Below are 72,089 nucleotides of genomic sequence, written 5' to 3' on the forward strand. Positions count from 1 at the left end.
AATTCACCATTTTTTGGGTCTAAAATATCCCAAGACTTTAGGAAGACCCTTTTAAAAATCAGCCTTTGGGCTAAATTTCACCCATTATTGTTTCCTTGATTATTGGGTAGCGAGAGGTGAGTGTTTTCTTCATAGTAGTCTTGTGCTCTTAGCAGACAATCAGGGACTAGCCAATGTTGAAGGTTTGGCTTAGGGTTTATTTTTATCTGCTTGGTTTTCTTTTTTCTCTTGTGTTTCTGAGATGGTTGTTTTGGGATCTAGAGTCCTCTGTAGCCATCGTAGAATGCTTGAGTTGTAAGAAAGTTCTGGGCACCCACCATTGATTGTCATGATAGGGGTAAGTGATCCGGGTGCTTGTGGTGTGGATGGTTGAGGATGTAGAGTTGGATGTGAGTATCGATGACAAGGCTTGATTGTCTGTGTTGGATGGTATTGAGAGTTCCCCTTTGACACTAGATTTGGTGAGGAATGGGGTGTGGTAATAGGGGAGATTGCCGATGATGAGGATGTGACTTGAATGTGGAGGGCAGTCGAGGGTGAGGCTATGTGTATGGTTTCCTCTTCTGGACACAAGAGGACTGTGGCTTTTTTTCCCCTGTTGATTTCCATGGTAGCCGTTTCTTCTTGCAAATTGATTTGGCACACTGAGTGGTATTAATCCATTCTTTCTCAATTATGATTTGGCACAATGAGTGGTATTAATCCATTCTTTCCCAATTATGATTTGGCACACTGAGTGGTATTAATACATTCTTTCCCAATTATGATGCGGCCTTGGAGTGCTCCTAAATTAATGCCATGAAATCTGCACTCCAATTGGTTATTTCTAATGGATATTTTAGGAATGAAATATCTTGCACTCTTTAGACACATTTCATGTGAGATTTGAATGTACACATTCCCAATTATGATTTGGCACACTGAGTGGTATTAATCCATTCTTTCCCAATTATGATGCGGCCTTGGAGTGCTCCTTTATGAATGCCATGAAATCTGCACTCCAATTGGTTATTTCTAATGGATATTTTAGGAATGAAATATCTTGCACTCTTTAGACACATTTCATGTGAGATTTGAATGTAATTGCTTTCAAAGTGTAAGTATTGCTTTCATGTGTGAGATTTGAATGTAATTGCTTTCATGTGAGATTTGAATGTAATTGCTTTCAAAGTGTAAGTATTGGTTTTCATGTGAGATTTGAATGTAATTGCTTTCAAAGTGTAAGTATTGGTTTTCTAAGAGTTTTTTCTGCCTCCAAGAATCTGAGATTGGTGTGGACCATAGGATATATGTGGGCTTCCCCACCATTGTATACTATTATTAGTCAAGAATCCAATATATATTCTTGGTGGGGTTGGTTCTTGTGGCGATTCGGGGGCGGTGGAAGACTTACTAGTATTTATGCATGAAAGAATACCCTTTGTGGAGGCAGTTGGTGATGGCATAGGATCGGATACGGTGGCCTCCCCCTACCAAAGAATCATCATTATTTTTTCTAAGGAAACTCAAGGGTAGCTATGTTGTCAGTCAAGTTTATTGTACATGTGGCATTCTTGCTCCCTCCAAGGATGACTGCTTCTTTGGTGTCATTTGTGGAACCATAAAAAACTTACAAGCCAATGGGTTAGAGACATTATGTACCATTTGTGTAAAAGACCCAAGCCTACATATCTATTTTTCGCTAGGCAGTTGAATTTTGGCATGAGCACTATGAAGAGATGGTTTGCCTAGGGAGACCCATGTTTCCCATGGTGGCAAAAGATTGTGGCTAGCTATTGGAGACAGTGAGTCACACTTCCTTTGCATATTTTTACCAAAGTGGAAATTTAACCATACCCAAAGGGTTATGGTTTTGTGTTGGGGAGGTGCGCTCACACTTATGGTGTTAAGAGAGGTGGAGGGCTTGTAGGGTAGGTACTGGTAGGTTGGGACCACAAATGTCATTCCTTGTTTGTGATTTGGGAGTGTATAAATTTGTAGCTAGGATTTGCATCCAGTCTTGGTCTCAGCAGTGGATGTGGTCACAGAATCTTCATCAAGGATTTGGTGACAATCTTAGCAAACAAAGAGATCGTAAGTTCTGGATATGATCATGAAATCTTCTATGAAGGGGGACCGTTTATCATGGGATGTACCTTCCATGTACGTAGCTCATATGTAGGTTTGCTTTAAGGGTTTGATCCCATTTGTGGAGGTAGACATGATCTATATCCCAGTGATGAACGGGGATGAGCATTTTTTGGGTAAAAACATACGAGAAATCCGAGCGACAAAGTGAAGGCATAGATAAGTTTCAAACTTCATAAAATAGTATTCTTCATATAAATTATTAAAACCATGTATATAAAACCATTATTTGACATTATCCAAATCATGCACATTGAATCACTAAAATTCATTAAATAAAAGATACATATTTAAATATTACCTTGATCAAAACATTATTGGAAGTTCATTATAATACTTTAAATTTCAATATGTAAACATAAAAGCAAGAAAAATGCTTTTACATATCCAAATGCTATATGTATATCAAGCAAAACAAATGTTGGGATTTCTAATAAATTCATCCAAAATGTTGTCCAAAAAGCATGGGTAAGTAGAAATGCAAAACATGTCAAGGCATGGCTCTACTATCAATGTTATCCAAGGGTATGTAGTTCTTGGTATATCTCATGCTTGGTTAAAGTTTCTTGGTGAACAAACATATGTTTCTTTGCATCAAACCCCAAATATGTGAGGTAGATATAATAAAGTTGTTTGCATGGCACATATCCTCCTCTAGAGCATGCCCTTCTTACAAATTCCTCACAGTTGCATGATGGAAAAACAGACACCACAGACTTGTACCTTTGACCCTTTTTACGTGACCCAATGGTTGAGAGAGTGAACTCCACATGCTCCTTCTCCACCACCATGTTGACATAATGTACATCACACTCCAAGCCTATGGATGAGTTGATCCTTGTATACATGTCTTTAGTAACTTTTGCACTCCATTCCACACATTGTCCATCACACAAGTGAGGTCTCTCATCAACACCACCTGCACTTCCATCTCTACTTTTCCCTACATCTGGAAGTACTTCTTGATTACTAGTATCTAGCTCAAACCCTCTTGCCTTTAGTGTAGATATTTTTGCATCCCTTAAGAATTTCCCTTTATCAATAGGCCACTCTTGTGGCACCTTTGCAAGAGTACCCTCAATAAAGTTGGAAGGAGTCCATGCATGATCAACATTGTCACCATAAAACTAGATCATTTGTCGATGTATGCCTACAGGTGTATTGATTCTCCGAAAGAAGTAAGGTGCAGGCACACCTTGTTTTCCTGACCTTCCCTTAATGTCAACGAGCATGTTGCATTTGACCCCTTTTTCCTCTAGGTATCCTTGACACTTCACTTCACTACCAGCATTAGTTCTTCAGATAGACCATGTTGTTTTATGGATATTTTCTTCCACATGGTGTGATTCACTATTTATAGCTCCGCTTTGTTGAGCTTAACACATTCACATATTGGTATTCTAGGTGATGAGAGTCATTTTGTTATGTATGCTTCCTTGAAAGGAGTGGGACCACTTATAATTTTCATGTCTCCCATTGAAAGATCCCTGCCCCCTCTGCGCAACAAATTCCAGGGTGCTAGCAGCGGAAGTAGCACTTCTTGCGTAGGGCAAAGCCTCTCACTTGAGGCCTCACCCACGGATATCCAAACAAGAGACTAATCCCTCGGTTCTTCCAAAACTGAACTCGGAAAAACTTCCCTCACCTAGCAGACAGGCGATTCGTCCAGGATATTTTTATTCTAGCATAGTCAAGAGCCTTAACTAACCAAACTGATTCGGTCGAACCCGTAAGTCACATGGTTAGATCAAGGAAGAGACTTGCACTTGGATCATAGAGGCCAACATTTTTTTCCTCGGTCAAGAGGCACAACCGTTGATTCTTTTCCATAGAGCAAGGACTATCCGGTATTTACTTCATCTATCGTAACATAATAGAATTGAGTCTCATTTTAGGGATCCATCAGTCCAGCCTAACCCCATCCAATCCCATGGGTTAGCCAACCTCCCAACCACTATAGTGATAGGATCCATTTAGAAATTTGGTTATGTTTGGCCCCTGGTACCGGGGAAAAGAGTTCCCAGGCCCCCTAGCCAACGCTTCAAGCAAACTTCAAGATAGTCACACCACTTACACACCCAATATGAAATTGCATGTTTCACAGATTCAGCTATCTTTAAAACAATATTCTAATGAAACCATAGTATCATTGATCATAATCCTCCAAAATCTCCAGCTTGAATTCTAATTTCCAATCATTCCTTCATCGGTGTACCTATGGTATCATTGGCAACCAGAATGCTCACCACCTGCTCACTCAGGGGCCTTTTCAATAGTTCCTAGCTCATAGTACCCGGCAATATAATCACATAAAAAAATCCAAATGGACTCTTTGTTGAAGATCAACAAGATCAACCAACAGATCCATATAAAAGATCCATGGACTCATCCGTTGAGGACCAACAAGGACAATCAACTAGATCCATTGAGGACCGGCACAAGGACAATCAACTAGATCCATGCCCGAGTTCAGAAAACAACTCTAACACCTTGTTCCATTTTCTTCCTCGACGCACACGTGGGTATCCTCGGCGATCCCCAGAGCCCAAGCACCATATGGTCAGCACCCTCTAGGCTCCTTCTTCGTAGGTCACCTAGCAGTTCACTCATAGGCCGCTTCCTTGGTCCCTCATCCATCCTCCATTGACTCTCCGACACAGCTGTTGCAACTTTATCACTTAGGTCTCTGCAACCTCATTCACAAGATGGTCAAAATGCTTCCCCAGCATTCTTGACATAAAATAGTCATTTAAAAACAGGTCATAAATACAGTTTCTAACAAACTCTCATCTTTCCACATTGTTCCACATCATTTCTCGTTATTCCACATTCTTCTAAATCAATTCACTTTTCTTATTCCACATCCAGTCATATCTATTCCCATCATCCTTCATCCATTCTCATCGAGTCATATCTATTCCCATCATCCTTCATCCATTCTCATCCAGTTATATCTATTCCCATCATCCTTCATCCATTCTCATCCAATCATATCATATTACATCTCATATTACATCTCATCACATCTATCCACATCATATTACATCTCATCACATCTATACACATCACATCACATCCAATTACATCTATTCAGATCCTCATCACATCACGTCACATCCATCCTCATCACATCTCATCCATTCATATCTACCCATATCCACATCACATACATTCACATCACATCTCATCCATTCACATCTACCCCGATCCACATCACATCACATCACATCTCATCCATTCACATCTACCTAGATCCACATTAAATCACATCACGTCTATCCACATCACATCTCATCCATTCACATCTACCTAGATCCACATTCCTCCACCTTACATCTCATCCATCCATTCACATTACATCACATCCATTCAGATATCATCACATCACATTCACATCTCATTGCATCCATTCAGATATCATTACATCACATTCACATCCATTCACATCTCATCGCATCCATTCAGATATCATCACATCACGTTCACATCCATTCACATCTCATTGCATCCATTCAGATATCATCACATCACATTCACATCCATTCACATCTCATCGCATCCATTCATATATCATCACATTCATTGCATCACATCACATTCACATCCATTCACATCTCATCGGATCCATTCATATATCATCACATTCATTGCATCCATTCACATCTCATCACATCCATTCATATATCATCACATTCATTGCATCCACATCACATCACATACATTCCATCCACATTACATCACATCCACATCTATCCATATCTCATCACATCCATTCACATCTCATCTCATTCATCCACATCCATCCATTCATTCACATTCACATCCATCCATTCATTCACATTCACATCTATCCACATCCATTCATTCATTCACATGCACATCTATCCACATCCATCCATTCATTCACAAGCACATCTATCACTTCACATCTCATTCTCATCCACATCCACTCACGTCTCCTCACATCACATTCACAACATTTGTAAGATTCCTCCCCCCAGCTTTTGAGGTATACAGGTGTAAGAACCTCCCTTTCTGATCTTATAATTATTCTCCTCTCTAAAATAAAAGAAAGATTCTGTTTTACTTTGTTTTTACCTAGAGAGAGAAAATGTCTGGAGAGAGATAGTCCAAAATTGAGATATTTTTTGATATAAAAATCCTCCTAGTGTCTAAAATGGGTTCCCCTGAAATAGAAATTCAAAAAAACTTTCCAATGTGCAATTGGAATTAATTGGAAATAGGTATAAAGGACCTTAGCCTAAGGATCTAGATTTTCAAAAAAAATTAGATTATGGTCCAATTAAGGTTCCTATGGGGGCCAATAGGATCAATCCATGTGTGGGGAGGAGATAAATCCAATTTGTAGAAGAAAGATACCCAAAAATGAGTAAATGTCCACATAAGATGAAGAGTTGACTATGTACAAGATTTATTAGTAAAAAAAACTATGAGTATTACTAAAAAATGAGATATTTTGGGTATAATGATTCACTTTTGACACATGCATATAGAAAAGGGGTCCCTTCAAGGAGTCACCTATTTCACATGTGTGGTGGAGTTTTAAACTCAAAAACATTGTAATATTTTTATCTCTCCTCTCTCTTGGATCAAACCAAATAAAAAGGGAACCAAACTAGGTCCAAATCTTGTCCAAATTCAACCAAACTGAACCTGGAAAATTCTAGAAACTAGTTGGACTTGGTTAGAGGCCTCCCTCACCTATAAATAGATCCTTAGCCTTTGTAAAAAAATATGAGAAATATATTATGCCAGTATTATGCTGAAATAATGATAATTTTTACTATCCTCTAAAAATCCTCTCCAAATTGAAGAAATTGGAGCTTCCCTCTCTCGTCAATCTTCCTTGGTGACTCCATCAACATACCAAACCAATTGATTGGTTGGGGACCTGTACCGTGATCAAAGAATCAAGCAATTTGGAAGGTAAAGAGTGGATTATGATCTTTTTTCCATAATTTCTAAATGTTTTTCTCTTCTCAATCCCTCTCAAGCTTGAGAAGCTTAATTTGAATGGCTTTTGAATACTATTGAAGTTCTTTGATGTACTGTAATAAAGAAACACATAAATTTTCATTTATGCTTAATTTTAATGGTTTTTAAGCATTTCTCTCTCTCCTCCAAAGAAAGGTCATTCCTATGACCTATTCTCAATCCAAATGAAGCTTCTCATGAAGCATTTCTCTAATCCAAAAGTAATTTCTATGCTTGTCTAATTGGAGGCCAAAATAACGTCTTTTTAATGCTTTTATGATATTTATTTCATAGAGAAAGTATGAATCAATCCATAATTGGATAATGATCCAATTAGTAGTCATTCTAATCTTATTAATAAAATTAAACTTCATTCTTTCAATTAAATTGAGAATTATCAGTAATAGCAACGGAGCTATGGCAAAATTTCTGTAAAATAAACACATAAAACATTTTCATTCATAATTTGAAAAGAGGACTTCCTACCATATTCTAGGAATTATTAGCCTACATTAATTGAATGATTCTCACTGAAATCATGGAGAAACTGATTTTTATGTTTATGCTTAATTAATAAACTAGAAAAAAGAGAATTCTAGTAATTTATTTTTATGTTAAAAGAGTAATCCCCATGATAATGGAAATCCATGTATTCCAAAGAATTAAGAGAAAAAATTGAAATACTAATATAATGTATATTTTATGTAAAAATTAAAGAAAGATTTTAGTTAAATTTATCTTTCTGTATAGATAAATTTTTATGATGAAAGAGGAATTCCCACCATATTGAAATTGAAATATTTAAATAAGGAAAGTATAATTCCGAGTGTAAAGGAATTAATGAAGATTTTTATTTAATTTTCAAGAGAAAATTTAGTTAAATTTATCTTTTTGCATAGATAAGTTTAAATGTTAAAAGAGGAATTCTTATTACATTTGGAAATCCATCAATTGGATGGGAAAAGAGAAATTCCTAGAATATTGAAATTATGGGATAATTTATTTAAATTCAAAGATAAATTTTTAGATAAATTTATTTATTTATGAGAAATATTTAAATGTCAAAAGAGGAATTCTTATGACATTTGGAATTCCATCATTTAGATGGGCAAAGAGAAATTTCTAGCATATCGAAGTAATGGATATTTTAATTTAGATAAAAAAAATTATGAGAAATAATTGATGGGAAAAGAGGAATTCCCATGACATTGGAGTGTAAATAATTCAATGCAAAAAGAGGAATTCCCATGGTAATTGGGATCCAAGAAATTTAAATGAGAAGAAGAGGAATTTCTAGTATAAATTGATTTATTATTATTTACTAAAAGTAAAAATATGGATAGAATTGATTTCTACAAATCTCATGAATTTTTTTATTCAAAAGAAGAATATTAAATATAATTCAATTGAGGAATTAAGAAAGAATACGAAAATAGTTGTCAAAAAAAGTTTCTTTAATTAGGCCAAGCAATTGGTAGAAATTTAGAAAAAGTCCTATTGTCGGTATCAATCTAGAAAAAAGCTACTAAATGGTAATAGCATGTGAACGGATGTGTGTATGGGATGCGATAGGATGTGAATAAATGTGATAAGTTGAAAAAAGGATAAGATGTGATGTAATGGAAATAGATGTAAATGTGAATAATGAGATGAGAAAGAGATGAGAGGATATGTGCAAGGGTGAGATGGGAAGTACGCGGATGTGAATGCGGATGTATATGTGAAAGAAGGGATATGCATGTATATGTGGATGTGTTTGTAAAAGAATAGATGTGAAAGAAGGGATATGCATGTATATGTGGATGTGTTTGTAAAAGAATAGATGTGAAGGTGTATGTGGACATATAGATGTATAGATGTGGATATGGATGAATGGATATAAATGTGGATGTGGATGTATGAATGTGGATGTATGAATGAGGATGTGGATGTGGATGTATGAATGAGAATGTGGATGTGGATGTGAAAATGGATGTATGAATGTGGATGTGGATGTGGATGTATGGATGTGGATATGGATGTGGATGTATGAATGTGAATGTGGATATGGATATGGATGTATGGATGTAGATGTGGATATGGATATGGATGAATGGATGTAAATGTGGATGTGGATGTGGATGTGGATGTGGATGTATGAATGAGGATGTGGATGTATGAATGAGAATGTGGATGTGGATGTACGAATGTGGATGTGGAAATGGATGTATGAATGTGGATGTGGATGTGGATGTGTGAATGTGGATGTATGGATGTGAATATGGATGTGGATGTATGGATGTGGATATGGATGTGGATGTATTAATGTGAATGTGGATATGGATATGGATGTATGGATGTAGATGTGGATGTGGATGTATGAATGTGGATATGGATATGGATGAATGGACGTAAATGTGGATGTGGATGTATGAATGTGGATGTGGATGTGGATGTATGAATGAGAATGTGGATGTGGATGTGGAAATGGATGTATGAATGTGGATGTGGATGTGGATGTGGATGTATGGATGTGGATATGGATGTGGATGTACGAATGTGGATGTGGAAATGGATGTATGAATGTGGATGTGGATGTGGATGTGGATGTGGATATGGATGTGGTTGTATGGATGTGGATGTATGGATTTGGATATGGATGTGGATATGGATATGGATGTATGGATTCGGATATGGATGTATGGATGTGGATGTATGATTGTGAATGTGGATATGGATATGGATGTATGGATGTAGATGTGGATGTGGATGTATGAATGTGGATATGGATTTGGATATGGATATGGATGTATGGATGTAGATGTGGATGTGGATGTGGAAATGGATGTATGGATGTGGACGTGGATGTGGATGTATGAATATGGATGTGGATGTGGATGTATGAATGTGGATGTGGATATGGATGTATGGAATGTGGATGTGGATATGGATGTGGATATGGAATGTGGATGTGGATATGGATGTATGGATGTAGATGTGGATGTGGATGTATGAATGTGGATGTGGAAATGGATGTATGGATGTGGATGTGGATGTGGATGTACGAATGTGGATGTCTATGTAGAATAATGAATGCGAATGTGTATGTGAAAGGATGTGACGTCGATATGAGTGAATGGATGAGATGTGATGACATGTGAATCAGGACGTGAATGAATGATATGGGATGCGAATGAATGATAAGTGAGGGATAAATGTGGAAAGACGAGAATTCATTATAGAGACTATAATTCTGACCTGTTTGTAAATGACTGTTTTATGTCAAGGATGCTGGGGAAGCATTTTGACCGTCTTGTGAATAAGGGCGTGGAGACCTAACTGATAAAGTTGCAACAGCTCACGGAGAGTCAACGGAGGACGTCTCGCGTAGCAAGGTCGGCCGAGGTCTTGACCAGCCTCGGTTCGATTTAAATGGTGAGCTTCCGGTACGGTGGATGAGGGACCAAGGAAGCGGCCTATGAGTGAAGCGCTAGGTGACCTGCGAAGGATCCTAGAGGGTGCTGACCATACAGTGCGAAGGATCCTATGAGTGAAACCCTAGGTGACTTGCGAAGGATCCTATGAGTGAAGCACTAGGTGACCTGCGAAGGATCCTAGAGGGTGCTGACCATACGGTGCTCGGGCTCTGGGTCACCGAACATACCCACACGTGCGTCGTGGAAGATATTGGAACAAGGAGTAAGAGTTGTTTTCTGAAACCGGGCATGGATCTGGTTGATTGACCTTACTCAACGGATGAGTCCATGGTTCTTTTACATGGATCTGTTGGTTGATCTTGCTGATCTTCAACGGAGATTCCGTCTTGAATTTTTTTAATAATTGAATATATTGCCGGGTACTATGAGCTAGGAACTATCGAAAAGGCCCCTGAGTGGACAGGTGGTGAGCGTTCTGGTTGCCAATGATGCCATAGATACTCCGATGAAGGAGTGATTGGAAATTAAGATTCAACCGGATATTTTGGAGGATTGTGATCAGTGATACTAAGGCTTCATTAAATAATTGTTTTAAAGATAGTTGAATCTGTGAAGAAAGCAATTTCATATTGGGTGTGTAAGTGGTGTGACTAGCTTTAAGTTTGCATGAACATCCGGCTACGGGGCCTAGAAACTCTTTTCCCTGGTACTCGGGACAAAACCTAACCAAAATCTTAATTGGATCCCATCACTATAGTGGTTGGGCGGCTGCCTAACCCATGGGACTGGAGGCTGGACTGATGGATCTATAAAATGAGACTCAATTCTGTTGTAGTACGCTAGATGAAGTAAATCCCGAATAGTAATTGTTCTATGGAAAGAAAAGGAATCGGCTGTGCCTCTCGATGGGGAAAAAAGCGTTGATCTCTATGATCCAAGTGCAAGTTCTTTTTTGATCCGACCAAGTGACTTTAGGTTTGGTCGGAGCAGTTTGGTCAGTAATGACCTTGACTACGTTATAGTAAACTTATCCTGGAGGAATTGCTCATGCTTTCCGGGCAAGGGAAGTTTTTCCAGGTTCGGTTTTTGGAAGAACCGAGGGATTAGTCTCCTGTCCAGATATCCGTGGGCGAGGCCCCGAGTGAGAGGACCTGCACCGCGCAAGGAGTGCTTCTTCCGCTGCTAGCACCCCCGAATCCGTTGCGATGAGGGGGCAGGGATCTTTCAGCTGGTATCAGAGCAAATTGGCTATTGAGGATCAACTGAGAAGCCAAAAATGTCAAAAAGTTATGAAGTTAAAAGGTTGGAATTGTGTGATGAAATTCATACAAATTGGTATTCAGACTGAAATTCATAAGTTGATAATTGGGTCTTCAGATAGAAGTATCGCAATTGTATGGAATCCCTGACTTGCTTGAGGCCTAGACATGATGGTATTTACCTTATAATTCCAAGGACCGTGATTACTCGTATATACCGACGTTATAGTTGCAGCTCTTTACTAGCAATATATACGAGAAACTGCAGCTCTTTATTGACAGTATATACGAGTAAATCTAAGACCTTGAAATTATAAGCAAAAATGCTATCCAGATGATGAATTCGAATGCGGTTGATATGATTTTAAAATTCTAGTTGAGAATTGATGAGTTGATTTGGATTTTGATTCGAAAAAGATGATTCCTGAATTTTCGTTAAAAAGCGTTAAGCTGAGCAAAAACCACAATGAGGACGAATAGGACAAATCCCTGTGGTAATGTTCGTAACTAGAAGGATGATAATGACTTCAACAAATCACTATGAGATTAGTGGATTGTGCTTTCAGATTGCTACTGTTAACACTTGACCCGGACAAATTGAGAACTTGCTTGACTGAAATTCCCGTGGAGGAATGTTCAGAAAGAATTTTTTCGGTCTAATGGACCATTATTGTGTTAATGATATGAATGATATGATCTGAATGAATATTTAATGATGAGTTCTATATAAGGGATATTTATCCCAGGATTCTCTTGGGTTGACCAGAATATAAGGAACCCCAGAATAAGTTAGATATTAAGGGAAAGAGTTGTCCTCTACTTTGCGAGATGAGGACATCTCACATTTTTCAAGTGGGGTAGGATGTAAGATTCCTCCCCCCCGGCTTTTGAGGTATACAGGTGTAAGAACCTCCCTTTCTGATCTTATAATTATTCCCCTCTCTGAAATAAAAGAAAGATTTTGTTTTACCCTGTTTTGACGTATAGAGAGAAAATGTCTAGAGAGAGGTAGTCCAAAATTGAGATATTTTTTGATATAAAGTCCTCCTAGTGTCTAAAATGGGTTCCCCTAAAACAGAAATTCAAAAAAAAACTTTCCAATGTGCAATTGGAATTAATTGGAAATAGGTATAAAGGACCTTAGCCTAAGGGTCTAGATTTTCAGAAATTTTTGGATTATCGTCCAATTAAGGTTCCTATGGGCCACTAGGATCAATCCATGTGTGGGGAGGAGATAAATCCAATTTGTAAAAGAAAGATACCCAAAAATGAGTAAATGCCCACATAAGATGAAGAGTTGACTATATACAAGGTAGTAAAAAAACTATGAGTATTACTAAAAAAATGAGATATTTTGGGTATAATGATTCATTTTTGAAACATGTGTAAGGAAAAGGGGTCCCTTCAAGGAGGCGCCTATTTCACATGTGTGGTGGAGTTTTAAACTAAAAAATATTGTGATATTTTTATCTCTCCTCTCTCTTGGATCAAACCAAATCAAAAGGGAACCAAACTAGGTCCAAATCGTGTCCAAATTCAACCAAACTGAGCCTGGAAAATTCTAGAAATTAGTTGGACTTGGTTAGAGGCCTCCCTCACCTATAAATAGATCCTTAGCCTTTGTAAAAAAAATATGAGAAATATACTATGCCAGTATTATGTTGAAATAATGATAATTTTTATTATCCTCTAAAAATCCTCTCCAAATTGAAGCAATTGGAGCTTCCCTCTCTCTTCAATCTCCAGATGATGAATTCAAATGTGGTTGATATGATTTTAAAATTCTGGCTGAGAATTGATGAGTTGATTTGGATTTTGATTGGAAAGAGATGATTCCTGAATTTTGGTTAAAAAGCGTTAAGCTGAGCAAAAACCACAACGAGGATGAATAGGACAAATGCCTGTGATAATGTTCATATTTAGAAGGATGATAATGACTTCAGCAAATCGCTATGAGATTAGTGGATTGTGCTGTCAGATTGCTACTGTTAACACTTGACCCGGTGGATCAAATTAAGGGATGACAAATTGAGAACTTGCTTGATTGCAATTCCTGTGGAGGAATGTTCAGAAAGAATTTTTTCGGTCTAATGGACCATAATTGTGTTAACGATATGAATGATATGATCTGAATGAATATTTAATGATGAGTTCTATATAAGGGATATTTATCCCAGGATTCGGTTGGGTTGACAAGAATATAAGGAACCCCAGAATAAGTTAGATCTTAAGGGAAAGAGTTGTCCTCTACTTTGGCGAGATGAGAACATCTCGCGTTTTTCAAGTGGGGTAGGATATAAGATTCCTCCCCCCCCGGCTTTTAAGGTATACAGGTGTGAGAACCTCCCTTTCTGATCTTATAATTATTCCCCTCTCTGAAATAAAAGAAAGATTTTGTTTTACCCTGATTTGACCTAGAGAGAATGTCTAGAGAGAGATAGTCCAAAATTGGGATATTTTTTGATATAAAAATCCTCCTAGTGTCTAAAATGGGTTCCCCTAAAACAGAAATTCAAAAAGAATTTTGCAATGTGCAATTGGAATTATTTGGAAGTAGGTATAGAGGACCTTAGCCTAAGGTATAAAGGACCTTAGCCTAAGGGTCTAGATTTTTAAAAATTTTTGGATTATGGTCCAATTAAGGTTCCTATGGGCCAATAGGATCAATCCATGTGTGGGGAGGAGATAAATCCAATTTGTAAAAGAAAGATACCCAAAATTGAGTAAATGCCCACATAAGATGAAGAGTTGACTATGTACAAGGTTTATTAGTAAAAAAACTATGAGTATTACTAAAAAAATGAGATATTTTGGGTAAAATGATTCATTTTTGACACGTGTAAGGAAAAGGGGTCCCTTCAAGGAGGCACCTGTTTCACATGTGTGGTGGAGTTTTAAACAAAAAAATATTGTGATATTTTATCTCTCCTCTCTCTTGGATTAAACCAAATCAAAAGGGAACCAAACTAGGTCCAAATCGTGTCCAAATTCAACCAAACTGAACGTGGAAAATTCTAGAAATTAGTTGGACTTGGTTAGAGGCCTCCCTCACCTATAAATAGATCCTTAGCCTTTGTAAAAAAATATGAGAATATACTATGCCAGTATTATGCTGAAATAATGATAATTTTTACTATCCTCTCCAAATTGAAGAAATTGGAGCTTCCCTCTCTCTTCAATCTTCCTTGGTGACTCCATCAACATACTAAACCAATTGATTGGTAGGGGGCCTCTACCGTGATCAAAGAATCAAGCAATTTGGAAGGTAAAGAGTGGATTATGATCTTTTTTCCATAATTTCTAAATGTTTCTCTCTTCTCAACCCCTCTCAAGCTTGAGAAGCTTAATTTGAATGGATTTTGAATACTATTGAAGTTCTTTGATGTATTGTAATAAAGAAACACATAAATTTTTATTTATGCTTAATTTTATTGGTTTTTAAGCATTTCTCTCTCCCCCCCAAAGAAAGGTCATTCCTATGACCTATTCTCAATCCAAATGAAGCTTCTCATGAAGCATTTCTCTAATCCAAAAGTAATTTCTATGCTTGTCTAATTGGAGGCCAAAATAACGGCTTTTTAATGCTTTTATGATATTTATTTCATAGAGAAATTATGAATCAATCCATAATTGGATAATGATCCAATTAGTGGTCATTCTAATCTTATTAAAAAAATTAAACTTCATTCTTTCAATTAAATTGAGAATTATCAGTAATAGCAGCGGAGCTATGGCAAAATTTTTGTAAAATAAACACATAAAACATTTTCATTCATAATATGAAAAGAGGACTTCCTACCATATTCTAGGAATTTTTAGCCTACATTAATTGAATGTTTCTCACTGAAATCATGGAGAATTTGATTTTTATGTTTATGCTTAATTAATAAAATAAAAAAAATAGAATTCTAGTAATTTAACTTTATGTTAAAAGAGTAATCCCCATGATAATGGAAATCCATGTATTCCAAAGAATTAAGAGAAAAAAATGAAATACTAATATAATGTATATTTTATAAAAAACTAAAGAAAGGTTTTAGTTAAATTTATCTTTGTGTATAGATAAATTTTTATGATGAAAGAGGAATTCCTACCATATTGAAATTGATATATTTAAATAAGGAAAGTATATTTCCTAGTGCAAAAGAATTAATGAAGATTTTTATTTAATTTTTAAGAGAAAATTTAGTTAAATTTATCTTTTTGCATAGATAAGTTTAAATGATAAAAGAGGAATTCCTATTACATTTGGAATTCCATCAATTGGATGGGAAAAGAGAAATTCCTAGTATTTTGGAATTATGGGATAATTTAATTAAATTCAAAGATGAATTTAAATTCAAAGATGAATTTCTAGATAAATTTATTTATCTATGAGAAATATTTAAATGTCAAAAAAGGAATTCTTATGACATTTGGAATTCCATCATTTAGATGGGCAAAGAGAAATTTCTAGCATATCGAAGTAATGGATATTTTAATTTAGATAAAATTATTTTATGAGAAATAATTGATGGGAAAAGAGGAATTCCCATGACATTAGAGTGTAATTAATTTAATGCAAAAAGAGGAATTCCCATGGTAATTGGGATCCAAGAAATTTAAATGAGAAGAAGAGGAATTTCTAGTATAAATCAATTTATCTAAAAGTAGAAATATGGGTATAATTGATTTCTACAAATCCCATGAATTTTTTTATTCAAAAGAAGAATATTGAATATAATTCAATTGAGGAATTGAGAAGGAATACGGAAATAGTTGTCAGAAAAAGAATCTTTAATTAGGCCAAGCAATTGGCAAAAATTTAGAAAAAGTCCTATTGTTGGTATCAATCTAGAAAAAAGCTATTAATTGGTAATAGCATGTGAATGGATGTGTGTATGGGATGCGATAGCATGTGAATGAATGTGATAAGATGAAAATAGGATAAGATGTGATGTAATGAAAATAGATGTAAATGTGAATAATGAGATGAGAAAGAGATGAGAGGATATGTGCAAGGGTGAGATGGGAAGTACGTGAATGTGAATGCGGATGTATATGTGAAAGAAGGGATATTCATGTATATGTGGATGTGTTTGTAAAAGAATAGATGTGAAGGTGTATGTGGACGTATGGACGTATAGATGTGAATATGGATGAATGGATGTAAATGTGGATGTGGATGTATGAATGTGGATATGGATGTGGATGTATGAATGAGGATGTGGATGTGGATGTATGAATGAGAATGTGGATGTACGAATGTGGATGCATGAATGTGGATGTGGATGTACGAATGTGGATGTGGAAATGGATGTATGAATGTGGATGTGGATGTATGGATGTGGATGTATGGATGTGGATGTATGAATGTGAATGTGGATATGGATATGGATATGGATGTATGGATGTAGATGTGGATGTGGATGTATGAATGTGGATATGGATATGGATGAATGGATGTAAATGTGGATGTGGATGTATGAATGTGGATGTGGATGTGGATGTATGAATGAGGATGTGGATGTATGAATAAGAATATGGATGTGGATGTACGAATGTTGGATGTATGAATAAGAATATGGATGTGGATGTACGAATGTTGGATGTGGATGTACGAATGTGGATGTGGAAAAGAATGTATGAATGTGGATGTGGATGTGGATGTATGGATGTGGATGTATGAATGTGAATGTGGATTTGGATATGGATGTATGGATGTATGGATGTAGATGTGGATGTGGATGTATGAGTGTGGATATGGATATGGATGAATGGATGTAAATGTGGATGTGGATGTAGGAATGTGGATGTGGATGTGGATGTATGAATGAGGATGTGGATGTGGATGTACGAATGTGGATGTGGAAATGGATGTATGAATGTGGATGTGGATGTGGATGTATGGATGTGGATATACGAATGTGGATGTGGAAATGGATGTATGAATGTGGATTTGGATGTGGATGTGGATGTATGAATGTGGATATGGATGTGGATGTATGGATGTAGATGTGGATGTGGATGTATGAATGTGGATGTGGATGTGGATGTATGAATGTGGATGTGGATATGGATGTATGGATGTAGATATGGAATATGGATGTGGATATGGATGTATGGATGTAGATGTGGATGTGGTGTATGAATGTGGATGTGGAAATGGATGTATGGATGTGAATGTGGATGTGGATGTATGAATGTAGATGTAGATGTGGATATCTAAATGCGGATGTGGATGTGGATGTATGGATGTGGATATGGATGTGGATGTGTATGTAGAATAATGAATGCGAATGTGTATGTGAAAGGATGTGACGTCCATATGAGTGAATAGATGAGATGTGATGACATGTGAATCATGACATGAATGAATGATATGGGATGGGAATGAATGATAAGTAATGTGGATTGATGAGGGATAAATGTGGAAAGATGAGAGTTCATTATAGAAACTGTAATTGTGACCTGTTTGTAAATGACTGTTTTATGTCAATGATGCTAGGGAAGCATTTTGATCGTCTTGTGAATAAAGTTGTGGAGACCTAACTGATAAAGTTGCAACAACTCACTCACGGAGAGTCAACGGAGGACGTCTCGCGTGTAGCAAGGTTGGCCAAGGTCTTGACCAGCCTCGGTTTGATTTAAATGGTGAGCTTCCCGGTACGGTGGATGAGGGACCAAGGAAGCGGCCTATGAGTGAAGCACTAGGTGACTTGCGAAGGATCCTAGAGGGTGCTGACCATACGCTACTCAGGCTCTGGGTCGCCGAAGATACCCACACGTGCGTCGTGGAAGATATTGGAACAAGGAGTAAGAGTTGTTTTCTGAAACCGAGCATGGATCTGGTTGATTGACCTTGCTGGTCCTCAACGGATGAGTCCATGGCTCTTTTATATGGATCTGTTGGTTGATCTTGCTGATCTTCAACGGAGATTCCATCTTGAATTTTTTTATAAGTGAATATATTGCCGGGTACTATGAGCTAGGAACTATCGAAAAGGCCCCTGAGTGGACAGGTGGTGAGCGTTCTGGTTGCCAATGATGCCATAGATACTTCGATGAAGCAGTGATTGGAAATTAAGATTCAACCGGATATTTTGGAGGATTGTGATCAGTGATACTATGGCTTCATTAAATGATTGTTTTAACACTAGTTTGGTACCAAAACAGGACACTTGAGTGTCCTTTTTTGGGGGTTGCGAAAAAAAATCAAACTCCTAATGTAGGCTTTAAAAACCAAAATGCTTCATTGGGCATGTAAAACATAACCCTTTGCTTATGTAAAAAATGCTAAACATATAAAATGCCTTTTTATTTGGAAGTACATAAGCAACAAAGTAGCATATGTCTTGAAAATGAACATTTTTCAGGATTTTTTCAAATATGCAAGCATCATTCTCTCAAAAAAAAATCCAATGACATCAATAGCATTTTTCCCAAGATATTTTGATAGCATACATCAGTCCAAGGAGGTAGAAGTTCACCAAAAAAAATCATTTTTCTTTCCTAGAATTTTTTCCAAAAAAGTTGCATAAAATCAGCAAAAGTAACGCGTATTATCAAAACTCAATCACGCCACTAAAAAAAATGTAGCCCTATCAATGAGAATGTTGATTATTGGTTTTCATGCTTGAGATGAGATAAATAAGCCATAATTTGATGTGTATGACACTAACTTAGCCTCCACTTAAGTAGGTTCTTATCGCCTAGTTCTAAAAAAACTGTAAAAAATAAAAATACAAAATTTGATCATCTTTTTTCAAAAACTAATCATAACTATGCTTGCACAAGTAGTCTACACCTATAGTTACAACAAATAATGCACTTACACAGCTTTTCCCTTTGATGAAAATCAAAATTAGGCTCATAATTAGACATTTTATGTATTAAAAACAGGTTGCGCAAAAGGCCATGTATGAGAAGAGGCCCAAAAAGTGGCTATAAAGTTTTGGAAAATTCAAAACAAAGTAGTATTTACCCTATATAATATGGGTGCACCTCAAGTTTTACATTATTAGCTTGCATATGGAAGGAGAAAAATTCATGCTCCACCTGTATAAAAACGTCATTTCAATATTAGCGAGTCAAAAATTTATCCAATAATTATCGTTTGATGATTCCAAGATTTAGTTTACATCATGGGCTTTCCATCAAGCCAAGTTCCATGATCAAACTATGTCCCTTCTAAAAGTTATGTACAAATTACTACTATTTTGAAAACAGTAAAAATCATGCGTTTTATCAGCATGTGTCTAAGAAAATTAAAATATTGCCTTGCAAAAGCTAATAAAAGTGCAATTTAAAAAATCTCAAGGATTTTTTGGGTCTTGAGGAACATCTGTGGATGTTAAGCATTTCAAAATTCTTAATAGATTGCCCACAAAAATTCAAGAAAAATGCTAACTTTCAGGACACTTTAGTGTCCAATTACAGAACTAGTGTTAAAGATAGTTGAATCTTTGAAGAAAGCAATTTCATATTGGGTGTGTACGTGGTGTAACTAGCTTTAAGTTTGCATGAACATCCGGCTAGGGGGCCTGGGAACTCTTTTCCCTGGTACCCGGGATAAAACCTTACCAAATTCTTAATTGGATCCCATCACTACAGTGGTTGGGCTGTTGGCTAACCCATGGGACTGGATGGGGTTAGGCTGGACTGATGGATCTGTAAAATGAGACTCAATTCTATTGTAGTATGCTAGATGAAGTAAATCCTGGATAGTAATTGCTCTATGGAAAGAAAAGGAATCAACGGCTGTGCCTCTCGATGGGAAAAAAAGCATTGATCTCTGTGATCCAAGTGCAAGTTCTTCTTTGATCCCCCGACCAAGTGACTTTAGGTTCGGTCGGAGCAGTTTGGTCAGTAATGACTTTGACTACGCTAGAGTAAACTTATCCTGGAGGAATCGCCCGTGCTTTCCGGGCAAGGGAAGTTTTTTTGGGTTTGGTTTTTGGAAGAACCAAGGGATTAGTCTCCTGTCCGGATATCCATGGGCGAGGCCTCGAGTGAGAGAACCTGCACCGCGCAAGGAGTGCTTCATCCACTCGTAGCACCCCCGAATCCGTTGCGCGGAGGGGGCAGGGATCTTTCAACATTCACATACACATCCATTTACATCGCATCACATCTCATCCACATCTCGTCACATCCACTCACATCTCCTCACATCACATTCTCATCTTATCACATTCACATCCATATCCATTTACAACTCATCACATCCACTCACATCTTCTCACATCACATTCACATCTTATCACATCCACTTACATTTCTTAACCTTTATTAATGAGAACTAATTCTAAATTTCTGTTTACTCATTCAATCCTTGATCCTTCCAGGGATTCTCGATTCCCTTTTCTCAATAAGAATTATCCAAGTTTTCTCGATGGATATTTTCATATTCTTTCTTAAATTTCTCAAGTAAGATATATTCAATATTCCTCTTTTTGAATAAAAGATTCATGGGATTTACAAAAATCAATTCCACCCATATTTCAAAATAATAATATTCAAAATTCCACTTTTGATAAATACTCATAATTTGAATTATGCCACAAATTCCTCTTTTACCATTTAATTTCTTGGATCTCAATTATCATGGGAATTCCTCTTTTTGCATAAAATAAATTTACCAAAATTTTTTTTTGCATAAAAATGAATTTACCAAAAATTTATCTTTTTGCATAAAAATAAATTTACCAAAATTTACTCTTTTCTCATAATCAGTTAATTATGCATAATTTAAAAAAAATCTCATGAATATGATGAAAATCATTCTTTTTGCATAGGATGTCCAATCCTAGAATATGGTAGGAAGTTCTCTTTTAGCATTATGCATAAAAATAAGATATGTATTATTTTTTAAAAATTTTGCCATAGCTTCGCTGCTATTACTGATAATTCTCAATTTTTTTTCTAACATAAACACCATTAACCTTTTACAAAGGGGGAGGCTTCTATTTATAGGAAAAAAAGAACCTCTAACCAAGCAAACTGATTCTACAATTTTCCAGATCAGTTTGGTCAATTTTTGACCTTTTTTGGGTCTGTCTAGCTTACTTTTTGGATCTAGTTGAAACAGGAGAGATGAAAATATCTCATTATTTTTTAGTTTAAAACTCCTCCACAGATGCGAAATAGGCACCTCCTTCATGAGGGGAGGTCCCCACACTGAGGTGTCAAAAATGCATCATGTCCTCTAAATATCTCTTCTTTTTTTACTAATAAACCTTGTCCTTAGTCAACTCTTCATCTTATGTGAGCATTTACTCATTTTTGGGAGATTTTCTTTTATTCTTCAATTTATCTCCCCCCTACATTTAGATTAATCTTATTGGTCCATAGGAACCTTAATTGGACCATAATCCAAAAATTTCTGAAAATCTGGAACGCTAGGCTAAGATCCTTTATACCTATTTTTAATTAATTCCAATTGCACATTGGAAAGTTCTTTTTGAATTTTTGTTTCAGGGGGTATCATTTTAGATACTAGGAGGATTTTTATATCTAAAAATATCTCAATTTTGAATTACCTCCTGCTAGACATTTTCTCTCTCCAGGCCAAAACAGGGTAAAACAGGATCTTTCTTTTATTTCTTAGAGGGGAATAATTATAAGATCAGAAGGGGAGGTTCTTACACTTGCACACCTCAAAAGTTGGAGGGAGGAATCTTACATCCTACCCCACTTAATAAACGCGAGATGTACTCATCTCGCAAATTAGAGGACAACTCTTTTCCTTAAGATCCAACTGATTTTGGGGTTCCTTATAGTCTGATGAACCCAACAGAATCCTGGGATAAAGATCCCTTATATATAGAACTCATCATCAATTCTTTGAGATCATATCATTCAAATCCTTATCACAAAAATGGTCCATTAGATCGAAATTTCCATCTGAACAGTCCTTCATGGGAATTTTCAATTATAGAGATTTTTAATTTGACATCCCTTAACTTGATCCACTGGGTCAAGTGTTAACAGTAGCAATTTGTCAACAAGAACAATCCAGTAATCTCATAGTGATTTGCTGAAGTCATTATCGTCATTCCAGTTAATTACAAACATCATCACAAGGACTCGTCCCATTCATCCTCATTGTGGTTTTGCTCAGCTTATCGCTTTTCAACCAAAACTCGGGAATCATCATTTTTTAATCAGAATCCAAATCAACTCATCAGTTTTCAACCAGAGTTTTTAAAATCATATCAACCACATTTGAGTTCGTCATTTGGATAGCATTTTTGCTTATAATTTGAAGTCTTAGATTTACTCGTATATATTGCCAGTAAAAGAGCTGCAGTTATATCCCTGGTATATACGGGTAGTCACGGTCCTTGAAATTATAAGGTAAATACCATCATGTCTAGGCCTCAAGCAAGTCACTGATCCCATGCAATTGCAATACTTCCATCTGAAGACCTAATTACTACTTTATGAATTTCAGTCTAACTATCAATTTGTATGAATTTCATCATATCTTTAAAACCTTTTATTGCTACTTCATAAATTTTTGACATTTTTAGCTTCTCGGTTGATCCACATTAGCCAATTTTGCTTTGATACCAGCTAAAAGATCCCAGTACCCACCGCACAACAAATTCAGGGGTGCTAGCAGCGAAAGTAGCACTTCTTGTGTGGGACAGGGTCCCTCACTCGGGGCCTCGCCCATGGATATTCGGACAAGAGACTAATCCCTCGGTTCTTCCAAAATCAAACTTGGAAAAACTTCCCTCACTTGGAAAGCACGGGCAATTCCTCAAGGATAATTTTACTCTAACTTAGTCAAAAGCCTTAACTAACTGAACTGATTTGACCGAACCCGTAAGTCCCATAGTCAGATCAAGGAGAACATTGCACTTGGAGATGTATAGGACTCTAATCTACACAATTTTTAATTTCCAAGAGAATAAACAAAAAGAAAAGTTTAATTAATCTTTTTGTTAATCATTCTAGGATAAAGAAAGGCTGGAATGTAAAAAAGAGAAGGGGGGGGCCTTTTCATCAAGGCATAGCATTACAATTTAATTTAATCAACTATAAAATAAGAAAATCAAGAAAACAATAGATTTAAAATTAAAAAGTGAGAAAAAATTTAGCTTACATGGAGTTGTAAGCTTTCCTTTGGCTTGAGGGATTGAGGGTTCTACTCTTGTTTGAAGCAAGAGTGGCCACCAATTACTTTGGAGAGGATTAAGCCAAAAAACAATTGAATTATCAAGAAAAATCAATGTAAATGGCTTTGGGTAGTAGGAGTAGAGTAACATTGCATGAACACCATTAACCTTTTACAAAGGAGGAGGCTTCTATTTTTAGGAAAAAGTGAGCCTCTAACCAAGCAAACTGATTCTAGAAATTTCCAGACCAATTTGGTCCATTTTTAACCATTTTTGGGTCAGTTTAGCTTACTTTTTGGATCTAGTTGAACAGGAAAGAGGAGAGATAAAAATATCTCATTATTTTTGAGTTTAAAACTTCTCCACACATGCGAAGTAGGTGCCTCCTTCATGAGGGGAGATCCCCACACTGAGGTGTCAAAAATGCATCATGTCCTCTAAATATTTCTTCTTTTTTTACTAATAAACCTTGTCCTTAGTCAACTCTTCATCTTATGTGAGCATTTACTCATTTTTGGGGGATTTTCTTTTATTCTTCAATTTATCTCCCCCCACATTTGGATTAATCTTATTGGTCCATAGGAACCTTAATTGGACCATAATCCAAAAATTTCTAAAAATCTGGACTCTTAGGCTAAGGTCCTTTATACCTATTTTTATTTAATTCCAATTGCACATTGGAAAGTTCTTTTTGAATTTCTGTTTTAGGGGAAATCATTTTAGACACTAGGAGGATTTTCATATTCAAAAATATCTCAATTTCGAATTACCTCCCTCTAGACATTTTCTCTCTCCAGGCCAAACAGGGTAAAATAGGATTTTTCTTTTATTTCTGAGATGGGAATAATTATAAGATCAGAAGGGGGGGTTCTTACACCTACACACCTCAAAAGCTGGAGGGAGGAATCTTATAAGTGGGACCCCACCCGAGAAAATTGAAAATGAGATGGTTGTCAGGAAGCTAGGGTTTTAGGAACTTTTGAGCTGGCAAGTGTGGATGGCAAAAAAAAAATCTGGAAGTTGGTAAATGGATAGTCCTACTATGGAAAGATGAAAGATGAAAGGAAAAAGTGTCTAGAAGAGAATTAGAATCCTGGTCCATAATTGATTGAGGAACCAGAATCCGTGTTCGACCAAGATCAAGAAGAAGGACAGGATTCTAGAGATTTTAAAAATGTCAAAGAGAATTGCCCAAAATTAAATTCACCATGTGTAAATATGATAATGGTGTGTACAGTATAATAATGGTGTATACAGATACCAAGGAGCGAGGTGGCAGCAACATGACGCAAACAGAAAAGTCAAGGTTTCCACCACAAAAAGGGAGCATGGACGTGTAAAGGCCATTAATTACCTTCAAAAGAGGGCATGAGGGATTGATGGTCAAAAATGAGGGAGATCTAGGGCAATCATGGGAAGATGATGCAATTATGGATGCGCTTGGGAAGGGTGCACTGCATGGCAATGGTTGAATGCCTCTCTATCAAACGCATAGTTTCCAAATCAACTTTTGAAAAGCTACCTCGCGTGCTCAACTCTCTTCCTGCAAAACCTTACTCACTTCCTTGCCTTCTTTCAAGCCATCCTAGTATTCCTAAAGAAGGAGACATGGTGCTGGAATTTGACCACAGTGTACAAGGAGGTGGACAAACATGCACAATGGCTAGAAAGGATAGGGCTTAAAGAGTTTATGGAGCTACCATGGGAGGAGCTCAAGCAGAACTACAAAGTAGTAGAGCAGCTGCAAAAGACATATACAATTACACTTTTGTCAGGGGAGAAGAGGGCCTTCGATCCCCTCTACGTGGCAGATGTGTTCAAGCTACCAGTAGAAGGTGAGAGTGAGATCAAGGCAGCCGACAAAGATGACCTCGTGAAGGAATTTGGCTCTCTGGGGAAGGAAAAACAAAAGAATTCAAGATCATAGGGATTCCAGATGAGGCTGACAAAGAACTAAGATTTATCCTTCTTCCAAGAAGGATTTAAAAGGGAGTATTCTTTCAAAAAGAGAGATTAAAAATAAAAAACAATACATTTAAGCATAGGAGATTAACATTACTTCATTTAAACAACATAAATCAATAAGAAAAAACAAAAGAATTCAAGATCATAGGGATTCCAGATGAGGCTGACAAAGAACTAAGATTTATCCTTCTTCCAAGAAGGATTTAAAAGGGAGTATTCTTTCAAAAAGAGAGATTAAAAATAAAAAACAATACATTTAAGCATAGGAGATTAACATTACTTCATTTAAACAACATAAATCAATAAGGGCATGGTTCTAAGAAGAAACCACGAAATAGAATGCTTCCCAAGCATGTGGAGAAGTTGGGAAGAAGATTACCATCCAAAGAAGAGAGTAAACACCATTGTTTAGGCTTACCCTTGGTTTTTGGCTTGATTCTTGAAGGAGATGTGTAGCCCTCAAAGAATAGGCTTGGCAACCAAGAGAAGAGGGTAATCTCCAAGAGAAGAAGAGGTTTAGTGAAGCACCAAAGCTTCACAATGGAGCGGCAAGGTAGAGGGATAATGGAATTACACTAAAATAAAAATTACACTAAGATGAAAATACAAATGAATGGGGCTCTATTTATAGGTGAGAGAGGCCACCAACCAAGTCTAACTGGGATCTAGAGGCTTCTAGCTTCAGTTTGATCCAATTTGGATAAGTTTTAGACTAATTATGCCCACTTTTTAATCTAGTTTGAAAGAGGAGAGATGAGAGATAAAATATCTAGTCACTTTATGTTTTTTTTGAATAAAAAATGACCTCCTTGATGTTATTTCTAGGTGCCTCCTTGATGAGGGGCTCTCTCTCTCCTGAGGTGTCAAAATTCACATTTTTATACTACTTAAGTACCAATACTAGTCAACTCTTCATCTTATGTGAAAAATTATTCATTTTTGGTGGATTTTCATTTCTTATTGCATTTTTCTTATTCAAACACTTGGATTAATCCTATAGGTCCATTAGAACACTCTTTGGAATTAGGGTTGCAGGAAAGCACAAAAAGCTTGGAGAAGAAGCAGCAAGAATGCACACACACAAAAGTGTATTAGATTGTGTCAATGTACCAAAGATAAGTTAGCCCTAGAAGGATGGGCGTATATACAAGCCGGGGGAAAAAACCTCCTAAAGAGGGAAAAAGTGCGCGGCGGTCCTAAGTGTGTTCACATACATCACTGCCTATATATATATATATGGCAACAAATCCCCCCTGGGAGTGATGGTGTGAACGAGAGCTGGCACTCATGTATAGGGGAGTGCCATGCCCGAAGTAGATCAGTCCACAAAGGGGAGCAAGCCCAAAGCTTTGCGGAAAGCTTCGAACTTCTCACGAGGAAGCGCCTTTGTGAAAAGATCGACGAGGTTGTCCTGTGTTGGCACATAGGCCAAGCTGATCTCTCCTGCTGAGAGTCTCTCCCTGACATAGTGGTAATGCACCTCAATGTGCTTTGTGCGAGCATGAAAAACTGGGTTTCTCGCAACTGCCAATGCGCTCTGACTGTCAGTGTAGATAGAGGTGGCAGACTCAAGTCTAGCTTTATAGCGATCAACACTGCCATCTGGCTTTCGTTTCAACTTAAAAACCCACTTACATCCAATGGCCTTTTTACCAATAGGCAAATCACACAAAGACCATGTTCCATTCTTCATTATAGCATCATATTCACTTTGCATTGCAGCCAACCAATTTTCTAATTTTTGTGCCTCATCAAATGAAAGAGGTTCTTCCTCTTCACACAAACTAGACACAGCCAAAGCATAACAATCTGATGCATAAGAGGCATGCTGAAAACCTGAACGAGTACGACTAGATATAGGTGCATCAATTTTGCTATCACGCAAGGTTTGCACCAGCCATTTAGGCATACCTCTAGCCTGCTCATTTTCAGCCCTATCCTCGAAAATTACATCCTGTAAATCTGCATCAAAAATAGGCTGATCTATGATGTCGTTTGAAATCTGCATAGGCTGAATATTTGCCTCATTAGTACTTACATTTGAATTCCCACCTGTAAACAGAGGCAACAATGTATCAAATACATCCCGTGAGCTCACACCTGTCTCTTTGGTACATGATAACAAAGGCTGCACAGCATCTTCTACAAAAACATCTCGACTAATCAAGATACGCTTTGACTGCGGATGATACAATCTGTAACCCTTGCTCTCAGCACTGTAGCCAACAAAAATACATTTGACAGCCTTATCATCCAATTTTCTGCGTTGTTGCACAGGCACTAAAGCATAGGCCAAGGCAATACACGCTAAACGCCCATTCTGTATCCTGCACAACATTTTCAGAATCTGCATTTGTAGGAGCATCCGCTATTGTGGCTGCATTTGACTCTTTCTTCTTTGCCTCTTTAGCCTTTAGCTTAGGGCAATTCTTAATGACATGATCATTTGCCTTACAATAGTTGCACCTGGTCTTTTTCTTGCCTTTATCAAGAGCCTTCTCAGACTTATTATTGCTACCTGTGGAAGGAGAAGAAGTTGCAGATCTATTAATAGGAGAAGAAATAGTGGAAGGGGCTGCCTTACCACTTCTTCTCTGCTGCTGGGCAGCAATAAATGCTTGATCAACTGCACGCTGCCTGGCCCTGTTTTGCCTGGACTGCGCTTCTTGCAAGAGCTTGTTGACTAAAGTATCTGTTCAGCAGTGGGTAAAACAGCAGCAACAGTAGAGCTGCTAGAACCTGCAACATCCTCAACAGATCCTACATCCACAGAACCTAGACGTACATCCATACCCTGCACAATGTTCCACACTCCTTTTGCAACCAAAACATGCTGCATCATGTATGCCCAAAGTGGGTAGTTGCTGTCTCCATCCAATTTGTCATCAGCAGATAACATGCGAAATACATCATTGTTGTTATCAGCCATGGCCACTGACTGAAACTGATGCAAAAGCTACCTGTAATGAAGCAAAGACTGAACAGAAAATAACTCGTGCTATGTAGCACGGTCCACAATAGAGTACATATGCCTGTTTTGCAGAAAACTGCACTGTCGAAATAGAAAATGATGAAAACACCTGTGCAGAACTTGAAATGCAAAAACGGAGCCCGAAACGACCTCAGATGCGATTTCTGAGAACGCCAAGCCCTACGGGATTATTTGCAGAGTATAGGGACCTAGAAGCGCTCGTGCAAGCTCACCTCAATCGGAGAACGTGAGTCGGAGGGTGCTGGCGGCGTAGCCCTGGGAGCCGATGCCTGCTCTGATACCAATTGTTGGAATTAGGGTTGCAAGAAAGCACACAAAGCTTGGAGAAGAAGCAGCAAGAATGCACACACACAAAAGTGTATTAGATTGTGTCAATGTACCAAAGATAAGTTAGCCCTAGAAGGATGGGCGTATATACAAGCCAGGGGAAAAAACCTCCTAAAGAGGGAAAAGTGTCCCGACGGTCCTAAGTGTGTTCACACACATCACTGCCTATATATATATATGGCAACAAATCCATAATTTTTTGAAAATAGGTACCCCTAGGCTAAGGTGTCTAGTCCACATATTCAATTTATTTCTAATGCACATTGGAAAACTCTTTTTAATCTTTTGTTTCAGGGAAATTTATCTTAAAATAAAAGGGTAACTTTGTATCCAAAAATATCTCAAAACTGTATTACCTCTCTCTAGAATATTTTCTCTCTCTAGACCAAAACAAGGTCAAAGAAGGGAAGCAATCTTACACACACACACACACACACACACACACACACACACACACATGTATATATATAGACACCTTAAAGTCTTATGTAAATGATTAGTGTAGTGAGTGTTATATTTGATATCAGGATTTCTTAGGATGAATGTGGTAAGGAGATCAATTTCATTTGTTTATGGTGATGGTTTTTAACGGTTTCTATAATAAAAGTATTATTATTTTCTAAAATCTATTTAATATTCATGGATCAATTGTACACCTTCCATTTTGGAAAGGACAAGCAACATCTCGAATTATCAAACTATTAGAGAGCACGGGTGTTTTACGATATATATAGAAAATTCCTCTTTATGTAGCTTTTTGCATTTTGATAAATTTATACTGTTATTGATACATTCTTTTTGAAACAGGGAATATCTTTATTTTTTAGAACCCAGATTATTGCTAGGCTTGTATGGTTGAGACACTTACAAAAGAGAGCTTTGGGCTCCTTGGAATTTACAATCTAACATTGCAGAAGATTGCGGATCAACTTCATGTATGTGTAATGTTTGTGGACTATGCAAAGTTAGATTTTTGGTGCATAGGCACTGGACAATACATAATTTTTTGATTTGCTGTCTGCAATCCTGTTCAAATGCCATTCGCATTAAATATTGATCCATCAAATGAGTTTTGTAAGGTTTTATCCTTAACCTTCTTTTTTTCTTTGAAAATTATATCTTCAATAGCTAATGTTTTTATCTTGAATATATTTTTCCAAATGGAGGCAAGGAGTATAGGATTCCAAGGAGATATAATCCGGTTGCCCAAAGATTGTTTTAAGGCCGTATTTAGGTGTGTTAAGATTGTCAACATTTTATTGGGTTGGAATGCTAGATGTATATTTATATGCCAAGTTTGGTGCTTTAGGAGCTTTTATACAGATATATATGGCAAGCATGATGTATTTATATATAGGTTGGCAGGTTGAGGACCATGAGGTCCATCACATGGGCTTAGAATATAAGGCTTATCTCTACTCACCCTCCAAGGACAGATGTTTTTTTTTAAAATATATTGAAGTGGATGTAATTAGAAAGTGCAACATAACATACACACCCATGTGTGCCACCGCTTGCACAATGAGGGCTTGAACCTGTGACCTTGGGACTCGTGGGCAACAATCTCTCTCCATTGTACTAATTGGCGATCGACAAGTACGAGCCTTTTGTTTTTATACATGCAAGATTACTCTTGCCCATCAAGGACGGGTCATGCCACTAGTATATATAAGAAACTCATTCAATGAGTAAATGGTTTGATGGTGAAAACTAATTGTGAGCCCCAATGCATCTAGGTTTGTGGGAAAGAAACCCCCAAACACTTGCCTTCTCTTATTCTTTCTCCGTTTAAAAAATTATGCCTCTCTTTTCTCCATGTAAAGGGATAGGCATTCTTGCCTTATCTTGTATAGATTACACATGCACATATTATAATATTAGATGATATGTCTATGTGTGTGTGGAGGAGGGGGGATGCAATTCTTTTTCTAATGTATTTTATATATATATAATAAGAAACTCATTCAATGAGTAAATGGTTTGATGGTGACACTTAATTGTGATCCCCAATGCATCTAGGTGTGTGGGAAAGAAACCCCCAAACATGTATCTTCTCTTCTCCTTTCTCCTTTTAAAAAATTCTCCCTCTCTTTTATCCACATAAAGGGGTCGGCTCATGGTGGCTATAGCCAGTCGCTCCTCTTTGAAGAAGGCACTCTGTTTGCCACCATTTTGCCTTTGCTTGGCTACCCAGTTTTGCCACATTGGCCGTTCCACGCCTCTTTCCGAAGAGTTGAAGGACAACACTGATGTAGACTTAGAGCTAGGTCAAGAGAAGGATGATGCAGGGGCTGTGTCTTCTCTGCACTTCTAGAAATAGAAGAGGGCAAAGCTCACCCGTAAAAACACACGACCATATGCAGAAGAGCTCCGAGAAATCATGGCAGCCAAGTACCTCTCCAATCAGCCTATGACAAACTCACACTCCTTCTGCAAGAAGGCCTCGGACAAAATTACCCTACAAGGAACTAAGGGTCCACTATGACCATCACCTCTCTGTGATTAGGAAAAAATATGCTGGCGAGGTGGAGAAGAAGAAAGCAACCAAGAAGAAAGCGGCCAAGGCCACATATGACAAGAAGCAAAGAGATGAGATTCTCCTTGTTGCCAAAGAGGAATGGCTTAGGTTGAAGAAGGAGAAGTCGGCCCAACGTGCCCTAGAAGTGCAGGAAGAAAGACAGCTCTTGTGGGACTAGCTTTGGTAATGTGCATTTCTCTTTTTTTTTTTGAAAAGAATTGCAGACTTTGTGCATTATGCTTATAAGATTGTGACAAGCATCCATGTTAGACCTAGGCATCCAGGGAAGCAAAATAAACCTCTCTTAGCACCCTTCTATTGGCAATGTATACATTGGGGGAGGTGTTCTGGTAGGCTGAGAGAGAGAGAGAGAGAGAGAGAGAGAGAGAGAGAGTTATGTAACGTCTGTAGAAGACTAAAATGACCTATGAGACCAAATACATAACATAAAGACAATGCTGGTCTTTAGCTAAATTTGTGGTCTAGCAAAAGAAAACATTTAAGAAAACATCCTACTAATCAAGAGATGCCAAGCATCAAGTACAATCATCTTCATTAGAAATGCTAGTAACAAGTATAATATTAACCATATCTGATCTTTGTACTGCATCACATGTGATAAGTGTAGTGGTTTAAATGATTAAAGCAAAGATATACACACAAGTGAAGCACACAAGAATAATACAAAAATGAACACAATCATGAGCAGGTTGAGGAGAAACTTTCAAAAACTATATATTAACCTTTAACTTGTCAATTTTTGTGTTCCTTACAATAAACCACACCATGCAAGAGTAGGTGTTTGAACCTTAGCGAAGTATCAGAACTTCTAAAAGTTCCCACACTAAGGTTATAAGCATATAACATAAAATGCTAAAACTCTAATGTCCCTAGGTCCTAGACATTTTATTCCCCTAACACCTATACACTATTTCACTACCCAAAGTGTGTAAGCACCTACAAATCCCCCTTGTAGTGATAAAGTGCTCTGTATACAAAATGTAGAGTAGATCAATCCCCAAATGGTAATAAGCCCAAAGCTTTGTGAAAATCTTTGACCTTTTCTGGAGGAAGTGCCTTGGTGAAAATATCCGCCACATTATCTTGAGTTTGGTGGTCAGTACTTGGCTAGTAACTGGAGGTCGGCCAGCAGCTTGCTTGCAGTGCGACCACCCGCAAGAGTCTCATAGATATTGCCTTTGGGATTGTCTGAAGGCTCAGTAGATTTGGTAGCGGATTTTTTGCATCTTCACTATGGACAGGGCATCGAATCGGATGATTACATGAGGCACTATTGCTTGGGCCACATAGGCTATAGTGGTCATGAGAAGGATGGGGGAGGGCTAGCCCTTGAGGTCTCTCACTATCGTATTGTAGTAGTTCTCATCACGGCCCCACCTATTGAGGACTACTGGCCAGGCTCATGGGAGATTCGTAGTAGCATAGTAGCTTGGCACATTTGGCAAGCTAGATGCAACGAGGACATAGAGGGTACCCACACTCCACCTGTTGAGTCCATCAGACTCGATATCATTCACACCCTCCACGGTGAGTGGGGGAAGTTACAAGAAGGTCATGACCGCATCAAGAAATGACGTGAAGCTATCTTGAGGCTTTTTAGACCTAGCCCATTTCTCACAGATAGAGGTGGTAACCCCACTTGGCATTACAGAACCACCTATGTGGTTGTTCTCCACCCCCTCCCCATGTATGAGATAGCCTTCTCCTCACAAAGCGGCCAGCCGGAGGAGAAGTGTCTCTTTCCCTTTTAATCATTTGATTCCCACCCCTAATGAGGCGAGTTTATATTTAGCCCTTCATGGTTGTATCTAGCCCTTTGTGGCTGTGTTTTTCATTAACTAATAGAAGGATCTTTTTCTCAGAAAAAAATTGTGATGTCACCATGTAACTTAGATTGCCAGACAGTTGGACAATGTACAATGTCTTCCACATCTCTTGGTTAAAGCCTTATATCGGACCTTCTTTGCAGAATGCACCAGAAGTGCAGTAGCCAGAAATGGTTGATGAAGTAGAAGTGAGAGAGCCCGAGTAGATCCTTCTACATCATTAGAAGCACAGTTTTGAACAATGACTTTGCCAATTTTATATCAAGTTCAAAGATCGAGGGGGGGGCCATGAAGCCAATGGTCTAGATGAAGAATTCTTCCTCGAGTATCCACAATTATTAGTAGACTACCACGAAGTCATGAACCTGCTGGCAAGCAAAGAAGGAGGGAATTTCACGTGCATGCACTCTGATATATGGTGGCACACTAGCTCATTAGTAGTGTAAGAAACATATACAGAAGCAGTACCTTGATAGGATATTTTGTATTATGCCATGACCCCTTTGTGAGCCTCTAGCAAGCTAAGAAGGAGGGAATTTCACGTGTGTGCATGCACTCTGAGGTGGCACACTAGCTCATTAGTAGTGTAAGAAACATATACAGAAGCAATACCTTGATAGGATATTTTGTATTATGCCATGACCCCTTTGTGAGCCTCAGTTCGGGACATGTTAGGCACGAGCTACGTAGGTCAGTCTCCAAGCCATAGAGGTTTGTCAGATCAATGTTAGGTCAATCCTCTTAACCCACTTTGAAGAATTCAACAAGTAGTCCTCTTAGCCCACTTTGGGACCCCATCTGGTGTTATCTCAACTACATCTTTCAGTTCACGTATGCTATTGAAGGGATTGCTATGAAGGGATTGCTAAAGACTCACTAAACTTTGGTTGAAAGAAGTCCTTGTTGTTTCACACAGTCCTAACTTGGCATATGCTACAAGAGCCTTTTGAACCATGAATGAGAATTGTTGAGCCTTATGAGATATGTGAGTGCGAAGACTCGGTGTGAACATATCTATATCAAAATCATGGGGTGCAAGTGTACAACTCATCTTCTTAGCCAAGTGAGAAGAAATGGCATCCTCAAAGCTACCCATATCAAAGAGAACATTGAATTGTTATCTCTTTACTGTGCCATAAGCATGAATGAGGGCTTTCTTTTGCTCCCAACCCTCACCCTCCTACTTATCATCAAATACCATGGGGGTTACTACGTCTACGGGTGGGTAAGAGTTGGAGAGCCTTGGTGGCCGATTCGAGAGGTGTCGATGTAGCTGGGCGGTGACTATTGTGGAGGCAGAGGCTTTGTTGGCTTGCATAGCCTACCACTTGGTACAATCTTTCTTACCATGCCCCACGGTGTGGCAAAAGAAACATTTGTTCGCCCTCTTATACTGCATTTGCGCTTTGGTTGGAGATATCCATCGGTGATGCCCTCCTTGGCCTTTTCCTCGGGTGTTTTCTTAGCCATGAAGTTTTTATCCTTCTTACCTCCTAAGGTGCTCTGGGATTCCTTCTTTTTAGTGTCCTTTATATTTTGAGCTCCCTTGCCCCCCTCAGATGATGACTGTTGAGTAGTGGATGTCTTCTTTGGAGTTGCTTGGGCTTACCTCCGTTCAATATCTTTTGGTGATTCTAAGAAAGAGTGAGAGTCATGTCATAATATTATGGCTCAAAATTACATACAGTAAACCTAATGTTAGTATCTAGACCTTGAATAAACTATTTCAATTTATCCTCCACAGATATACCTAAATGTTGTGCTAATGTGATTACTTTATTAGAGTATGTTAGTATGGGTGACCCATTTTGGGAGAGTTTGTAAAAATCATCCTCAAAGTTGGTCATGTCCCATACATACTATGGAGCCCCTTGTGAACGGTTTTACCTGTAGAATCAACCAATGTTGCCACCAATTGACTACTTTGCCACAAAGATGAGGTGCTGCTAGGTGGACTCGATCTTGAGGATTTGAAAGCTTAGCCAATGGAAAATATGCTACAAACTGATGAATTGCACTACTGTAGGCTAAACTGAATGAATTGCACTACTGTAGGCTAAACATGAGCTTAGCCAATGAAAATATGCTACAAATTGAATGAATTGCACTCCTGTAGGATAAACATGATCACACTTACCATCATACTTATTGTTTTTTGGGTGAGCTTTATGATGGTGGTGGTATCAAAATGCACAATGAAAATGAAAGACAACTATTGTAGAGAGAAAAACACAGAATAGAGAGAGAGAGAAGTTGTAGAAACTCTACGCTATACACAAGACCTGATACAATGTGGGAGGTGGGGGGAAAGGGTGGTATTTATACCACCCTAGAACACCACTCGACTAGCTCTAAATTTGTCGATAGGCTGCTAGGGTGTCCACGACTAGCAAATATCTAGTCGACCTCTGCACAACAATAATCGGCTAGGACACATATAGCAGTTGGCCACCACAGATAGAGTTGGCCAGTGCAAAAAACCCTCCACGACCCACAAAAATGGAGAAACACCTAATTGGTAGGCACACCCACAATAGAGGCGCTAATGTGTAATGTATAGACAAAAGATGACTGCTAACAGGTGGTTGGGGTGGTGGAGGAACTTGCTCTTTGGTTTGCTAATGTAGGGAGAAGAGACAACACGTTTGCCTGCATAGCAACTATCAATTGTTGGTTTTGGAGTTGCATGGCTTCATATTCAAGACTTTCTCGGCGCGTAACTTGGTGTGCCTATCTTTGGTCTTCTTCAACCTTGTGTTTAGCGTCCTTGGCCCTTCGTTCATCCTCATGTCGAGCTTCTTTGGCGTCATGTCGTTCTTTCACCTTTTTGGTGTCTTCTTTTTGTCAGGAATAAATTTTCCAATTATCAGAGATCTTTTGGCTTTTCTAATTCTTTTTTGGCTTTCTCAATTGCTACTTTGGCCTTTTTCAGCCTCTTCTTAGCTTTTCTTTCTTTGGCTGCTTCTTCTTCTTTGGCCTCTTTTTGTTGCCTTAGCAACTTATTTTTCTCCAAGAGCAATCTGATGAAGTCTTCATTGCTTTGCGGAAGCATTTCTATAGTGGTTGTGGCTTCCTTGTAGATCTCTTCTTCCATATCTTCTTTGTAGAGCTTGTTGATGATGTCTCTCCTAACATCGTGGAGACCTGTGTTTTTTTTCCAGACTGCAGTTTCTACCATCCATGAAATGCTCTCACTTTAGGGCAGCCAAATTGGGCTACAACCTGCAGCTCTGATACCAATGTAGCATGCAATAGGTTGATCGTCAGTGTAGCGCACAAGAAAGCCTTTTTTATAGCTTTGAGTTTATGCAATTCCACTTTACTTGGAGAGAGAAGAGGAGAGAGAAGAGAGAGAGAGAGAGAGAGAGAGAGAGAGAGAGAGAGAAGATAGAGTCGACACAGTTTGTAATTATTTGCTTATATTTATTTGGAGAACTTTTACAATAAATATGAACAAGGATGAAGTAGACCAAATGCAAGCTGATCCAGATTCTGTCCAAGCTCCTTTAAATAGCTCTTGAATGACTACTATGCAAGCTCAAAACTAAGGGATGCACATATGTTGGCTAGATGCTAAAGAAACTCCTTGTGGAAGCCTTGGGATAGAAGCACACTGAGGTGCTGAGTGCTAAAAATATGCACAAAAAAGCTAGAGGCTTTAGGCACACTAGAACTACTTAGAACTGCTGTAGCATGTAGGACTGATTCGTTGATGAATGATTTATGTTGAATGATAAGCGCTACTTATATATGGATATTTGATGCTGGTCGACCAGTAGAACATGTGTCGGCCTATTTTTATGGGACAAAAAATGCTATAACTAGCATTAAGTGCTAGTGAAAACATTAGATGCTGCTGCCCATATTGCGATGTTTGGCCGACTTAGTGCTCATGGCTAGCTGTCTATCCATCCTAGATGCTTGCTGACTTCAGATACATGCTTCTTCATGCTATCGGCCGGCCAGTAGATGATGCATCCCATGGGCTGGCCTTTGGCTGGCTCCTCATAGATATGTTTCCCATGCAACTACATGCTATGGTTTGACTTGTACATGCCCTATCTAATGAATTCTCAAAGTGGGTAAGAGGCATGACACATGTAGACTCTATATGGCTACTCTATATGGCTATGGAGACTAACCTATGTAGCTTGTGCTTGACATGTCCTGGATTGGGGATCACAATGGGGTCATGACATAAATAAAAGGTAAATCCTACTGTATGAATGTTGAACTGTGTAACATAGCACTCTAGCGCACGTGCATGTGACAGCCTCCTGCAATGCAACATAAGAAGAAGGAAAATGAGAAACAACCAAAGGTAAATGTGCATGTTGTTCAGACGTACAAGGGAATACAAAGCATGACAACAACGAGTGAGTTGTATGTAAAGCATGGGGACAACTCAATGATGAGCCTGCTCTCTTTATGTTTGATGATTGTACGATAGATAACTTCATTTCTATGGTAATGTTGGCAGCCACTTTGGGTATTGAAATAGGGGCATGGGATCCCAAATAGAAGTGGACATTGCATTTCTGGGTAATGAAGTGCAAGTAACCTCGCTCATTGGGAAGTTGGGCCTACATATTAGAGTTCTTCGAAGGTTGGTTCGAAGACTTTCCTTTAGTCGTGCTAGTCATCGTCGGCGCGGAGAACTTCTTGTTGTGCTTGTTTCCCTGCTCGGTTACGGTCTTGGTTTTGGAAGAGAGACCATTGTATCATCATAAATATGCACAGAGAAAATGGCCTCATCCAAAGTTTTGCACTTGTTATTCTTGACCTGTAAACGGTACAAGTTGGGTAATCCTACTAAACCCAAAAGCATAGTAGAATCCATTTTCGTGGCTTTCATCAACAAGTCTCTAAATTTTTGGAGGTAGACCTCTTAAGTGAGGCTCTATGAGGTCATGGTCAAACTGGCAAACTGAGCAACCATGTCGTCGTCATCCTCCTTCTTGAGCAACTCTTTCTTGAAGACTTCTTCAAACTGCGCTCAGGTTGTTGGTTTAGGTCTAAGTCCTTTCCACCAAAGCAAAGCCTTGCTTGAGAGGAAACCTACTGCTTGCTACTAACTGAATCTTTTTGTCATCACTATATAGATGAAACTCAAAGTGGACCTGACACTTATGTAGCCACATGCCCATAATCTCCTTGGTACGTTGCTTTTGCTTGCCCCCAAACTACTCTTGAGAGATGTTAAGGCCTAAAGCAGATGCTAAGGTATCCATGCCCGAGAGAATAGAAAGAGTAGTGGTTAAAAAAGAGATGGAATTTTACAAAGTTTGCATCTACATGGCAAAAGAAGCCTCGAAAGTAACTTTAAACTCTTGAACATCAGATTTAGTCATGAAATCTTTGAAAAGATTGCCTTCGACAGCCTCGATAGCCGGTAAGTCTTCGGGTTCAGTTACAGGTTCCATCTCGGATTCTTGGGTCGACATCTTAGAAGAGGAGAGGTGACGAGCAACTAAGTGTTTGAGAACAAAAGCTCCCGAATTTCAAAAGGTTCTAGGAGTTTGTAGGGGTCCTAGCTACCAAGAAAACACTATACGAGAGAAGACAAGAAGGCTGGTGGAGAGATGCTATTCGAAAATGTACACTGGGTTTGTTTGTGTTCCTTGTGCAATCCGACGTTGCCAGGCGGAACAATTTTAAGCCCAGGCAGGATTAGAAAATCGAGTACCATGATGCGCTTTTGTTTTTTTTCTTTGTTTCTGTTTTTTCTAAAAAAAACTACGTTGGTGGCATTTTGCAATAGCCATGCTGGAAGTGTATATGCTTAGTCACATTACGTTGGTAGCGTTTTTTTTAATTTTGCTACGTTTGTTGTTTTGTTTAAAAAAAATGTAAAGCTCGTTTAAAAAATGGGAAAGCAATGCCATTTGTGAACAGCAGCAATGAAGGAAAAAAACGTGTCGCACCCACGCTACCCATCACCTGTGAACAACACCAACGAAAGGGAAAAAAAACTCAGTTTTCTCTTCCTCTGATGCACAGCCGACAAAGCTTGGCTTTCTTCTCACCTTGCCCAACTCTCTTCATGCTCTACAAGTTGACCCTTTCCATGACCACAATCCATCTCGGGTTTGTGTTGTGTACACCAAAAAAACAGCCTTCCATGACAAAAAAACAGCCATATACATGAAAAAACCAGCAGTTCTCAAGAGCTCATACCTCTTTCTCTAATCTCTTTCTTTTCCTACCTACCAAATTTTTCGCTCTCTAAGGCATGCTCTGATACCATTGTCAAAACCCCAAGGTCTCCTTGTAGAGCAATCCTGAAACGAGACCTGAAATTACAAAACAAAGCCATAACCTGTGAAGGGGATGTAGGCTTGACTCACCACTCAACCATGATAGTCGTGGGCTTTGCACAAGTCCTGGGTGTCCCCACCGAGCCACGAGCTAAGCTAACTAGCTAGGTGTACCAATCAGTCTCTACTCCATGACGTCCCATATTGCCACGGAGCTACCCTTGCGGGCCTCGAGATTGTTGTTGGCCTTGGCTGCATGAAGTAGGTGCACATTTATACTACTAGATCCAGGCTCCTGTGACCACAGAGCTCTCGCATAACCTCGCGAGACTCTTACCAACTGACTAAACTGCACCTCCCTTTTATAAGCTCTTGGTCGGTCACCGGGCATCCACACATGGGCGCCCGTCCATCAGTCCATCCCTAGCCCAGTTGCCAATTTGCATGTCTAGCTCTAAGCTACCCCAAGCCTCAAATGTAGTCTTGTGTGTGTGCTGCACATTGGGTCAGGGAGGATACCTGCAGCACAACCCTAATGCACACACATCGAGATATAAACACAGGAGAGAGAGAGACAGTGTGAGGTGCTAGAAAGTCTATACTTGATAATAATAATATGTGCAAGTACAAGTACAATATAACCTAAGGCTAAGTTCCCAACATACATAAGTGTGTTCACATGGGGAACAAACCTATGTCCAGTCATAGGGAAAAAATGCCCGTGAGTAGGTATGTTCACACTAGAACTTCTCGGAGGAGCAGATGGTCAACAAACCCCCCTGAAGTGAATAGTGTGAATGGAAACAGGGTACAGTAGATTACCCTGTTATAGCGACTGTAAGCTCAAAGCTTTGTGAAAAGCTTCAAACTTTTCCCTCGAAAGTGGCTTCATAAACCCATCTGCTACGTTGGCATGTGTAGGCACATAAGCCAAGTCAATCTCTCCTGGATGGAGCCTTTCCTTGACATAATGATAGTGAATCTCAATATGCTTTGTGCGGGCATGAAAAACTAGGTTTCGTGCAACTACCAAAGCACTATGACTATAAGTATACCACTGGTTGACACCCTTGTGTCATAGCATCCTGCCCAATCAATGTTTATGTATGCCTGGAAGCATAATGTAGAAGACGTGCCTGTTGGATAGGTGTCATCTCCAGATGGTGTCATGCTAGTGGCACACTCTTTATCCTCTAGGCATTTTTGGGATTTATAGCATTCATTTCCATTTTTTCCTATTTACACACATTTTTGGGTGGAGGAAAGGGTGGAGAAACTTTCCTATATATATGAGGCATTGTAGTTCATTTCTAATCAAGTTGGCTAGTGGTTCATTGATGAGTTCTTGAGTACATTGTCTTTTCTCTCATCTCTTCTTTCTCACATGGTATTAGAGCAAGGTGGTGGCGCACATAGAGCCTCCTTATCCTTCTTCTTCTCTACCTCTAGTCCTCTTTAACAACCCCGCTTTCAATTGCATTTTTTCATTCTTTGATTATCTGCTAAACGAATGCGTTTTTGAGGATTGTGCCTACGCGACCTATTGGAATCATCGTGGTCTACAACTTTGCAAAAGAAAGTTTTCGCAAATTCCTCACCTTTTTTGAGTTATTCTTCGCAGACTGCGCCTGCATGCAGAATTTCTGCTTGCATTTTTTGCGGAAGCCCTTACTCATCATCCTTGCACTCATTCAATGATGCGAGAGGCTTCAAACCAGCCTCTTACCATCCTCTACAAGTGTGTTTTTAAAGCACTTCAATCCGAGTCCTACAACTCTACTTGCGGTGAAAACATTGCCAACTAGTTTTCCCTACATGCGGTAGCGTTTTTTTGGAGGCTTCTGAGATTTCTTGGCTGCGTTTTCATCATCAACTTCAGCCCTCTTCATGGTGTTTTGAGGTACATATTCATCCTCTTTTCTACACCTTTCTACCGATTGAAAATTCCACTTTGCTACACACTTTCTATTTGCATTTTTGTGGACAATCAACTCCTCCATATTCCTTCTACCTAAGGCTACATTCTCAGCCCTCTTTTGGTGGTTTCTACGGAGTCTATTGGTTCATATATTGGCTGCATTTTGTGTCTGCGTTTTGTGGCTACGTTTTTGCACTATCTTTGTGCATATTTTGGAGATACTTCCTTAGTGGACAGCCCATCTATTGGCTGCGTTTTTTGGAGGTACGACACTTCTTCCCTTGTGTTTTCCCACCCTCCTCTCCCTATGGGATCTCGGAAGTCCTCTACTCCAAAAGACAAAGGCAAACTTGAAGATACTATGGATCCTACATCTCCTACGACGGTTGGACCGGCAACTACTACAACGGAAGTTGGTGCAATTCCTTCTTCGATAGGTGCTTCTACTTTCTCTTTTCCGTCGTATCCATTACCTTCTACGGATCCTTTCACTCTTTCTTCTTTGTCCTTTATGCCTTCCTATCCACATACTTTACATGCTTTCCAATGCATAGTGCTTAGACAATATATGAGCCTGCTCAACTGGGAAACAACATACTGAATATCCAAACGAGTAGAGCATAAGTAGATGAGGCATCCCACAGCATGTTGATAGGTGTTAGCATCAAATAGCTCTCCCAAAAAGAAATGGAGTAATCCTAAATCCGTCATCTCAAACTCCTTTTACAAGGCAGTCTTTGTCACAGCTATGTGCTCCACATGACTACCCAGTGAGAATAAGATATCCACATAAAGGATAATCAAATGACCATACCGCATTCCCGAAAGAGATATAAGTTTGGATCTACAACTGATCTTTGGAATCCCTTCCATAGAAAGAAAGAATCAATATTCCGATTCCAAGCCCTGGGAGCCTGCTTAAGACCATACAAGGCCTTCCGTAACCTGTAAACCATCCCCTTTGATCCTGGACTCAAAGCCTGGAGGTTGCTGAGCATACACCTCCTCCTGCAAGTCACCATTAAGGAACACAAATTTTACATCCATTTGACACACCGGCCACTACTGAGAAGAGGCAAGGGCAAAAACTGTCCAAATTGTGGTCATCCTTGCTATCAATTTGCAAAGGTCCTCATAGTCAATGCTAGGCCACCGAGCATAGCCTTTAGCCACAAGTGTGACCTTGTGCTTGTCCACCAACCCATTAGACGTATACTTGGTCTTATAGACCCACTTGACAACCTCGGAACCAATTCCCAAGTGTTATTCTTCTCTATGGCTTCAAGTTCAACTTGCATGGCTTTCCTCCAAGTCTCATGCGAAAGAGCTTCCTTAACAGAAGTGGGCTCTTTGTCTTGAATGATACGAGACATCCAAGCATAGTTCACCTCTAAAATCTCCTCTGACTGGGGAATGCAAGAACTGGAATTTCCATGCTTTTTGCCAACATCTAGTAAGCCATCCACCATCTGGTATCGAAAAACTTATCGCAGTGTATCCACATTTAAGTGGCCATCACGAAACTTCCACAAATCACCTAGTTGAGGACATGTAAGAGAGAGTGCTAAGAATCTATAAATTCCATTCTCCACTCTGCCTTCCCAAACAACCTAGCTTGATTCTTTGTCCTGGAGAGCAACAAAATGCTCATCAAACTCCACCCGTATGCCAATCTTGCAAACCTCATACACTTACAAAAGATGACAGCCAAGAGATGGGACATAAAGAACCGGAGGAATTCTTCCTCCCTCTACCAACGATCCCCAACTTTCCCTCACTATGAATCGGGATAGAGGATGCATCACTAATAAGGATGTGACATGTTTGCGGAAGGTCCTGTAACAACTCTTGAGAAGGAGTCATGTGCCTAGAAGCAACATTGTCTAGAATCCATTCTTGAGTATCCCCAACGGTGAGTCCAACCACCTCCCTACTCAAAGAAGATGAAACACCGGTGTCCATAATCTCCAAGTGCGCAAAAGCTGGAGTCTTCATAGTTACAACTGAGGAATCTGCACCTTTCTCGGTGCCTCGCTGAAGACATTTCCTCCAATAGTGACCCTTCTTGCCACGATCGGAGTCGGGCTCTTACTTAGAAGACTTTGCCTGTGAAGGCTTCCCTTTTCCCTTGTTGTTGCGGCCTTTCAACCATTTTCCAGTCAGAGTCTCAGAACCTCCGCCATGTGGAGGGTTTGTAAACCAACAGTGAGTTATCAAAAATGACAACGAGTCATGAGTTGTCGTTTACAATAAGCTGTCTTGATTTCTCACTAGCCCTAAATATTGATCAATTTTACTCTTTTAGATACATTGAAGAGAAATGTTTTTAGAAATTTTACAAAATAAGCATGATTTTCAACTTCTTTTTAAAAATGTACATATTGCTAATTTAAAGGTGAAAAAAATTTCACTTTTCGTGTCAAATAACAAAATGGAAAAACAAGGTCAATACAAGATCTAATATTCTTTAAAACTACTAATAGTTCACGCATGTCTATGTAATGTATAATATATTCTTTACTTAGAATTACAAAAATGTACTTTTTCTTCTCCAAAAATCTAACTAACTTCATTCCTATCATTGCACCTTATCTAATCATTGATTTAAGAGCATATATTTGATGTTAATATAAGTAGGTATATGGAGTCCATGGCCATAGAAGAGGCTTATTGAAAGAAACGATTTCTCTAGATTCAAATAGGAAACTAACAATCCAAACAGTCAAATTTTAGATGGTAGTGAGTGCTACAATTTATTAATTTACTTTATTTTGATCTAACAGTTCGATTTAGAGTTATCGTCTTTCAAAAAACATAGTTTTTAGTTTATAACAGTTAGATTTTGAGGCGTGAAAATATCATCTGTCATTTTGAAAAATTAATGAAAATTTGGATTCCAGAATGCACTTTGTTAACAAACTGGATTCTAGAATCCAAAATTTCAAACACACTGACGTTTCTATTGCCAAAGTGAAATTTTTGTTCAGAAAAAAAAGAATTTTTGGTCCATAATGAGCAAAAAGTGTACTTTTATTGGACAAAAAATTTAGTCCATCGCCCAAAAAAAATCTGTCAAAAAATTCCATCGATAAAAATTTGGATACTAGAATCCATTCTTGAAATCCAAATTTTTGCCGACGGATTGGAGTTTCTGTCGATGGAAATAAAATTCCGTCGACACAAATTTGAATTTCGTCGACAAAATTTTTTGATGGGAATTTTTTTCCATCGATGGAGTTTTTTGACGAACTAAATTTTTCATCTAATAAAAGTGAAATTTTCGTTCATTATGGAACAAAATTTCTTTTTTTTTGGACAAAAATTTCAATGTCACGATAAAAATGTTAGTCCTAATAGAAATTTGGATTCGAGAATCCACTTTGTCAACAAAGTGAAATCCAAATTTTCATCAGTTTTTAAAATGATAACTATTGTCATTTTCATGGCTCAAAATCTAACTGTTATAAACTGAAAACTCTATTTTTACAAAGACTATAACTCTAAATCAAATTAATAAATAAAAATAAAGTAAACTGAAAAATTATAGTACTCACTACTATCTAAAATTATAGTACTCACTACTATCTAAAATTTGACCATTTGGATTGTTGGATTTCTATCTAAATCTAGAGACATCTTTTCTTTTAAAATAAACCTCTTCTATGGCCAAGGACTCCATAAACCTACGTCTTAATATCAAAATATACTTAAATTCAACCTTTGGATCGACTTTGTATACAAAGAAAATTTGTTTTCTTAGACAATGCACTAACCCCATGTAAGAGTTTTATCAAATTATATTGGGTCTAAAGGTAACGTCAATTTTATCACCTATCAGTTTGCTGATAACATGCTAGGTAAAACATGCAGTGTAGAAATGTGTACTGGTACAAAACTTATCCGTGCTCAAGGGAAAGTTTGATCTAGAGATGCTTAATTTGCATGATATAGGAATTCTTGTATATGGATTTGAGTTAAAAATCTTCTTGACACTTGCACCAGAAAATAATTGATATTTTTAAGCAAAAGGTCCAATGACTCTCGTAGTTGATTGGAAGGATTTCTTCTCTTTTGTAATTCTTTTTTTAATTAGACGTTTTTGGGTTAGAGTAAAATGTAAGTAATGTTTTATGCATTTTTTTCCACAAAAGTAGTATTTTTTTAAATGTTTGACATGAAAGTGTGTCTTTTGTCTCCATAAATTTGAAAAAAGATATATTTTTGGGAAAAAAATTAGAGAAGAGGCTGCAAACACTATGCAAGGTGGCTGTCCAGCAATGATGACTGCCTTCTACCTATTTCTCCACATCCCAATCAACACAAAACCTCTCCAATCAACACCAAAAAATAGCAACCTCAAGCTCTCACTGTCTCCAAGCTTCAAGCCACCTAGGGCTCTCATACCATGTCGGAATGCACAGTGGAAATGAGACAATTGTTGTGAGAAAGAAAACGTAGAAGTATAGAGAGAAAGAAGCTATATAAACTCTGTTATATACACTAAAGGTTTGGTATAGAATGATACAAAGAAGTGTGGGGGGACAAGGTGCTATATATACCACCTTGGACAGCAAGTCGGCCAGTGGGAAAAATAGGCCGACAACCCACAAAAGGTGTCCACGATTGGGAAAATCCGATAGGCTAGCACCACACCTAGCCAGCCAGCAAAAAGGGATATTTTCTGGTCAACCATAGCACAAAAATTTGGACCTCACTTGGTGGGCCAGTACTACTACAGCAACCGAGAGCAAAAAAGAACACCCCCATGTGGTGCAAAACTAGGAAAGGATTGAAAAAACGAGAAAAATGGAGACTAGTCCTAACCAGGCGAGAAAACCCACATCAGGGGTCCTCACTCCCTACTGAGTAATATGGTACAGATAGGAGATGACTGCTAGCAGAACGTTACCCAACATTTCGGAACTTCTAGTAGTGGGGAACGATGTTCCCTTGTTCCGGCCTAGAGGGGTAACGGTGTTCCCCACTAACTATGGTGCAAGTACTTGTTTGAGTACTCACACCAGATAGTGTTCATCTCTAGCATTTAATCTCCTTTTTGTTCTATTTTATTCCCTCTTTTATTTAGTTATTTATCTGATGTAATTGGGTATATTATCCCACATATTTTAGGCCATTTTAGACATTTTTATTAGTCGTGGACATTTGTCCTCTAGCCCTATAGGCCAACCTAATCTTTTGTGATGTATATAGGAACTCGGCATGTTTGCCATATAATTCATTAATAATTTGCTCAAGTGTTTTATCACTCTATCTTTCTTGTTCTATATTGCTTCCGCTTTCTCTTTAACTATTCTCACATCATTTATGGTGTCAGAGCTTCTGTGCTTCTGCTAATTGACAGGAAGACATTTTCTTCCGTCCCTTATGTTTTGGAGATCTACTTCAAGCATAAACATTAGGTAAATTATGGATTCTCATTTTTGCCCCTTAAGGGTTTCCACACCTCCTCTCTCTAGAAAAATGGGCTCATGGTGAATTTTTTGCAAATCAACTCAAAAATGAGCGGAGATTGGACATTTGGAATCTAATCTTTCGAGACCTTTCCAATGATATATAGCATGATAAGCAATTTTGAATACTCAAGAAGTCCCCAAATTGGTGATGACGTAGCATGTTACATGCCATGTCATCATCAATTTGGGGACTTCTTGAATAATCAAAATTTTCCATCATACTAAAGGTCTCGATGAGTAGATTCCAAATGTACAATCTCCGCCAACTTTTGATTTGTTTTGCAAACATTTCACCATGAGCCCATTTCTCTAGAGAGAGGAGGTGTGGAAATCCTTAAGGGGAAAAAGTGAGAGTCCATATTTCACCTAATGTCAGTGTTTTTGTGGCACTGATTTGGGGTTGTTTTTTGCCTCTTGAACAACAATTCTTTGCTGCATTTTTTTTCCTAAAGCAGTATCTTATTGCGTTTTCCCCTATAGTAAAGAGAATGTGGGGGAGAGAGAGACCTTGAGTTCCTTCCAATCAAACACACACACAAAAGAGAGAGAAAAAACAATACAGATGGATGGCTGAATTTTGTTCTTTCTTTCTTCTCTTCTCTACAACCAAGACCATTGGAGAATTTGAGAAAATCCCAAGACTTTGGAAATTTTCTTTTCAATCTACTTTTTGGTGTGTCTTAAGTAAACAAACTCGATAGGTGTCAGAGAATGTGTATTTTGAATCTAGTCTTTAAGCTTTTTCCAATGATATCTCACATGAGGGGGTTTTGACAAAAGCTTAAAAAGGATCCCCTTTTTACAATCTTGCAAAATGGGAATTGGGATTTTTACAAATTCGCTAATATGGTGCTAACCATATAACTAAAAGATAAGAGTACATACTATAAGGAAAATTACTCTTCTACAATAACATACAATGGTCGGTCCATAGTGTGAACTTGACTATATGGGCTAGTGTTATAACTATGCAATTACTCTAGTACTCCAAAGTGGTTTTCACACATCTTGTCATTGATTGGCAGTACATCAATCATAATCTCACCAACCATGCTAGTGGCATAAGTATGGAAGCTATCACCACCCACATGGGTCATCAATGTCTGCAACACTAGTTGAGCTCGATATCTCAACACTCCCCCTCGAGCTCAACTCCACACACTGCACTCCGAGTAAGCTCCTAAACTTGTGGAGCTTCTCTATGCCCAATGCCTTCTTGAAGATGTCAACCACATGATCCTCTATGCTGACATATACTAGATCTACATCATCTCCTAGAACCTTCTCCCTCACAACGTGATAATGCACCTCAAAGTGATAATGCACCTCAATGTACTTCGTTCTAGCATGGTATACTTGGTTACTGGGGCCAACTATATACTTCTCATGTTGTGACAATAAATGACAAATTTTCAATCCACGAGCTCACCCAAATCACCAAGTAGCTTCTAAAACCAAACTATCTCACAAGTTGCCAAAGCAGCATCCCTGTACTTTGTCTCTGTACTCAACAGAGCAACTATTGGCTATTTCTTACTTCTCCAACTCACTGAAGCACTCCAACTCACTGAAGCACTCCCAAACAAAAACATAAAGCCATAAGCAGCATCCCTGTACTTTGTCTCTGTACTCAACAGAGCAACTATTGGCTATTTCTTACTTCTCCAACTCACTGAAGCACTCCCAAACAAAAACATAAAGCCACTGGTAGATCTCTTGTCCGTGATACTACCAGCCCAATCAACATCTGTGTACCCATATAGTTGTATCTCAGTACCAGTCTCAGAAAAGTCCATAATCAACTGTGGACTTTATGTACCTGAAAATCCATCTAGCCACATCCAAGTGTAGCGTCCTAGGGACCTGATAAATTGACTCATAAGTTTAGTAGTGTAGGTCAAGTGTGGCCTAGTAATGGTGATGTAGATCAAGCTACCCACTATGCGCGTGTACGTAGTGGGGTCCTCCAAAAGCTCACCTGTATCTATGAAAAGCTTTGTGTTTTGCTCCAATGGCACTGAAACAAGCTTACAGTCTATCATACCATACATGGACGGCTTTTCCAAGCCATACTATTTTGTAATAACAAAATGCCATGAGGTGATCTCACCACCTCTATGCCCAAGAAATATCGTAGCTCGCCCAAATCCTTCATTTCAAACTTTCCTGACATTATGTATGGATCAGTGATCACTAGAGATAAATAAGTCATCCACATAAATGACTAATAGCATGATCCCTCTATCTTTTTCACAGAAAGTGAAAAATATGCATTGGATATCTAAAATATGCATTGGATATCTAAAATCCATGGTAACAAGATACTCCCCGATCTTGTTTGACCAGATACTCCCCGATCTTGTTTGACCATGCTCTGGGTGCATGGTAACAAGATACTCCCCGATCTTGTTTGACCATGGTCTGGGTGCATGGTTCAAGCCGTACAGGGCTTTGTACATAACTTGCACACAAAATCTGAGTATGTTACTATCATAACTTGGTGGCTACATCATGTATACTTCTTCTCACAAATAACCATGCAAAAATACATTCTTTACATCCATCTGATGTAAAGACCAACCATTTATTGCTCTCTCAGCCATAGCAACGACACCTCTCCGATTGCCATTCTCGCAACTAGATTGAGTGTTCCCTCATAGTCAATGCGATAGGCTTGTGTATATCAAGCATTGGAGAGAGGACATTGAAAGACACTATGCAAAGTGACATAGTGTTTGATGGGAAAGTTATGCTCTTTGGTGGTGGTGACTTCATGCAAATCTTACTGGTTGTGCCAAAGGGATCACATGAGGATATTGTTGATGCAACGTTTTTCCGGTCATATGTTTGGAGATATGTGAATGTTTTGAAGCTCACCCAAAACATGCGGGTTAGACAGAGTGCTTATAATTTTATAGAACATAAATATGTCAAATGGACATTGCAAATTGGAGATATCTTTATAGGCCATCCAAACAATGAAGGCAGAGTGGTAATTCCACCATAAATGTTGATCCATGGCAAATCTATTTTGAGTTTGATAGAATGGGTATACAAATATATTTAGAGAGTGGAGGATTATGCATACTTCTTCAAAGACCATGCTATTCTTGTACCACAAAATCTAGAGGTTAATGAGATCAATGAACTAGCCTTGAGTGTGTTGCCCAGTCTTGAAAGAGAATACCTCAGTGCATATTCGGTTTTTTCTTCGGAGAATGACGCAATATTGTATCCAATTAAGTACTTGAACAGTTTGAACTTAGGTGGTGGTTACCCTCCTCACCGCTTACTTCTGAAGATTAATGCTCCTATCATGTTGCTCCGCAATTTGGACCCTCGAGACGGGGACTTTGTAATGGTACCAAATTGATATGCAAGCAATTTAACTCAAAGGTAATAGAAGTAGAAATCATTACAGGTACAAACATTAGAGACAGGGTCTTTATTCTGAGGATAACATTTATACCTACTATGCTTCAATTGCCTTTTGACATGAGAAGGAGACAATTTCCTGTAAGGTTAGCTTTTGGTATATAAATAAATAGGTCCCAAGGACAAACATTGATTGTATTGGGACTTTATCTGGCCACACAAGTATTCACACATGGACAATTGTGCATTGGTATGTCATGTGTTAGATCATCTGATGTAGTGAAAGTGTGTGTAAAGTATATTGTGGAATACGAAAGCAGCATCATAGAAGATTCAAACGAAGTCTTCACAAACCAATTTTGTCTACAAGGAGGTTTTTCAAATGGCATGCAAAAGAATGTAAATGTAAATGGCAGCCTACAAATGTTAGAGACTACATTGAACACACACACACACACACACACATATATAGAGAGAGAGAGAGACACCATAAAGTCTTATGTAAATGATTGGTGTAGTGAGTGTTATTGAAAGATCCCTTCCCCCTCCGCCCAACGAATTCTAGGGTTCTAGCAGCGGAAGTAGCACTTCTTGTGTAGGACAGAGTCTCCCACTCGGGGTCTCACCCAGGAATATCTAGACAAGAGAATCTCTCGATTCTTCCAAAACCGAACCCGAAAAAAACTTCCCTCGCCTAGAAGGCATAGGCGATTCCTCCAGGAAAAAATTATTCTAACGTAGTCAAGAGCCTTAAATTACCCTTTTTCTTTCTGACCGAACCCGTAGGTCACATGGCCGGCAAGGGAGGAACTTGCACTTGGATCATAGAGACCAACGCTTTTTTCCTCATCCAAAGGCATAGCCGTTGGATTATCCATGATTTACTTCAACTATCGTAACTTAACAGAATTGAGTCTTATTTTAGGGATCCATCAGTCCAGCCTAACCCCATCTAATCCCATGGGTTAGCCAACTGCCCAACCACTGTATTGATAGAATCCATTTAGAAATTTGGTTATGTTTTGCCCCGAGTACTAGGGAAAAGAGCTCCTAGGCCCCCTAACCGGTGCTTCAAGAAAAATTCAAGATAGTCACACCACTTACACACCCAATATAAAATTGCCTTTTTCACAGATTTGGGTGTCTTTAAAATGATCTTTTAATGAAACCATAGTATCATTGATCATAATCCTCTAAAATATCTAGCTTGAAATCCAATTTCTAATCATTCCTTCATCGGTGTACCTATGGCATCATTGGTAACCAGAACGCTCACCTCCTGCTCACTTAGGGGCCTTTTTGATAATTCCTAGCTCATAGTACCCACAAATATAATCACATAAGAAAAATCTAGATGGGCTTTCCGTTGAGGATAAGATCAACCAACAAGATCCATATAAAGGAGCCATGGACTCATCCGTTGAAGACCAGCAAGGCCAATCAACCAGATCCATGCCCGTGTTCAGAAAACAACTCCAACTCATTGTTCCAGTTTCTTCCTCGACGCATGCGTGGGTATCTTTGGTGACCCAAAGCCCGAGCACTGTATGGTCAGCACCCTCTAGGCTCCTTCACAGGTCACCTAGTGCTTCACTCATAGAGGCCGCTTCCTTGGTCCCTCATCCACCGTACTGGAAGCTCACTATTTTAATCGAACCGAGGCTAGTCAAGACCTCGTCCGCGACCTTGCCATGCAAGACGCCCTCCATTGACTCTCCGTCAGCTGTGCAACTTTCACTTAGGTTGTCATGAGACCATAATCAACAAGATAGTCAAAATGCTTCCCAGCATTCTTGACATAAAATAGTCTTTTAAAAACAGGGTTCATAAATACAGTTTCTAATGAACTCTCATCTTTCCACATTGTTCCACATCATTTCTTGTTATTCCACATTCTTATATATCAATTCACATTGCTTATTCCACATCCATTCATATCTATCCCCATCGTCCTTCATCCATTCACATCATATCACATCTATCCACATCTATCCACATCCATCCACATCACATCACATTCATCCACATCACATCTCATCACATCCATTTACATCTATTCAGATCCTCATCACATCACATCACATCCATTTACATCTATCCAGATCACATCCATTTACATCTATCTAGATCACATCTCATCACATCCATCCACATCACATCTCATCACATCCATTTAAATCCACATCACATCACATCACATCCATTTACATTGAATTCAGATCCGCATCACGTCACATCACATCACATCACATCTCATCCATTCATATCTATCTAGATCCACATCACATCACATCACATCACATCCATTTACATTCATTCAGATCCACATCACATCTCATCCATTCACATCTATCTAGATCCACATCACATCACTCACATCACATCCATCCACATCACATCTCATTCATTCACATCTATCCAGATCCACATCACATCACATCCATTCACATCTCATCACATCCTTTTACATCTCATCACATCTCATTCACATCCATCCACATCACATCACATCTCATCACATCTCATTCACATCCATCCACATCTCATCTCATCCATCCACATCTCATCTCATCCATTCACATCCATCCACATCACATCACATCCATCCACATCACATCACATCACATCCATCCACATCTCATCTCATCCATCCACATCACATCACATCCATCCACATCACATCTCATCCATTCACATCTATCTAGATCCACATCACATCTCATCCATTCACATCACATCACATCCATCCACATCATATCTCATCCATTCACATCTATCCAGATCCTCATCACATTCATTCACATCCATTCAATACGGTTACTCTACTTTTGATACTGATAGAACTTTTCTAAGTTTTTGCCAATTGCTTGGCTTAGTTAAAGGTAACTTTTTCTCGGTCCCATTAAATCTAAGTATCAGAGTGATTTCTAGAAATGTAGACCCTTAGGCTAAGGTCCCTTATACACATTTTCAATTAATTCCTAATGCATATTGGAAAGTTCATTTTGAACTTCTGTTTTAGGGGAATCCATTTTAGACATTAGGAGAATCTTTGTATCCAAAGATATCTCAATTTTGAATTACCTCTCTCTAGACATTTTCTCTCTCTAGGCCAAAACATGGTAAAACAAGATATTTCTTCCATTTCAGAGAGGAGATGATTACAAGAACAGAAGGGGAGATTCTTACACCTTTTCATGTCAAAAGCTCGAGGGAGAAATCTTACAATTATATTTGATATCAAGGGTGTATTTCTTAGGATGAATGTGGTAAGGAGATCATTTTCATTTGTTTATGGTGATGGACAAGATATTGAAGGTAAAAAATTTCAACAGTTTCTATAATATAGGTATTATTTTTTCCAAAATCTATTTAATATTAATGGCTCAATTGTAGACCCTCTATTTTGGGAAGGACAAGCAACATCTCTAATTATCAAACTATTAGAGAGCATCTGTGTTTTACGGTATATAGAGAAACTTCCTGTTTATGCAGCTTGTTGCGTTTTATTTGATAAATTTATACTATTATTGATACATTCTTTTTGCACAGAGAATATCTTTATTTTTTAGAACCCAGATTATTGCTAGGCTTATATGGTTTTGAGACACTTACAATGAGAGCTTTGGGCTCCTTGGAATTTACAATGTGATATTGCAAAAGATTGCAGATCCACTTCATGTATGTGTAATATTTGTTGACTATGAAAAGCCTCATAAGTTAGATTTTTGGTGCATAGGCACTGACAATACAGAAATTTTTGATTTGCTTTCACAAGCCTGTTCAAATGCCATTCACCTCAAATATTTATCCATCAAATGAGTTTTGTAAGGTTTATATCCTTATCCTTCTTCTTTTTTTAAAAATTATATCTTCAATAGCTAATTGTTTTTATCTTGAATATATTTTGCCGGATGGAGGCAAGGAGTATAGCTTCCAAGGAGATATAATCCAGTTGCCCAAAGATTGTTTTAAGGCCGTGTTTAGGTGTGTTAAGATTGTCAACATTTTATTGGGTTGGAATGATAGATGTATATTTATATTCTAATTTTGGTGCTTTAGGAGCTTCTATATGGATATATATGGCAAGCATGATGTATTTATATATAGGTTGGCAAGTTGAGGACCATGAGGTCCATCATGGGCTTAAAATATAAGGCTTATCTCTACTCACCCTCCAAGGACAGACGTTTAAAAAAAAACAATTAGCTGGAATTAGAAAGTTTAATACAACATACATAGATATTTAAAAAAAAGCAATTGTTCAAAATATGTGCTAAATATCTGCTAATTATGCTTCTAAACTTTAGGAAAGAAACGCTCGGTTGGGCTCATGGTGGCTATAGCTAGTCTCTTCTCTCTGAAGAATTAAAGAGTTGAAGGACAACACTGATTTAGACTTAGAGCTAGGTCAAGAGAAGGATGATGGAAGGGCTGAGTCTTCTGCACTTGTAGAAATATGTGAGACCCCTACTCTCTCTGCGCATCAAACTCCGAAGTGCTAGCAGCAGAAGCAGCAACCTCTTGGGCGGGGCAGAGCTTCCCACTCGAGGCCTCGCCCACGAATGTCTGAGCAAGGAACTAGTCCGACGGTTCTTCCAAAACTGAAACCGAAAAAACTTTCCTCACCCAGAAAGCATAGGCGATTCTTCCACGAAAATCTTCTAACGAGAATTTATCTAACGGGGTCAAGAGCCTTAACTATCCTTTGCATTCAAACTATCCTTTGTGTTCCGACCGAACCCGCGGGATCACATGGCCAAAACAAGGAAGGGACTTGCACTTGGTTCATAGAGATCATTGCTTTTTCCCCCTCAAGTGAGGCACAGCCATTGATTCTTTCCCATAGAACAAGAATTTCCCTCTCACTTACTTCAACTATCGTAACTTGAACATAATTGAACTTTATTATATGAATCCATTGATCCAGCCTACCCCAACTGACCCATGGGTTATAGGAATCCATTGATCCAGTCTACCCCAACCACCCAACCACTATATTGTGGAATCCCTTTTATAAAAATTAGTTATGTTTTTTCGCGGGTACCAAGGAAAAGAGTTCCTAGGCTCCCTAGCCGGCACTCATGCAAAAATATAAAATAGACACACCACTTTACGCACCCAATATGAAATTGTCTTTTCTCATATTCAACTAATTTTAAGAAAGAATTGCAGTAAAACCACAGTGTTCCCATCATAATCCTCAGTATTCCAGCTCCATTGTTTTACAATCAAGTGTCATCCGGACTCTCCATTGAAGACCATATAGTCAACCAACGAGATCCAATTTCATAGTTTCCAATTCACTTAAATAAATTTCTCGCCAATCCATGAAGATCTCGCTCGACGTATGCATGGGTGTCCTTGCAACTGCGAGCCCGTGCTGCATGGCTTGGTCAGAACCCTCTAGGATCCTCCTTAGGTGTCCTAGTACTTCACTCAGGGATCGCTTCATCGGCCCTCACCCATCGTACCGGAAGCACACCATTTTTAACTGTACGAGGCTGGTCAGGACCTTGGCAGGATTTGCCGCGACGTCCTTTGATGACTCCCCGCCGTAACATAAACTCTCCTTAGTTTAAACAATAAACCAAAAGCTTCCTCTAGCATTCTAGTGTAAGACAGTCCTTTATAAAAAAAGAGTTTCTATGCAAGTAGGATTTTCCCATTAAGTTTGATTTCCTCTCACGAAAAGCCATTGCACGAGAAAACATCTCTAGTATTGGTTTCACAAGACTCTTTTTTTCAAAACCCCCATGTATCTCGGGTGATCCATCCATCAATTACAGTTTAAAACAAATTTCTAACTTATTTTTAGACGATTTTACGTCTTAGGAAAAATTTCTAACTTATTTCTAGACAATTTTAGGTCTTAGGGAAAATTTCTAACTTATTTCTAGACGATTTTAGGTCTTAGGGAAAATTCTCTAAATCAGATAGTTATCCCTTCTTCATACTGAAGAAATGGGAATAGTCACAAGTCTTGGTTTAATTTACAATTCAAGAGATGGGCAGGCATCTTGCTGACCCACCTTTCCCAAGTGGTCATGGTCTAGCACCGAGTTACTTGAATTTATTCCTAGATTCATTTCCTAAAGATATTTCTCCACTTATCTCATAAAATAACTGTGATTTATAATCGTAAGGATAAACATCCAATAATATGAAAATTCATTCTACTTTGGATATAATAGAACTATAAATAACTCTACTCGTGAATAATGGAATTTAACAAGGATATTTCTTTTTCTAAATGATCCTTTAATAAATATGCATACATCATTTTATTAAAATATTCTCATATAAATATTCTTCAATATTCTCTTCTCCATTTGAACCTAAGCATCAACATGCCATAAACTTTTTGACACAAAAATTAATTATGCATATTCCTATTTAAAGATACGATGGAAATTCCTCTTTTGATATAATTAAAAATATTCATATATATACATACCATGAATATACCTATTTATAATATAACAAAAAATTCTCTTTCAATATTTAAAATATTTATGCATAGAATTTTGTGAAAATTCTTCTTTTTGACATCTAGATATTTATGCATGCACATACTATGAATGTATATTCAAAAATGTAACAAAAATCTCTCTTTTAATAATTAAAATGTTTATGCATATAATATCGTGAAAATTTCTCTTTTTGAATTTTTAAATTTATGCATAAATATAATTACATAAAAATATGGTGGGACTTCCTCTTTTAATATAAAAACTCTTTATGCCTAAACCTAAGCATAAATATAAGCATAATTGTATCTAAGCATCTTGTTTATTTAAAAAAATATCCAAATATAACTTCCATATGAAAATAAATATATGAATGTTATCCTAAGCTCTCTTTCATAAAATGAATAAATATGAAATTTCTTATCATAAAAACAAGCTTAAATGAATTAACCTCATTCTAAATAGGTTTAAAATCATAAAAATGTTTAATCTCCATCTCTAGCTTGTTAGGCCTAGAGTTTTGGGTAACAAAATGAGATTAGAATTAAGGACTATCCTTCCAAGAAGGATTTAATGATAAAAGTGAGTATTCTTTCAAAAAGAGAGATTACAAATAAAAAATAATACACTTAAGCATAAGAGATTAACATTAATTCATTTAAACAATATAAATCAATAAGGGCATGGTTTTAAGAAGAAACCATGAATTAGATGCTTCCCAAGCATGTAGAGAGGTTGGGAAGAAGATCCAAGAAGAGAGTAAAACATCATTGTTCTAGGCTTACCCTTGGTTTTGGCTTGATTCTTTAAGGAGATGTGTAGCCCTCAAGGAAGAGGCTTGGCCACCAAGTAGAAGAGGGTATTCTCCAAGAGAAGAAGAGGATTAGTGAAGCACCAAAGCTTCACAATGGAGAGGCAAGGTAGAGGAATAATGGAATTACACTAGCATGTAAATACACTAAGATGAAAATACAAAGGAATGGGGTTCTATTTTTAGGGGAGGGAGGCCACCAACCAAGCCCAACTGGGATCTAGAGGCTTCCAACTTTAGTTTGATTCAATTTGGACAAGTTTTGGACTAGCTAGGCCCACTTTTTTGATCTAGTTTGAAAAAGGAGAGATGAAATATCTAAATTTTTTGAATTAAAAATTGGGAAAATGATGAGGATTCTAGGCACCTCCTTTATGGCCTCTTTCCTCCCGCCTGAGGTGTCACAATGCCTTACAAAAGTCTCCTTTAAATATCTGAAACTCATGATTATAGAACCTTCACCTTATGTGAGCCTTTCTTTATTATTTTTTTGTGGATAGTTTTATTTTTTTTTCTTTTAGTTTTATTTTCCAACCTTAATGGATAAGGATATTACATTTTTAACTAGTACCGAATTACTTGAATTTATTCCTAGATTTATTTCTTAAAGATATTTCTCTATTTATCTCATAAAATAACTATGATTTCTAATCGTAAGGATAAACATCTAATAATATGAAAATTCATTCTACTTTGGATATAGTAGAACTATAAATAACTCTACTCTGAATAATGGAATTTAACAAGGATATTTCTTTTAAATGATCCTTTAATAAGTATGCATACATCATTTTATTAAAATATTCTCATAGATATATTCTTAAATATTCTCTTCTCCATTTGAACCTAGGCGTCAACATGCCATAATTGTCTACATAGAAATATGATGAAACATTCTCTTTTTGATACCAAAATTATTTATGCATATTCCTATTTAAAGATACGATGGAAATTCATCTTTTGATAAATAAAAATATTCATGTATATACATACCATGAATATACCTATTTAAAATATAACAAAAATTCCTCTTTTAATATTTAAAATATTTATGCATAGAATATCGTGAAAATTCTTCTTTTTGACATCTAGATATTTATGCATGCACATACTATGAATGTATATTCAAAAATGTAACAAAAATCCCTCTTTTAATATTTAAAATGTTTATGTATAGAATATCATGAAAATTTCTCTTTTTGTATTATTAAATTTATGCATAAACATAATTACATAAAAATATGGTGGGACTTTCTCTTTAAATATAAAAATTCTTTATGCATAAACGTAAGCAAAAATATAGGCATAATTGTATCTAACTATCTTGTTTATTTAAAAAAATTTCCAAATTTAACTTCCATATAAAAATAAATATATGAATGTTATCCTAAGCTCTCTTTCATCATAAAATAAATAAATATGAAATTTCTTATCATAAAAACAAGCTTAAATTAATTAACCTCATTCTAAATAGGTTAAAAAACATAAAAATGTTTAATCTCCATCTCTAGCTTGTTAGGCCTAGAGTTTTGGGTAAGAAAATGAGATTAGAATTAAGGACTATCCTTCCAAGAAGGATTTAACCATAAAAGTGAGTATTCTTTCAAAAAGATAGATTACAAATATAAAATAATACATTCAGGCAAAAGAGATTAACATTAATGCATTTAAACAACATAAATTAATAAAGGCATGGTTTTAAGAAGAAATCATGAATTCGAATGCTTCCCAAGCATGTAGAGAGGTTGGGAAGAAGATTACCAGTAAAACATCATTGTTTTAGGCTTACCCTTGGTTTTGGCTTGATTATTTAAGGATATGTGTAGCCCTCAAGGAAGAGGCTTGGCCACCAAGTAGAAGAGCGTAATCTCCAAGAGAAGAAGAGGATTAGTGAAGCACCAAAGCTTCACAATGGAGAGGCAAGGTAGAGGGATAATGGAATTACACTAAAATAAAAATTACACTAGCATGTAAATACACTAATATGAAAATACAAAGGAATGGGGTTCTATTTATAGGTGAGGGAGGCCACAAACCAAGCCGAACTAGGATCTAGAGGCTTCCAGCTTTCGTTTGATTCAATTTGGATAAGTTTTGGACTAGTTAGGCCCACTTTTTTGATCTAGTTTGGAAGAGGAGAGATGAAATATCTATTTTTTTGAATTAAAAATTGGAAAAATGATGAGTATTCTAGGCAGCTCCTTTATGGCCTCTTTCCTTCTGCGTGAGGTGTCACAAGGCCTCCCAAAAGTCTCCTTTAAATATCTGAAACTCATGATCATAGAACCTTCACCTTATGTGATCCTTTCTTTATTATTTTTTTATGGATAATTCTAAATTTTCTCATTTTAAAATTTTTTTTTTCCAACCTCAATGGATAAGGATATTACAATTTTAAATTCAAAGGAATTTATAAGGCTTAGAACTTTGAACTAGGGGACTCCTTGTTTGGCTCACCCATTGTCCAAATCTAATGCAACTTAGAAAATTTTGAATAAAATTCTGTTTCAGGGAATCACTTCCTATTGACTAGAAGAAAATACTTATCCAAAAATATTTTAATTTTTTGTTACCTCTCTCTAGAATATTTTCTCTCTCTAGGCCAAAAACAAAGGAAAATAATGTTTTGTTGTATTCTGAAAAAGGGGACAATCATAGGGGGCTGAAAGGAGAACTTATACATCTTTAGGGGCTGAGGAGGAACCTTACAAAATAGAAGAGGAAAAAGCTCGCCCGTCCAACACACGACCATATGTAGAAGAGCTCCGGGAAATCATGGCAGCCAAGTACCTCTCCAATCAGCCTATCACAAAGCCGCACTCGTGCACAAGAAGGCCTCGGACAAAATTACCCTATAGGAACTAAGGGTCCAGTATGACCATCACCTCTCTGCAATCAGGAAAAAATATACTAGCGAGGTGGAGAAGAAGAAAGCGGCCAAGGCCACACATGACAAGAAGTAGAGAGAGGGGATTCTCCTTTCCAAAGAGGAACGGATTAGGTTGAAGAAGGAGAAGTTGGCCAAACTTCTCTTTTTTTTAAAAGAATTACATAAAGACAATGCTGGTCTTTAGCTAAATGCGTGGTCTAGCAAAAGAAAACATTTAAGAAAACATCCTACTAATCTAGATGCAGTGAGGCCATCGAGGGTACCCACACTCCGCCTGCTGAGTCCATCAGACTCAATATCATTCACACCCTCTGCGGCGGTCAGTGGGGGAAGTTGCAAGGAGGTTATGACCGCATCAAGAAATGGCGTGAAGATTTCTTGAGGATTTGGAGACCTAGCCCATTTCTCACAGATAATAGAAGTAGTAACCCCACTTGGCATTACAAACCACCTATGTGGTTCTTCCCCACCCCCTCCCCCTCCTGTATGAGATAGCCTTCTCCTCATAGAGAAGCCAGTCGGAGGAGAAGTGTCTTTTCCCCTTTTTTAATCATTTGATTCCCACCCCTAATGAGGTGAGTTTGTATTTAGCCCTTTGTGGTTGTATCTAGCCCTTTGTGGCTGTGTTTTTCATTAACTAATAAAAGGACCTTTTTTTCGAAAAAAATAAGTGATGTCATCATGTAACTCAGATTGCCAGACAGTTGGACGATGCACAATGTCTTCCACATCTCTTGGTTAAAGCCTTATATTCTTTGCAGAATGCCCCAGAAGAGCAGTAGCCAAAAATGGTTGATGAAGTAGAAGTGATAGAGCCCGAGTAGATCATTCTACATCATTGGAAGCACAGTTCTGAACAATGACTTTGCCAATTTTATACCAAGTTCAAAGATCAAGGGGGCCATGAAGGCATTGGTCTAGATGAAGAATTCTTCCTCAAATATCCATAATTATTAGTAGCAGACTACCTCAAAGCCATGAACCTGCTTGCAAGCTAAGCAGGAGGAAATTTCACATGCATGCATTGTGGCATACGGTGGCACACTGGCTCATCAATAGTGCAAGAAACATATACAGAAGCAATACCTGGATAGGATATTTTGTATTATGTCCTCACCCCTTTGTGAGCCCCAATCCGGGACATGTCAGGCACGAGATACGTAGGTCAGTCTCTCCCAGCCCATAAAGGTTTGTTAAATCAATGTTAGGTCAATCCTCTTAACCCACTTTGGAGAATTCAACAAGTAGTCCTCATAACCCACTTTGGGACCGCATTTGGTGTTATCTCAACTACATCTTTCAGTTCACGTATGCTATTGAAAGGATTGCTAAAGACTCACTAAACTCTAGTTTAAAGAAGTTATTGTTGTTTCACACGGTCCTAACTTGGCATATGCTACAAGGGTCTTTTTAACCACCATGAATGAGAACTGTTGAGCCTTATGAGATATGTGAGTGCGAAGACTACGTTGAAATCATGGGTTGCAACTATACAACTCATCTTCTTAGCCAACTGAGGAGAAATGGCATCCTCAAAGCTGCCCATATCAAAGAGAACAATGAATTGTTGTCCCTTTGTTGTGCCATAAGCACAAATGAGGGGTTTCTTTTACTCCTCACCCTCACCCTCCTACTTATCATCAAATACCATGGGGGTTACTGCGTGTACGATGGGTAAGAGTTGGAGAGCGTTGGTGGCCGATTCGGGAGGTGTCGATGTGGCTGTGGTGGCGCAGTGACTACTATGGAGGTAGAGGATTTGGTGGCTTGCGCAGCGTGCCACTTGGTACAGTCTTTCTTAGCATGCCCCAAAGTGGGGTAGAAGAAACATTTTTTCTCCCTCTTATACCTCATTTGCTCTTTTGGTTGGAGATATCCACCGGTGATGTCCTCCTTGTACTTTTCCTCGGGTGTTTTCTCTTAGGGGTGAAATTTTTATCCTTCTTGCCTCCTGAGGTGCGCTAGGATTCCTTCTTAGTGTCCTTGCTATTCTAAGCTCCCTTCCCCCCTTGAGATGATGACTATTGATGAGTAGTGGATGTCTACTTCTTGGAGTTGCTTGGGCTTACCTCCGTTCAATATCATTTCGTGATACTGAGAAAGAGTGAGAGTCATGTCATAAGATTATGGCTCAAAATTACATACAGTAAACCTAATGTTAGTATTTAGACCTTGAATAAACTATTTCAATTTATCCTCCTCAAATATGCCTAACTGTTGTGCTGATGTGATTACTTTATTAGAGTATGTCAGTACGGGTAACCCATTTTGGGAGAGTTTGTAAAAATCATCCTCAAGGTTGGTCATGTACTGTGGAGGTAGAAACTGTTTCTTTAGGTCGGACATAGTGTCCCATACATACTCTGGAGCCCCTGTGAACAAGTCTACCTGTAGACTCAACCAATGTTGCCACCAAGTGACTATTTTGCCACAAAGGTGAGGTGTTGCTAGGTGGACTCGATCTGGAGGATTTGAAAGCTTGGCCAATGGAAAATATGCTACAACCTGATGAATGAATTGCACTATTGTAGGCTAAGCATGATCACACTTACCATCATACTTATTGAAGTTTGGGTGAGCTCGTATGATGGTGGTGGTTTCACAATGCACAATGAAAATAAAAGACAATTGTTGTAGAGAAAAAAACACAGAATAGAGAGAGAGAGAGAGAGAGAGAGAGAGAGAGAGAGAGAGAGAGAGAGAGAGAGAGAGAGAGAGAGAGAGAGAGGGAAGCTATAGAAACTCTGCGCTATACACAAGATCTGATACAATGTGGGAGGTGGGGCAAGCGTGGTATTTATACCACCCTACAGCACTAGTCGGCCAGCTCTAAATCGATTGACAGGATGCAAGGGTAAATAGCTAGTCGACCTGCACAACAACAGTCGGCCAGGACACATATAGCAGTTGGCCACCACATAGATAGAGTTGGCCAGTGCAGACAACACTCCATGACCCAAAAAAAAATTTGAGAAAATACATGGAAAAATAAGGGGAAAATGGAGAAACACCTAATGGCAGGCACACCCACAATACTATGGAGCACCTGTGAACGGGTCTACCTATAGACTTAACCAATGTTTCCACCAAGTGACTACTTTGCCACAAAGGTGAGGTACTTCTAGGTGGACTCGATCTGGAGGATTTGAAATCTTAGCCAATGGAAAATATGCTACAAACTAATGAATGAATTGCACTACTATAGGCTAAGCATGATCACACTTACCATCATACTTATTGAAGTTTGGGTGAGCTTGTATGATGGTGGTGGTCTCAGAATGCATAATGAAAATGAAAGACAACTATTGTAGAGAGAAAAACACAGAATAGAGAAAGAGAGAGGGAAGCTATAGAAACTCTGCGCTATACACAAGATCTGATACAATGTGGGAGGTGGGGGCAAGGGTGGTATTTATACCACCCTACACCAGTCGGCCAGCTCTAAATCAATCAACACGATGCCAGGGTAAATAGCTAGTCGGCCTGTACAACAACAGTCGGCCAGGACACATATAGCATTTGGCCACCACAGATAGAGTTGGCTAGTGCTGCAGCAGACAGCACTCCACGACCCAGAAAATTTGAGAAAATACATGGAAAAATAAGGGGAAAATGAAGAAACACCTAAGCTAGTCGGCCTGTACAACAACAGTCGGCCAGGACACATATAGCATTTGGCCACCACAGATAGAGTTGGCCAGTGCTACAGCAGACAGCACTCCATGACCCAGAAAATTTGAGAAAATACATGGAAAATAAGGGGAAAATGAAGAAACACCTAATGGGCAGGCACACCCACAATAGAGGGCCTAGTGTGTAATGTACAGACAGGAGATGACTGCTAATAGATGGTTGGGGTGGTGGAGGAACTCGCTCCTTGGTTTGCTAGTGAGACAACACATTCGCCTGCATAGCAGCCCCATCAATTGTTGGTTTTGGAGTTGCATGGCTGCACATTCAAGCCTTTCTCGGGTAACTTGGTGTGCCTGTCTTCGGTCTTCTTCATCCCTACATTTAGCGTCATTTTCCCTTTGTTCATCCTCACGTCGAGCTTCTTTGGCGTATCGTTCTTTCACCTTTTTGGCGTCTTCTTTTTGTCGAGAATAATTTTTCCAATTATGAGAGATCTTTTGGCTTTTCTTATTATTTTTTGGCTTTCTCAATTGCTACTTTGGTCTTTTTAGCCTCTTTCTTAGCTTTCTTTCTTTGGCTGCTTCTTCTTCTTTGGCCTCTTTTTGTTGCCTTAGCAACTTGTTTTGCTCCAAGAGCAATCTGATGAAGTCTTCGTTGCTTTGCAGAAGCATTTCTATAGTGGTTGTGGCTTCCTTGTAGATCTCTTCTTCCATATCTTCTTTGTAGCTTTTTGATGATGTCTCTCTTGGAGGCTTGGCTGGTTTTTCCAGACCATAGTTTCTACCATCCACGGAATGCTCTCACTTTAGGGTATCCAAGTTGGGCTACAACCTGCAGCTATGATACCAATGTAGCATGCAATAAGTTGATCGTCATAATGCACAACAAAGCCTTCTTTATAGCTATGAGTTTATGCAATTCCACTTTACTTGAGAGAGCAGAGGAGAGAGAGGGGGAGAGAGAGAGAGAGAGAGAGAGAGAGAGAGAGAGAGAGAGAGAGAGAGAGAGAGAGAGAGAGAGAGAAGATATAGTCGACACAGTATTGTGTCCTAGTTACCCAGTGAAGGGTCCCCCCTTGTAAGAAGGAGTATTTGCTTATATTTCTTTGGAGACCGTTTACAATAAATATGAACAAGGACGAATTAGACAGAATGCAAGATAATATAGATTCTGTTCAAGCTCCTTTGAATAGCTCTTGAATGAGCTTGTTGACTTGAGATACATGCTTCTTTACGCTATCGGCCAATAGGTGATGCATCCCATGGGCTAGCCTTTGGCTGGCTCATAGATATGTTTCCCATGCAACTACATGCTTTTGATGCAACTACATGCTATGGTTTGAATTCTACATGTCCTATCTGATGAATTCTCAAAGTGGGTAAGAGGACTCACACATGTAGACTCTCTATGGGGCTGTGGAGACTGACCTATGTAGCTTGTGCCTGACATGTCCTAGATTGGGGCTCACAATGGGGTCATGACATATGACAAATAAAATGTAAATCCTAGTGTATGAATGTTGAACTGATTTAAAGCCAGTGTGTCACATAGCACTCTAGTGCAGGTGCATGTGACAGCCTGCAATGCAACATAGGAAGAAAGAAAATGAGAAGCAACCAAAGGTAAATGTGCATGTTGTTCCAAACGTACAAGGGAATACAAAGCATGACAATAGTGAGTGAGTGGTATGTAAAGCATGGGGACAGCTCAATGATAAGCCTGCTCTCTTTATGTTTGATGATTGTACCATAGATAACTTCATTTCTATGGTAATGGCAGCTGCTTTGGGTATTGAAGTAGGGGACATGGGATCCCAAATAGAAGAAGAGGCCGAATTTGTGGGTAATGAAGTGCAGGTAACCCCGCTCATTTGGAAGTTGGGCATACATATCTAAGGTTACCTTGATCATGAATTTTTTTTGGTTGAACGACTCAATGGATGTGATGTATTGCTTGGGAAACAACGGCATCACCACATAAAGCCACGTAAGGACAATAGAACCAATAGGATTACTTTTATGCATAAAGGCCACATGCATGTTATAGATGTTGTCCATGAGGGAGACTCCATCCCAACTATATCTCATATCAAGATTAATAAAGCAATGAAGAAGAGTATTTCCACGTACTTGGTCCTTTTTTATGATAAGGCTGAATGTAATGATGAATCTGTGGATACTCTCACAAGTGAAAGGTTGAAATTTTTAAATGCATACAAGGATTACTTTACAAGCAGAGCTACCTCTTGAGAGACATGAGGATCATTGCATTGATTTGGTATTGGGTAGCTCCCCAAAAAATAGACCCACATATAGGGTAGCTCCCCAAAAAATAGACCCACATATAGGGTAAGCGAAGCACAACAAGAGGAGATTATGAAACAGGTGACTGAGCTTTTGGACCGAGGTTTGGTTCAGCCAGTCTCTTCGCCATATTTCTCATCATTCTTGCTATTGTGCATGACTCCATCTATATAGGCTAGTTTGTCTCTACCCAGAGTGATGCTTCCCATGCATCTTTAGCCCATTGTATCCCTGTGATGTGATGAATGATTTCATCATTTGAAACTGAGTTTGATGAGTCCTAATGCTTTCTCATTCCTGCTCTTCCACTCATTTTCCCCACTCACCTCTGGCCATTCATCTCTTCCCACAACTAGCCCCCACAGATTTTTCCTCATGAGCAAATACATGGTTTTTGTTTGCCATGTATACAACTGCTCCCCATTAAATTTGGCTATCTCTTGTGCCGTGCTCATGATGATGTAAAGGGGGTCTTACCTCTTGATCCAATTTCAAGATTCAAGGGCAGTGTCTACCCTTTTACAACTCAATCTGGATTTTTTGAAAATTTTGGATTAAGGTTCTGAGGGACCAATTAGATTAATCCAAGTGTAGGGAGGAGATAAATTGAAGAAATAAAGAAAAATCGCTCCAAAAATGAATAAATACTCACATAAGATGAAGAGTGGACTAAGGACCAAGGAAAATAGTTAAAAATTTGATTTTTGACACCTCAAAATGGGGATTCCCCCTCATGAAGGAGGTGCCTTTTTTCTCATCATTCCCCCTCATGAAGGAGGTGCCTTTTTTCTCATCATTGCTTTCCATTTTAAATCAATAAAATGAGATATTTCATCTCTCCTCTCTCCTAATTCAAGTCTAGTTCCAAAAAGTAAGCTGAACTGACACAAAAAATGGTCAAAAATTGACCAAACTGATATGGAAAATTCTAGAATCAGTTTGCTTGGTTTGAGGCTCAGCTTTTTCTATAAATAGACCCCTCCCAGTTTGTAAAAGCGTAATGGTGTTTATGTACTGTTACACTCTACTCCTCCCCAGAGTCAAATACACTGAATTCACTTGATAATTCAATTGTTTTTTACTAAATCCTCTTCAAAAGAATTGGTGGCCACTCTTGATCCAAACAAGAGTAGAACCCTCAATCCCTCAAGCCAAAGGAAAGCTCACAAATCTCCATGTAAGTTAAAAACTCTACTTTTTAAGTCTCTAATCTATGGTTTTCTAATTTCTTTGCTTTTTAGTGAATCTTGATAATAATGCCTTGATATGAAAAGGCTACCCCCTTCTCTTCCTTAAGAATTCAGCCCTTATTTATCCTAAAAAGAGTAATAATTAAATTGATTTGAACTTTTCTTTTTATTTATTCACTTTAAAGTGAAAATTGAGTAGATTAGAGTGCTTTACTTCAAATTGGGATTAATTTTAAAGTGATTTTAGAATGTAAAAATTGAGAAATAGTCAGCCATACAAAGGAGGTTATGGCAAAATTTTCTTAAATTTTGTGGGAAATAAAGTTTATCTTTATGTTATTCTAAAAGAGTACTCCCACCGTTTGTGCATCTTAAAAGAAATATTTTTATTTACTCCATGTACATATTCATCTATGAATATGCATGGATATCATTGATATAATTATTGAAATTAAATTCTATGCATAGAAAGATGCATATTGGAAATTTTTATTATAAAAGTGTTATTTTCATTAGATTTAAATTCTATGCATAGAAAGATGCATATTGGAAATTTTTATTATAAAAGTGTTATTTTCATTAGATTTAAATTCTATGCACAGAAAGATGCATATTGGAAATTTTTATTATAAAAGTGTTATTTTCATTAGATTTAAATTCTATGCACAGAAAGATGCATATTGGAAATTTTTATTATAAAAGTGTTATTTTCATTAGATTTAAATTCTATGCACAGAAAGATGCATATTGGAAATTTTTATTATAAAAGTGTTATTTTCATTAGATTTAAATTCTATGCATAGAAAGATGCATATTGGAAATTTTTAGTATAAAAGTGTAATTTTCATTAGATTTAAATTCTATGCATAGAAAGATGCATATTGGAAATTTTTAGTATAAAAGTGTTATTTTCATTAGATTTAAATTCTATCCATAGAAAGATGCATATTGGAAATTTTTATTATAAAAGTGTTATTTTTATTAGATTTAAATTCTATGCATGGAAAGATGTATATTAGAAACTCTTTTTATTTTAAAAGTGTTATTCCTATTAAATGGATTTTATGCATAAAAGGATTTTTTTAATATAAAAGTGTTATTTCCATTGAAGTTGGATTTTGTTCATAAATAGATGCATACATAATTTTTTAATATCAAAATTAGATTCTCTTTAATTCTATGTTTAATTTCCATTAATATTTGATAAATGAAAAAGTAAATACTCTGAGAGGGAAATATCTATCATTTTATATTCACTCAGATTGTAAAGAGAAAATTCAAAAAATCTATCATAGTCGAAAATTCAAATAAATGATTAATCCCTCATCGGAATTCATGATTAATTTAGAGATCATTTAAGTGAATATTCAATGAATGAAATTCAGTAAACTAATAATTGAAATTTCACCCCCTTTTTTGAGAAAGATAGTTCAGGACAAACCTTATCAGACTCGAACCCAGAATCAGACTATGACCAAGACCAAACATATTCGTCATTTTTGAGGAAAGAAGATATAACCACTTCAGGAAAATACACTCCAATCTCCCGCCAAACCTAAAACTATGTTTGAGACCTTTTGAATTGGTCTGTGGATCAAGTTACTGAATTCGAGGAATTTTGTTATGGAATTCAAAATTATGATAAGAAGTTTTGGGAATATTGATTTAAGATATACTCATTGTATTCAAAAGAAAACCAAACTAAAAACTTGCATAGAAACCCTGTTTTCTTAAAGGACTGTCTTACGCTAGAATGCTGGAGGGAGCATTTGGTATATGTGTTTTTCTAAGGAAAGTTGGGTTGCAACAGCTGGCGGGGAGTGTTCAAAGGAGGACAGCTCACGCGGCAAAGCCTGCCGAGGTCTTGACCAGCCTCGGTATGGTAAAAATGGTGCGCTTCCGGTATGATGGACGAGGGGCAACGAAGCGGTCCGTGAAGTAGGCTGGAATGAGTAGAGTTTTAATAATCAAATTAAATAATAGGAATACGCTTAGAACTTGAATAGTTAATTAATAACTTGAAGACTTCTCAAATGAATAGATCAACGGCTGTGTCTTATTCAGTTAGGAAAAAAGCATTGATTTCTTCAAGTTAAGTCTGTAATAGTTTTCCTTCTATCTAGTTTAATCAGGTGAAGGATAGCTTAGTCTCTTGACCCCGTTAGAAAATTCGTTAAAAAAATCAAAAAGGTGGAATCGTCCCCGTTTTTCGAACAAGGAAAATTTTCCCAGTTTTGGTTTTGGAATGACCACTAGATTAGTCTCGTGTCCGGACATTTGAGGGCAAGGCCCCGAGTGGGAAACCCTGCCCCGCGCAAGAGGAAGCTACTTCCGCTGCTATCAACCGGGAATCGGGTGCGCGGAGGGGGCAGTGGGATCCCACACCATCGTACCGAAAGTGCACCATTTTAACCGTACCGAGGCTGGTCAAGACCTCGGTAAGCTTTGCCCGAGGGCGACGTCCCTCGACGACTCCCCCGCCAGTTGCTGTTGCTTCTTAGTTTAAACACATGCCAAATGCTTCCTCCCCAGCATTCTGGCGTAAAACAATCCTTTAAAATAAAACAGAGGTTCTATGTAAGTAAAATTCCCAGTTTGAGATTGGTTCCACAAAGCCCTTTTTCCTTATTCCATAATTTCATAATGAGAATCCTTGATCTCTCATCAGGGTAATCTACCCATCATTTGACTGATTGTCCAACTAGATTCTTGGTGATTTTGATTAAAGAAAAACTAGTCAATTCAAGGGTAGTCTATTCTTTGTATTTAGGAACTGGAATTGGTCACGAAGTTTTTGCTTGATTCAGATCAAGAGATTTACTGACTGTCCCTCTCATAGTCGTGGTCTAACCAAAATCATCCGATTTAGTTCTAGCTTTGATTCCAAGGATTTTCTTTAGATAAGGACTTCTAACCGTATGGAAATTCCAATTTTGTGAATTTCATTCCTTCTTAACCATTTAAGAAATGGTTTAATATGAGAATATCGGATTTTAATGAAAATACTCTTCTTCCATTTAATCTAATTTTGGGTAAATACCAATTTGGTGATTTAACCACATAAAATATCTAAAGATATTCTTTCTACCACTTTATTTCTCAACCTTAATTCCCTAGGTGGAATTATGGTGAAAATTCCTCTTTTGTCACCAAAAATTAATTCAAATCTTTCTCTACTTAAATATCATAAAAAATCTTCTTTTAACTAAATACAAATATCCATTTTTTGAATAAGCTTAAAATTTCTCTTTTTCTTGTTTAATGATTGGAATCCAATTGTCATGGGAATTCCTCTTTTACCATAAAATAAATTATTCTAAAATTTATCTTTAAATTAAATAAAAATATTCATTATTCCAAATATACCAAGAATTTCACTTTTACCACTTAATGATAGAATTCCAATTGTCATGGGAATTCCTCTTTTATCATTTAAATTCTCTCATGCATAAAAATAAATTTATCTAAGATTTCTCTTAAAAGTAAATAGAAATATCTATTAATTCAAATATGCCAAGAATTTCACTTTTACCATTTAAATGATTGAATTTCAAATGTCATGGGAATTCCTCTTTTATCATTTAAATTTTTCATGCATAAAATAAATTTATCTAAAATTCCTCTTTAATTTTAAATAAAAATATTCATTATTTTAATATACCAAATTTTCTTTTTTTCCATTTAATTACATGGATCTCCATTATCATGGGAATTCCTCTTTTTGCATAATAATGAAATTACCAAAAATTTCTCTTTTTCTCTAATTAATTATTTATTTATAAACACTAGAATCTAATTCTCCATGGATGTGATGAAAATTATTCTTTTAGCATAGGATGACTAATCCTAGAATATGGTAGGAATTCCACTTTTCACATTATGCATAAAAATGATTTAGGTATTAATTTCTTAAAATTTTACCATAGCTCCGTTGCTATTACTGATAATTTTCAATAAATTTTGAAAGAATAAGACTTTGTAATACTATTATGATAGAAAACTATGATTTAGACCTAAATCCAATTTATGGAATTAAATCATAAGTTTATCATAATTTTATTAGCATATAAGCATTAAAAAGCCATTTCTTTAACCTCTAGCTTAACTAGCATAGAGTTTGATTTTTGAATTCATAATTCAATGAAAAGCATCATTTGAATAGAGAATTGGTCATACGAATGACCATTCTTTTGGGGAGAGAGAGATATACATAAAAAG

The sequence above is a fragment of the Cibotium barometz genome, chromosome 49, assembly GCF_041138505.1.
Source record: "Cibotium barometz isolate CiBa-2024 chromosome 49, ASM4113850v1, whole genome shotgun sequence".
In the NCBI taxonomy this organism is placed as follows: domain Eukaryota; kingdom Viridiplantae; phylum Streptophyta; class Polypodiopsida; order Cyatheales; family Cibotiaceae; genus Cibotium; species Cibotium barometz.